The sequence below is a fragment of the Lissotriton helveticus genome, chromosome 2_1 (genome assembly GCF_964261635.1).
Source record: "Lissotriton helveticus chromosome 2_1, aLisHel1.1, whole genome shotgun sequence".
Taxonomy (NCBI): Eukaryota; Metazoa; Chordata; class Amphibia; order Caudata; family Salamandridae; genus Lissotriton; species Lissotriton helveticus.
Genome location: NC_136059.1, coordinates 403,354,252 through 403,426,340, shown reverse-complemented (window position 1 = coordinate 403,426,340; position 72,089 = coordinate 403,354,252).

Genomic DNA, 72,089 nt, shown 5'->3' with positions numbered 1-72,089 from the left:
CTGCCCTGTTCCCATGATGCACTGGGCCAGGGACAGACTAATTTGCATATAGCCAGGTTCTGAGCTGGGATGGGGCAGTGAGCTAAATAACGGTGATGGATCAAGCCCTGATCTTTGGACTGGGTAAGAGTGGTCTGCTTAATTCAGACACTCTGTTCATCACCACCCCCTTTTCTGAATCGTTTTTGGCCACTATAGGTGTGGCAGGGTATACTCAGACATGAGTCCCTTGCTCACTGCTCCATCAGGATTCAAGCAAGCCGGGCCGACGAGGCTGAAATGCCAGAAACCGGTCCCCGGTAGCTTGTATCCTTTCTGGTGAAGAATTGGCTTGGTAGTTTGGTCTGCCCTGTTCCCATGATGCACTGGGCCAGGGACAGACTAATTTGCATATAGCCAGGTTCTGAGCTGGGATGGGGCAGTGAGCTAAATAACGGTGATGGATCAAGCCCTGATCTTTGGACTGGGTAAGAGTGGTCTGCTTAATTCAGACACTCTGTTCATCACCACCCCCTTTTCTGAATCGTTTTTGGCCACTATAGGTGTGGCAGGGTATACTCAGACATGAGTCCCTTGCTCACTGCTCCATCAGGATCAAGCAAGCCGGGCCGACGAGGCTGAAATGCCAGAAACCGGTCCCCAGTAGCTTGTATCCTTTCTGGTGAAGAATTGGCTTGGTAGTTTGGTCTGCCCTGTTCCCATGATGCACTGGGCCAGGGACAGACTAATTTGCATATAGCCAGGTTCTGAGCTGGGATGGGGCAGTGAGCTAAATAACGGTGATGGATCAAGCCCTGATCTTTGGACTGGGTAGGAGTGGTCTGCTTAATTCAGACACTCTGTTCATCACCACCCCCTTTTCTGAATCGCCAAGAAGAATGAAGCAGGAGCTGCTACAAAGTCAAGCCGACAAGCGATACACCTTGGGCGGATAGACGATGGGAAGGTCCCGGTCTCCTCTCGGTGCTCAGAGCACTTTTTCCCCAAAACATTTCGAAGTCCCAAGTTTTGAATATGGGCATCGTTAGCACCGCTTCTAAGGGCCCTGCACTGGAGAGGCACCACTTGGGGGGGTTAAAACAAAGGCAGGGTCCAAGTGAGGGTTCAAGATGGTTGGAGTCTTTTCTTTCCCTGAGTCTCTGTTCAGAAGCCCAGCTGACTAGCCCTTGGAGTCACTTCTAGAAGTCCCCGGTTCAAGGAGAAGAGCAGGGCTCAAGTATTTAGGCATACCTGTGAGGGTCAGAGCAGGTCTCCAGCAGCAAAGCATTCCTTCTGAAGTATACAGCAATGTCACAGCAACAGCCAGGTCTCTAAGAGTCCTTCCACATTTCCAGGGTTGAACTGAAGAGTGGGTCTGAGAGACCACTTTTTATTCATGGTACCTTCTTTGAAGAGGGAACATCTTCTAGAGGCTTCCCTCACAAGTGTCTAGATTGTGCTGCTTCCATGTCCCGGCTACAGCTTGGCCACATAAACAAAGAGCTAGTGTGAATTTCCTCGAGTGAGAGCAGGGCTCAGCCTATTGCTATGTAAGTGGGGTTGTCCCCAGCTCCACCCTCCGCCCAACTTGCTCGAGCTGGCATATCCAGGAACACATAATTCCTCTTTTGTGTAGCTATCTGGAGGACTATACAAAGGCAAACTGTCATTCACACCTAGTACTGTACCCCAGGAACAGGTTCCAAGCACCTGATGGTTGGAACAAGTAAACGTCAACCTATGCAATTATAATTCCTCAGATACCAGACATTACTTCCCTACCTGTTCCCAATCAAACATTAGCACTTGTTAAATGCAATATGCTAACTCAATATTATTCAATGGGAGAGGTAGGTCCCGCAGTGGTGAAAAATTAATTTGATGAATTTTCAGTACCAGAACGTGTTAAACTTAAACAGACACTACATGTCCAACTTTTCAATTACAATCACTCTGCCATACGGGCTGTTTAGGGTTTACCTTAGGTGGGACTTGTATGATATATAAAGGGAGTTTGGCAGGCCTCAGATACGTTTGAAAGTGGTACTTAAGTGGGTGGCACAGCAAGTGCTGCAGGCTCACTAGTACCATTTAATTCACAGGCTCTTGGTATATGGTATACCACTATACTAGGGATGTTTAAGTAAATTAAATATGCCAGTCAGTTTCACCATGTTTCAGGGAGTGAGCACAAGCACTTTAACATTGGTTATCAGTAGAAAAGTGCATGGAGTTCTGAGACCAGCAAAAACTAAATCAGAAAAACTTAAGGGTGATGACAAATAGTTTGGAGGAAAACCACCCTAAGGCTGACAGTTCTAACAGCAACGAAGATTAGGTAGTGAGAATAATAAAGATAATAGTGTTTGCTGGAAGGGGAGGCTGCCTCTAAAAATTGCAAAGAAGGTTGGGATGAGGATAAAAAGGAAGGGTCTCAAATGATATCTCACCAGAATGACAGCTTAATCTGCATTATAGTTTCGTGAAATAAATTTGTCAAGGTTGATCAGATGATTCTAAACTGACAATGTTCACCATGAATTACTTAAGGGTGGATTTATGAAATCTTATCTGGCTTTCTTCAGCCTAACATAACCTCTTAACGTTTACATTAGCTGATTCTGTTTGCAAATATTCTTTGCAGCAACCACATCACCCCTTTCATTCAGTTTACTGCACTAGAATGTATCCAGTTAATGCAAGGGAATAGAAGGTCAAGCTAGGGGTAGGTAATTTAAGGTGATGCATCATTTAAGAGGTTAGGGTAAAACACAGCCGAGATGGAGCGTGACAAAATTGCACCCAATGTGTGTACTAATCCTACTAACATATAGCTTTTTCATAGTTATATTTTGTGTAGTAATACTTTAGGGCAGATTTACTTACATCATGCATGTATGTACATTGTACAAAAGAAGTGCCAACATGTACAAAATGTTTATTTGGAATTTACTTTCATACGCAAAGATTGTTTTCCCATGGAAAGTGGCCTGAAAGTAACACAAAACAGTTCAAACCTTTGCACTACTTCGCATTAATATGCATCAAGGGGGATTTCCATGGGTAGTACATAGACATTCCCAAGTTGTTTTATACAAAGCCCTATCTACTAACTATATTAGACAGGGTTTTACACCAAAAAAATGCTCTCATTGAGGAAGGCTTTAAAAAGAAGAATAGTTTTTATTTATCCAAATTCCTCTGACTTTATGTGTGTATAGTACTGTAGAGTAAACATTCAGCATGGGCAAAGTTCTAAGGTTTGTCTACGGTATGGTATTTTCTACAGGAATGGTACCTTTAAAGTACAAAACCTATGCAAGACTTTGAAGCAGACACATTTACAGTACGATGCAAAGGTGTGTGAGTTGTGCCAGGCAGCCTGATTGTGCACCAGAACTAGGAAGAGAGAAGCACAGTGCCATATCTTAGCAGATAATATATATTCACTGAAAAAACTATAGGTTTTACAGACGTTATAGCTAGGAACTAGCATTTAAAAAACCTTAGAAATTCACTGAAAAAATCGTTTCAGGGACGTTATAGTTAGTTGGACATATGACTCATATAAAACCAGAGAAATTTGCCAGTTATAGTTAGTTGAGCTATCTATAACTGGCGCACCCGCAATGCACTGCTGATGACGTCACATCTTACATCACTCATGACATGGTCAGTGACATCACTGATGACATCACTGATAAAATCTCAAATGACATCACTGATGACATCATCCAGTGAATCAGTGTTTCTCTAAAGTTTAAATATTTTGCATATATATCTATGCCAAGTTGTATTGAAGAATGAGTGGATTTACAAGTGCTTGAAGGGATTATTTAGTAGGTGCGTGACTGACTGTATAAGTGAGTGATTGAACATGTCTTACTGAATGCATGGGTTAGTGACTAAACTGTGTGAAAGTCTGTATTAGTCTCTCAGTTGGTGTGTAAGCGTTTGTATGGGTTTGTGAGTAGCTACATGAGTGTCTACTTGGGTTATTGATTTGTTGTCTGAGTATCTGTTTGGGTGCCTGAGTATCTGTGTGGGTGGGGGGCGTGGCTTTGTGCATAGATGTGTGACTGATTCACTGGGTGTATGTAATGTTTTATATCTTCCCCAAAAAATGTATCTTTTTTTTAGGGAGAAAACTGCACTCCCATACCGGTAGCGTACCAAGCTCCATCACCACACAAATCCTATCCACCATATTGCTAAACTCGTAAATGATGTGCATTTTGTATCTGATGACTTCGTGTCACCGCATCCCGCGTAACATCATATATGCATGAAGTCACCCCAGGTGCTACTTTGATATCCGACGGGTATGCAGTACCAAGCTACGTATTACGTCATGTACATATTGGGTCACGCCCGCTGCGCTTTGCGTATGCGACGAGTACATGCTGCCAGGCCCTGTGTTATGTCACAGACATATAGTATTGCGCCTGGTACGCCATTCCCTTTTTTTTGTCTCGATATCTAAATAACTTTAAACAGTATATGAGAGCAAGCGATAATCTAAAATATTTTAAACATTTATATATTTCTAACTGTGAAAAGTTATATTATGATAAATATATTTTGTCAAAATGGCGTCAGGTTCATAGCATTTCCCATTGTAACAGTAGGATGACCCCACCCATTTTACTCATTCTCTCTTCAGCGTTTGATGAGAGACACCTCTTCTGCTTAGAAAGCTTTTTTGAAAAGTGTTTTCCTGTATACACATATCTTATACAACACACAACGTGCAACGATCATCTTGATCAATATTCATTCTCTGTACATTAGCCTTCCACGTGTGATTGCTATGCATCTCAAATGTTCCATCAAAAAACAAATATGTGTTACACGATGCCCTGGTGTGTGTGTGTGTATGTGCACATTATTGTGCTCCATCTCGGCCTGGGTATTTGTGTCTCTAAGAAGTATCAGGAGCCATGGGCAGAGTGCACATCCTAGATCACATGTGACAAACATTAAACATCAATGTATAGATTTATTTTGCTGCATGCTCTGTTGTCAGGTTTTACCAATAAATATGGTAGTGTGTTATATGTGAGACGTTCATATTCCCATTTGACATGTATTGCTTGACTGTAATGAGAGTTATCGCTGTGTATGATGTAGCCTCACTGCTGATCCTCCCTGCATCGAGAAATTCACATATGTATGCTTCGCAATAGCAACACTTTCAATAATACCGCACACCATTGACATGCGTGTCTGCGCATATCCACAATCTTGACAACGACATGTAATGTTCATCATTCAATCATTTCAAACACCATCTCATTAACGATACTTTCCGCCCTCCCGACACATGCTACATCATTATAAATTGCACACTCTGCGGGGTCAAAACTACAAAAGAAACACACATAAGTACACTTCCTGGCCAGACAGGAACTGAAAAACGCCCAGGTCCCCTGAATAATTATTCACACCCCTATGCTGGCCTGGCGTACGCAAGCCCAGCTCACTTTGCATACGTATAAATAGGATAACGACGACGCCACATCTCCCAGTTCTTCCACACTGCCTCAAGTGATGTGGCCGCATCCACCTCGCATATCACAATGCGCAATAAGAAAAAAATTGATCCATGAGGTGTACACCATCCTGGCAATCAACATGAGCTCTAAATTGTGAGCACTACTGCCCGTCATCTACGAAAGGGATCCATGAGGTGTACACTATCCTGCAATCAACACTCCATCGGAATTGTGAGCACTGCTGCCTGTAGTGTTTGCTCACACGACAATGACAGCAGGTAAGCAGAGCAGCCTGGGTGTACAGGGCCTCCAATTGAGTGCAGTACGGCGGTACGGGTGGGATGCATCACCCTGGCTGCGCAGGTGCGAACATACAATGTTGCTATGCGTAATGTTATGATCTCTGACCTCATTCAATCTCATCTCTGTCTCATTTTAAAGACCTGCTGGACCATACTGTAGGCCTGAGCCAGCGGTAAGCACTGCCCTACAGACACCTCTTGAGCGCGGTGCTGTGGGAGGAGTGGGATGCATCAGCCAGAGTGGGCACATGCGATTAAGCGATGTTGCCGTGTGTAATGAGGTGATCCCTGACCTCATTCAGTCACATCTCTGCCTCATTTTTAAAGACCTGCTGTACTATACTGTAGGCCTGAGCCTACGGGCAGCGCTGCCCTACAGACACCTGTTGCGCACGATGCTGCGCGAGGGGTGGGGTGCATTACCCTGAGTGCGCATGTATGAAAAAGCAATGTTGCCGTGCTTAATGATGTGATCTCTGACTTCATTCAGTCACATCTGTCTCATTTTAAGGACCTGCTGGACCGTACTGTAGGCCTGAGCCAGCGGGCAGTGATGCCCTACAGACACGTGGCGTTTTAGGACACTGTAGTGAGCTCGTTACTAAGTGTACATGCACACAGGCTTCCGCCACTGCATTACACGCACACATTATGCTTCTAGCATGCGCTCTGTTCCTTTCTATATAAGCATTCGCATAACGTATAATTATTTAACTTTGTGAATTCTCGAGCACTCCATCTCCTCTTTGAACCACGATTACCACTAACAGTTGGTAGATCGTACTTCAAAGACGAAGGATGCACCCAACTCCTATTGTCTATCAAGCGAAATGAAATAAACCTTCATGAAATAAACCTTCATTTACCTGCAGACGTTTCCACCATTAAATTATTTCTCCCTTTTCAGACATTCCATTGATTGCCTCAAGAAGGGCGGAGTGGGAGCTGACCCCACAATGATGCCCTGGGCATTTTGACACCTTCCATCGTGGTATCAAGACATCGTCCCTGACCGGAGAACTGGTCTACCGTACAAACGTACACCGGACTCGGAGCTTGCACCAACACGTCGTGGGACATACCGCTGGTGGCAGGTAAGCAGTAAAGCCTCGGTGTGCAAAACCTAAGCACAGTGCGGGGGAAGGGGCTAGGGTGCAGCACCCTGGGTGCACAGGTGCATGCAAGCAATTTTCCCATAGCTAATAATGTAGGACTGTATTATCAAAGAACGTTGATAACATTATCACCACTTTACCGGCAGGAAACTGCCACTAAAGCACCTATAATGGGCCTGATAATATGCCCTTGTGAATTCCCATAGAAGCCCAGGTTCACACCAGAACATGGGCTTCTATGGGAATTCACAAGGGCATATTATCAACCCCTTATCGCCGCTTTAGCTGCAGTTGCCTGCCGCTAAAGCGGCGATAGTATTATTGCTGTTCCTTGATAATATAGCCCATAATGTCTGGCCTCATGTGTTTCATTTTAAGGACTTGCTGAACCACACTCTTTCTCGCGATTCCAGACAAACGGGTTATGGGAGGGTAAACACTAAGGGCTGGGTGGAGTAGGTCGACGCTCTGTCTCCTCCTCCCTCTCTTCTTTTTACTCTCCCTCCCCTTCTCCCTTCCACCCACTCCCCCTCCCTTCCATTCTCACTATCAGCCTTTCATTCAGAATTCCTTTCCTTACCTCTTCCACATCGCACACATACTTATGTTTCATTTGTGTCTTGCAGGTTTCCTATGCTGCTTCCACTGGAGTCCAACCCACCTTTTTTTATTATACTGTTTCTTCTATTAAAGTTACGTTTCTATTTATTTGTGTTTTTATAAAGGTTACTTTTTTTTCAAATAAATAACTGAGTGTATAGGTCTTCTTTTTCTGACAACACTTGTCTATTAGTTTTTGTGAAAATCATCTGTTTATAAGAGATTTTAAGGATAAAATTATCTAATATTAGAGTGCACCTATCAAACATATTCTAACTGACTAATATACAAATGAAGCCTGGGTAATTGTACAACTGCAAGAGTTCTATGAGTGTATCACTTTATAACACCATAAGTACTACCTGTGTGATTACCGAACAAATAAGGCACTGCCTAGGACCACCGAGGCTTCAGGGACTGCCGAGGCCCACCCTGCATATTTAAATAAAGCCCCTGAGTGTGGAGGACCCCGGACTTCAGTTGGCCTTGAACCCCCCAAACATTTAGTAAACAATACCCGGAAAGGTGGCGGTCCCCTAGGATGCAAAACGTCTCTGTTCCCGTCTGCGCATAATTTACATGTGACATTTAGATCCCCAGTCCTACAGACACCCCGCAATATAATAATTGGATTTGCCACGGAACATTACCCACCAGGGGCCTCACTTAAAAGAACGGGTGAGACCCCGTTTTTTTTTTTGGTTTGTTTTTTTCTCTTCATTTTTACCATCCGCATCCCCTCTATGAAAGCGATACGAAGTTTTCCTCCTCTCGCTTCAAGTAGTCAAACATTTATTTGCTATCACAGGGTGGAAGCCATGCACCAGCCCTCTAATAGAAAACACGAATGTCCCGCGAATGCACACCCCGGGACATTGTATGACCTGTGCCTGACTTTTCGCCATCCCAAGGACTATGAACCATTTGTTAGTATAAACGCATACTAACACTACTTACACATGTGTAGTACAGCGACCAGAATGTAGTGAAGAAGCAGAGGAAGCGCAAAATATAAATCCTACCAAAAGTTGGATGACAGTTCAATGAGCCGACAACCCTCGGATGAGTAGAAACAGCTACATGAAGAAAACGGGTCTTCAGCACAACGCAACCAATTTTGAAATATTGGTGAGTGGTGCTTTCTTTTTATCTACTCCAGCTCATCACCAAATGTATGTAGTGAAGAGGCAGACAGCAGTGGATCCAATAAGTAGATTCATTACAAGAAAACAAGACACCTGAAACAACCACTAACAAGAGCAGACTGCAAGGCAACCGTCTTCCTAAGCACCATGTAAAAATTCCGCAAGGTTCCCGTCATGACAGCCCTACAGTCTAACATTACATACTTAGATTCTAGTAAAATTACATACTAACATTCTACTATGACTTACATTGGAATACTACACAGAGCACATGACTACAGCAATGAGCTCATGGTTTCATCCACAAGTCTTGAGACCGGTAGGGGTAAATATTTCGCTTCCCACTCGTTATATTGTATGAACGTAAACTAACACTTCTTCCACAGGTATACTACAGCGCCCAGAGCACATCACTGTACAGCAATGAGCTCACAATTTAGACTAACGGTTTAATCCCCGAGTCTTCACACCAGTAGGGGTGAGTAGTTCGCTTTCCACTCCCTGTATATTATGAACTCATACTAACACTACTTACACACTTATACTACAGCAGCTAGTATCCTACAGCGCCCAGAGCCCATCACTTTACAGCAATCAGCTCGGTTTGATCCCCGAGTTTTCACACTGGTAGGTGTGAGTACTTTGCTTTCCAATTCCGGTATAGTATAAACGCACGTTAGCGTTCAGTAGTTCGCTTCCCACTCCCTGTGTGGCATAAACGCCTACTAAAACTACTTGCACATGTATACTACAGCAGCCAGAGCCCATCCTTTTACAGCAACAATCCTAAAGTCTTCACACCGGTAGGCGTAACTACTTCGCTTCCCGCTTCCGGTAAACTATCAACACACAGTAGTGGTCACTAGTTCGCTTCCCACTCCCTCTATGGTATAAATGCCTACTAACACTACTTGCACACGTATGCTACAAACACCAGACCACATAACTTTACAGCAATTACCTCATGGTTTAGACTCTCGGTTTCATACCCGAGTGCAGCACCATATCATATCAGCACCATGTCACTCTGAGCAACACTGTACTTTCAGACCGGTAGGAGTGACTACTTCACTTCGCACTCCCCCACCAAGCTTACAGTGCTTCTACCCTTCTTTCCTACTTTTTTTGCCCTTTTTTCCCTTTTCTCGCTTCAACAGAATCACAAAATGGTGGCCAACACTTCCTAGTTGCAACACCATCACAGCCAATAAGCAGCAAGCTCCTGCTCGTAACGCCTCAGCCAATCAGATGTCAGAATTCCCAAATATTGATTTCTATAAATTTCAATATTTCTCAAAAAAAGCTGAACGGATTTACACCAAATAAACAAAAGTGTGCTTTCTACACCAAGACCCTACTCCCTCCCAAATTTGGGGTAATTCTGTTCACCCGTTCAACCTGTAGCCTTGTCTAAACTTTCCAATGGAAATCAACATGGAGAAAACATGCTTTGGGACACCCCTTGTATCTCGGTCCCCCCTTGATGAATCACCCCCAAACTTTCAACACAAGGAGCTGATGTGAAGAAAGATTTTGTTTCAATCATTTCATGAAGAGTCATCAAATGACGCCAAATTTATAAGCAAAACAAAAAATGTTCTTCCTATGGAAACTCGGTCCTAACTCTATAACTAGCTACTGGCAACTGCCAGTAGCTAATAAAGAACAAATTAGAATAGTTGCTTGATTCTTTTAGCTTTTAAAACTTCTCTTTATTACTATCTTTCTAATTTTCCATATAAACAATTTTATTAATATCCAAGTACACATAGAAGTCAGAAATGCAACGTATTTTATCAACACACTTTCTAAAACATTCTACAACACGTGGTGGTTAAAAGTTCATCAACTTTTTTAGACCTAACGATATTTTTTGCAACATTTTCTTGAACATTTAACCGCACGTGCAGGTTAAAAGTTCACAATTGTTTTAAGTTCGAACAGTGCCTTCCAAATGCAAGTAGCAGGTGTGGTTGAGTTGAGCAAATTTTATCCTATTATATGTACTCCACGTTCAAACTTCTTTTTCTTAACCAATCACAAAGTTGCTTTTCCACAAAACGAATGTGCACCCTACTTTTAAAAAACAATGCTCTTCATTTCCCAATCAGGTACCGTTTTCTATGCAAAAATAAACTAGTTCCCAATCTTTAAACATATCTCGTATTCTACAAAGGAACTGTATGAGCTACGTTCATCTCTCCACACCTTCCAGCCATACCTTCAAAATACTTGTGTGGATCCTAGGACATAGCTATGTTTTCTGGTGCAAGAGGTATGCAGAACAGAGACGTATTGACATAGACCTAAGTTTACAAAATGTGGACATTGAATGGTTTGGATAGAGAGAATTCAAGTGGCACCAATCGTTGCCTTTGGTTAAAACCAGTTTGCACCTCCAACACCCTGACCTCATGATTGTGCACTGTGGTGGAAATGACCTAGGCACATTGACTGGGGTAGGTTTGGAAATGCTTATGAAGGACACCTTTGGACAATTAATGTTATTTTTGCCTCAAACTGTATTCGGATATTCCAATATATGCCAAAGACAGAAGTGGAAATGGTCCAAACAATTTTCTCCTCAGGTTGAAAAATCTCGGAAGAAAGTCAGCAAAGCTGTCTCTGCATACCTCAAAGACTACAAAATGGGCTCCATCTACAACAACAACATACGTTTTGATATGGCAGATATATACAGAAGTGATGGAGTACACTTCACAGATCAGGGAAACCGAGGTTTCCTGAATAACTTGAAGCTGTGCATTGGCACTTCTATGTAGCTCCAACTAATGAACAAGGGCTCTTTTTAGAGCCACCCTATAAATTACAACTTTAGCCCGCCAGATAACGGCAACTCCCGAACCCTCGCCAAAATGTATTCTCCACACAGCTGTGGTGTAGCGGACAGACTATCTCACTTTGCAGCACAGACCTCTCACTTTGATCCCCGGCTCTAGCACTTTACAAATACCGTATTGATTTACCTTCTCACTCACTATACAACACCACCTAAGCACCATATACAAGTTGAACACATGTGGCACAGTGCCCAGAGCACATGACTTCACAGCATAGCACACACAGTTTAGGCTCACGGTTTCATCCCCGAGTCCAGCAGCAGCTCAATTTCACAGCATGACACTCTAGGCAATACCTCACTTAAATTCCGTACCCAGCACTCTCAGACCAGTAGGGGTCAGTAGTTCAACGGCTTAACCCTGAGTCCGTCAGCATCTCAGCTTACGCCCCAAGCGCCATCAGACCCATAGGAGTGAGTAGTTAGCACTTCACAAATACCGAATTGATTTCATATGTGCAAATTTACCTTTGCTCTCCCTCTATAACGCCCCCAAAGCACCAAACACTAGCTACAATGTTCGAAACAAAAGTTCATCCAAGTAGCTATAACTACATGCTGACACTGCTTGGACAGATGTGGTACAGCGGCCAGATCACATGACTTCACAGCATATGACACACAGTTTGGACTCACGCTTTCATCCCCAAGTCCGGCAGCAGCTCAGCTTAGCAGCATGATACTCTAGACAGTACCTCTCATATTTTCCATACCCAGGACTTTCAGACCAGTACAGGTCAGTAGTTCGTCCTAGTAGTTATAAACATATGCTGACACTACTTCCACAAGGGTAGTGCAGCGGCCACCCCACATGACTTCACAGCATATGACCTGGTCAGACGCGGTCACTCCCTCCTCCCGCCGCGTGGCCTGCCCCGAGTGTGCCCGGCCTCCTCCTGCTGCCGCTGAGCCCTGCCCCTGCCTCTGGACCCTGCCTGCCCTCGGTACCTGCTCGTGATAGGCACCTGTATCGCCGCCCCTTTTCTCCGCCGCTTGGCTTCTCGTTCCGCCGTCCTGTGCACTTGTGGTATTTTATTTGTTTTATTGTTTTATTGTGAAGTTCTGTATTTTTCCTGATTTCTGCTCGCTTATTGTGCTGCTTGTCCCCTGCCCCACCCCGCTCCCTGCCGCTGCTCCCCTGCGGCCCCACCCACGCTCCCTCCAGCATCACTGCACCGCTGCCCCCCCCGCCACCCCGCTCCCACCTCCCAGCTGCTCCTCCCTCGCCCCTCCCCTCCCCACTCTCCATTTATAGCAGAGTGCACGCGTACGCGCAGCGTCGACGCGCAGCGGGCGCGCCAATGGTGCGCCGAAGGGGTGCCAAAGGCAAGCCCGTCTGTGCCCGTCCGCGTCTGGTCCGCGCCCAGCACCAGAACCCCTGGCCCCCACCGCCGATGCAAGACTACCCGACAGACCTACGATGCCGCCACTCTCAATGCCGGCCGGAACCCTGCCTGCTACCGAGCAACCCCGAGACGCACCCACGGACACTTCGCCTGCCAAGCCTGCCGATTCACCTGCTACCGAACCTGCACCACCCCCGCCAAGCCGAGCACCAGCAGCAACCACGTGAAGTGCATCCTGCTCAACACCCCGCCGCCCACAGGCACGCCGTGGAACTCTGGGACCTGCTCGACGCGACAGCACCGGACGTCGCCTTCCTCACCGAAACCTGGATGAATGCCTCCTCAGCGCCCGACATCACCATAGCCATCCCGGACGGATACAAGATCATCCGGAAGGACCGCGTCAACCAGACGGGAGGAGGCATCGCCATCGTACACAAGAACACCATCCGCATCTCGACTAACTCCGAAGAAACCTTCACCGCCGCCGAACACCTGCACTTCCAGATACACACTGACCCCAAGACCACCCTCAGAGGCACCCTCATCTACCGACCACCGGGACCACGCACACAATTCAGCGAAGACATCGCAGACTTCATCAGCCCGCACGCCTTTCCCTCCGCCGACTACATCCTCCTAGGGGACCTCAACTTCCACCTGGAGAACAACAATGACAGAAACACCACCGCCCTGCTGGACAACCTCGCCAACCTCGGACTCAAGCAAGCACATCTCCTTCAGTCACACCACCGGACTCCACTGGACCGACCACAGCTGCGTCCACTTCAGCTTCAGAAGAACTACGACCCACCACCACCCGCAACAGGTTCCCCGCCGAAGCTGAAGCAAGATCACCGCCGAGCAGCTCACCGCCTCCCTCAACCAGAACACTCCCACCAGCACAACGGACCCCAACGAAGCAGCCAGCAACCTCATCAAGTGGCTGACCGCCTGCGCCGATGACCTCGCAAAACTAAAGAACCCTCCCAGCAGACCCGGCAGCAAGAAAACCCCCTGGTTCACCGACAAACTCAAGGAATCCAAGAAGAACTGCCGCACCCTCGGGAAAGCCTGGCGGCTCGACCGGATCACAGACAACAGGACCGCCCTCAAGCACGCCACCCGCAAACACCATCAGCTGATCCACGCCACCAAGAAGACGGCACTCAAAGAACGACTGGACAACAACGCCCACGACAGCAAGGAACTCTTCAGCATCGTCAAAGAGTTCTCCAACCCCAGCGCCGGAAACAACAACATCACTCCCTCGCAAGACCTCTGCAACTCACTCGCCTCGTTCTTCCACCGCAAGATCGCCGACATACACTACAGCTTCGACGCACAGACCACGCACTATACCACCGAACCAACGCCCGCCACCACCCCCCTCTGCAACTGGACCCCGATCAGCACCGATGACACCACCCGCACGATGAACTCCATCCACTCCGGATCACCAACCGACCCATGCCCACACCACGTCTTCAACAAAGCCGACGCCATCATCGCACCCCATCTCCGAGACATCATCAACTTCTCCTTCCACACCGCCACCTTCCCGGAGAGCTGGAAGCACGCCGAGCTGACCGCCCTCCTGAAGAAACCAACGGCGGACCCCACCGACCTCAAGAACTACCGCCCCATCTCGCTCCTTCCTTTTCCGGCCAAAGTCATCGAGAAGACCGTCAACAGACAGCTTGCCGCCTTCCTCGAGACGAATGGATCCCTCGACCCCTCACAGTCCGGGTTCCGGGCCAACCACAGCACCGAGACCGCCCTAATCGCAGCCACCGACGACATCCGAACCCTGATCGACAATGGAGAAACAGCGGCCCTCATCCTCCTGGACCTCTCTGCGCCGTTCGACACTGTCTGCCACCGCACCCTAATGAAGCGCCTCAGCAACATCGGAATCCGAGAGAAAGCACTGGAGTGGATCATCTCGTTCCTCGCCGGAAGAACCCAGAAAGTCCGCCTCCCTCCGTTCAGATCCGAGGCCACCGAAGTCATCTGCGGCGTACCACAAGGATCTTCACTCAGTCCACTCCTCTTCAACGTCTACATGTGCCCCCTCGCAGCCATCGCACGCCAATACAACCTCAACATCATCTCCTATGCGGACGACACCCAGCTGATCCTCTCCCTCACCAACGACCCCACCACCGCCAGAGCCAACCTACACGAAGGGATGAAAGACGTCGCCGACTGGATGAGAAACAGCCGCCTTAAACTGAATTCAGACAAGACGGAAGTCCTCATCTTGGGATCATCACCCTCCGCCTGGGATGACTCCTGGTGGCCCCCGGCCCTGGGCACCGCTCCCAAACCAACGGACCACGCACGCAACCTAGGCTTCATCCTGGACTCCTCCCTGTCGATGACCAGACAAGTCAACGCCGTCTCATCTTCATGCTTCAACACCCTGCGCATGCTCCGCAAGATCTTCAGATGGATCCCCACTGAAACCAGGAAGACTGTCACCCAGGCACTCGTCACCAGCCGACTGGACTACGGGAACACCCTCTATGCCGGAACCACAGCCAAACTTCAAAAAAGACTCCAACGCATCCAGAACGCCTCCGCACGACTCATCCTTGACATCCCTCGACACAGCCACATCACCGGACACCTGAGAGACCTGCACTGGCTCCCCGTCAGCAAGAGAATCACGTTCAGACTCCTCACCCATGCACACAAGGCTCTCCACGACCTGGGCCCCAAGTACCTCAACGACCGCATGACCTTCTACACGCCCACCCGCCAGCTACGATCGTCCAGCCACGCCCTCGCCACCGTACCACGCATCGGCAGAGCCAGCGCCGGAGGAATATCCTTCTCCTACCTGGCAGCCAAGACTTGGAACTCCCTCCCCACCCACCTTCGGCGAACCCAAGACCATCTCTCCTTCAGGAAGCAGCTCAAGACCTGGCTGTTCGAGCAGTAGCACACCCATCTCCCCCAGCGCCTTGAGACCCTCCCGGGTGAGTAGCGTGCTTTACAAATGCCGTGATTGATTGATTGATTGATAAGACACAGTATTTGGGCTCACATTTAATCCCTGAGTCCCGCCCTAGCTCACCTTAGCAGCATCAGACTCTAGGTAATACCTCACTTAATTTCCATGGCCCACCACTTTCACACCAGTAGGGGTGAATACTTTGCTTCACACCCCCTCTATAGCACACCTTAACCACTTGGATGCTAAGGGTACCTGATGTTCTGCCATGTAATTTCCATTGAAACCAATGGAAACTCCATGACGAGCTGGGCTCGTCATGAGCGTCGAAGGGGTTAAACACCCCACAGAGGTTACAGTGCTCCTACCCTTTCCCACTTTTTTACCCTTTTTCCCCCTACTCGCTTCAATGGAATCACAAAATGACGGCCAACATTTCCTAGTTGCAACCGCTCGCATCGCTCGCAGCCAATCAACAGCAAGCTCGTGCTCGTAACACCTCAGCCAATCAGAGGGCAGAATTTCCAAATATCAATATCTATAAATTTCGATATTTCTCAAAAACTACTGAACGGATTTACACCAAATAAACAAAAGCGCGCTTCCTAGACCAAAACTCTTCTCCCTTCCAAATTTGGTGTAATTCCGTTCACACGTTCGACCTGTAACCTTATCTAAAGTTTCCAACGGAAATTACCATATTTCTCGGCCCTCCAATGACGAATCACCCCCAAACTTTCAACATAGGAGCTGATATCAACAAGGAATTAGTTTTGAAAATTTCGATTTGTTAACCGGCGCCAAAGTTACTGGGAATAGAATATTGCCATTTTTCTATGGTAACTGGGTCCTAACTATAACTACCTACTGGCAACCACCAATAGGTTATGTATATATATATATAAATTCACTGAAAAAACCATAGGTTATAGACCATATATAGTTAGGAATTAGCATTTAAAAAACCTTATTTTACTCACACAAAACCATTGAAATTCCATATATAGTTAGTTGTACTAACTATATATCGCGCACCCGCAATCCACTGCTGATCATGTCACATATTACATCATTCATGACATGGTCAGTGACATCACTGATGACATCACTGATGACATCTCAAATGACATCACTGATGACATCACTGATGACATCTCAAATGACAACACTGATGACATCACTGATGACAACATCCAGTGACTGTATGTTTCTGTAAAGTTAAAATATGTCTTACATATTGAAGAATGAGTGGATGTAGAAGTGTCTGGATGAAGGATTTAGTAGGTGCATGACTGACTGTATGAGTGAGTGAATAAATGTGTGTCACTGAGTGCATGGGTTAGTGACTAAACTGTCTTAATTTGTGCATCATTATGTCTGTTGTTCTGTAAACTGCTGCATGTGTTGATCAGTAGCTATATGAGTAACTATATGGGTTATTGATTGGTTGCCCAAGTATTTGTATGGGAGACTGAGTGTGTGTGTGGCTGGCTGGGAGATGTGTGACTCTGTGCAGATCAATGTGTTCTTGTATCAATGATTGTATAAGAGAGTAAGTATGTGTTAGTATATGTTTGAAAATGTAAGGTACTCTATGTTTAACTGTATAGATTAGAAAATGGAAGTGTGATTGATTCTTTACAGGACTGACTAGGTGTGTGAGTAACTCCATGGATGAGTGGCAGAGTGTGAGTGTCTGTATAGGTGTATGAGTGCATATGATAGTGTTGTAAAGATGAGTGATTGTATGTATGAATGATTGTATGGGTGAATGAGTGAATGTGTGTGTTGACGTAGGAATCAGTGAGTGCGTATGTAGTAACTAGTATTGGTGTGTCAATGGTTTAAAAAATTATATTCTGTATTTAACACTGGGTGTAACAGAGGTTATATTAAAGTGTGAGGAGATGCATTGTATTGTAGATCTTCATTTGTCGTTGTTACATACACTTCGTGATTCTTATTATCACGCTTAGTTAAAATGAAAATCCTGAAGTCATCACTTTTTCAGGTACCCCGAAATGCATCTAGGCGTCTTTCAATATGCCTTTCATTTCTAATTAAATCCCGTTACTAAAGATAGGGACAATCTTAAATGTAGACAAGCTCGGACATCCGACCGTTTGTGCGTTTCCCGGTTGCCGGCAACAGTGTCTTTTCTTCTATCTAAATCGATGAAGGATTGCCCGTTTTTGAAGGAACTGCAGGATTGTAAATATGCACAAAACAAACAAGCAGTACCATTACGTCTTGACCGGGGGTGTCTAAAGAGACAAGATTCACTCTTAGTCATTAAGAGATAAGAAACCGCCCTGAAGAAGGTGTCAGATCTCCAACAAAAGCACCGAAACGCTGCGTCGACTTTTATGGTTTTTTGTAAAATTTCTTTGTATTAAATTGTAATATGTGATATATGAGATTGTGTACAAGGCAAATACCTTGTTTTTAAGAATAAAATTGTATTATTGATTGAATTGATTTGTGCATGACTACTCAGTGTTCTTACGATGGTGTTTGGCTCTATAAATACATAAAATAACAGGCATTTTATATTTTGCATTTCATATTGTCTTACAGTAGGATTGGTATGTGTATTAAGATTTGCCTCTTTTACCTCCTATGGTTTTACTGTGCCAGGCGAGAGGGTATCTCTAAATATTTGGCCATTGGCCTTTAGGTAGGGACTTAATTTTTGTTGCAACATGCTCAATATATGCCTTCAATTTAATTTAAAATCATTGTTTGTTTTTTTAGGTCAAGCCTAGGCAGCGCATGTGCTGCTCTGCGAGGCATGTATTCGAGTGTAGACTTGAAGCCCCGCCCACTGACCGCCCATGTTTATCAGTGGCTTGTGTCATTGTCCTTGGTAAATGCTGGATTCTGATTCGCTAATAGGCTTGTTAGTCCTTCCTTAGTACCGCCTTGACTTCATTTGTAACCTCCCATGAAGACTGGCACTTTTACTTCTGCTACACAGTATGTCTTATTTAGTCTGTAAGCACTATTTTCTTCAATTAGTTTCTTCTACTGCAGGTACAATGTGCTTTCCTTCAGCATTCAGCGCACCATGCACGCATTCACTTTCAGAGCGAGAAAGCAAAAGACACACAATTGATGGACAGAATGCAGAACAAATCAAAACATTCAACTCCATTTATGAGATCTGGGTTAAATCCATCATTCTTTTGCTCACCATGCCACCCCAGTTTAGACCAGGCCATATGCAAATCAGTCTTGTCCCTGTGCCTCATGGGAACAGTCCAGCCCGAACTGCCAAGCCAGGTCCTCCCTGGACCGGAAACAAGCATCCTAGGACCGGTTTCGGGGTTTCACCCCTTTTCAGCCAGGAAAGCTTGATTTCAGTGGCACAGTGAGCCCAGGACCCACACATGGGAATACCTGGCACACTTAGGGCGAGAAAGCAAAAGACACACAATTGATGGACAGAATGCAGAACAAATCAAAACATTCACCCCCCAGTCAAGAGATCTGGGTTAAATCCATCATTCCTTTGGTCACCATGCCACCTCAGTTTAGACCTGGCCATATGCCAATCAGTCTTGACACTGTGCCTCATGGTGAACAGTCCAGCCCAAACTGCCAAACCAGGTCCTCCCTGGACTGGAAACAAGTATCCTAGGACCGGGTTCATGGTTTCACCCCTTTTCAGCCAGGATAGCTTGATTCCAGTGGCACAGTGAGCCCAGGATCCACGTCTGGGCATACCTGGCACATTTAGGGCGAGAAAGGAAAAGACACACAACTGATGGACGGAATGCAGAACAAATCAAAACATTTACCCCCAGTCAAGAGATCTGGGTTAAATCCATCATTCTTTTGCTCACCATGCCACCCCAGTTCAGACCTGGCCATATGCAAATTAGTCTTGACACTGTGCCTCATGGGAACAATCAAGCCCGAACTGCCAAGCCAGGTCCTCCCTGGACCGGAAACAAGCATCCTAGGACCGGTTTCGGGGTTTCACCCCTCTTTGGCCAGGATAGCTTGATTCCAGTGGCACAGCGAGCCCAGGACCCATGTCTGGGCATACTTGGCACACTTAGGGCGAGAAAGCAAAGGGCGAGAAAGCAAAAGACACACTATTGATGGACAGAATGCAGAACAAATTAAACATTCACCCCCAGTCAATAGATCTGGGTTCAATCCATCATTCTTTTGCTCACCATGCCACCCCAGTTTAGACCTGGCCACATGCAAATCAGTCTTGACCCTGTGCCTCATGGGAACAGTCCAGCCCGAACTGAAAAGCCAGGTCCTCCCTAGACTGGAAACAAGCATCCTAAGACCGGTTTCATGGTTGCAACCCTCTTCAGCCAGGATAGCTTGATTCCAGTGGCACAGTGAGCCCAGGAAAGGAGCCCCTTGGTACGATGAGTCACTTAACCTAGTCAGTCCTGTAAAGAATCAATCAATCACACTTCCATTTTCCAATCTATACAGTTAAACATAGAGTACCTTACATTTTCAAACATATACTAACACATACTTACTCTCTTATACAATCATTGATACAAGAACACATTGATCTGCACAGAGTCACACATCTCCCAGCCAGCCACACACACACTCAGTCTCCCATACAAATACTTGGGCAACCAATCAATAACCCATATAGTTACTCATATAGCTACTGATCAACACATGCAGCAGTTTACAGAACAACAGACATAATGATGCACAAATTAAGACAGTTTAGTCACTAACCCATGCACTCAGTGACACACATTTATTCACTCACTCATACAGTCAGTCATGCACCTACTAAATCCTTCATCCAGACACTTCTACATCCACTCATTCTTCAATATGTAAGACATATTTTAACTTTACAGAAACATACAGTCACTGGATGTTGTCATCAGTGATGTCATCAGTGATGTCATTTGAGATGTCATCAGTGATGTCATCAGTGATGTCATTTGAGATGTCATCAGTGATGTCATCAGTGATGTCACTGACCATGTCATGAATGATGTAATATGTGACATGATCAGCAGTGGATTGCGGGTGCGCGATATATAGTTAGTACAACTAACTATATATGGAATTTCAATGGTTTTGTGTGAGTAAAATAAGGTTTTTTAAATGCTAATTCCTAACTATATATGGTCTATAACCTATGGTTTTTTCAGTGAATTTTCAAGGTTTTGTAAATGCTAATTCCTAACTATATATGGTCTATAACCTATTGTTTTTTCAGTGAATTTCATTGGTTTTTTAAAAGCTAATATCTATAGCTGTAAAATGTATTCTTCTTTAAATCAAAAAATATATTTTACATGTTTATTAATAATTTTTTTTATTATTATTTTTTTTTGTTCGCTCCCGGTTCGCGAACCGGGAAGCTTCCCGTTAGCTCAATGTGGTGCCGCGACCCGGTCCGCGAACCGGTAAACGTTCCGTTTGCGCAACTGCCGCGTTAGAAATCAACATCGTGACGCGTCGCGGAAGCGCGACGTATCACGTTGTCGCGTAATGCGTCTTATGACGCACCGCGTTAGCGCACCCGGAAGTGCTCCGGTACGCAAACTGAGACGCGAAGCGCAGCTCCCCGGAAGCGATCCGGGGCGCATCGCGAAAGCGCGACGTATCGCGTTGCCGCGTAATGCGTCTTATGACGCGCCGCGTTAGCGCACCCGGAAGTGCTCCGGAGCGCGAACCGAGGCGCGAAGCGCAGCGACCCGGAAGCGATCCGGGGCGCGTTCCGCAGCGCGTAACATAAGCGTAACAGGTCATGTGACTTGTTAATAAAACTTTCCATTGGTTCATTTCACTTTTGGTTTCATAATGATGTAAGGCTAGGTCAGGTGACCTAAAAATAACACTTTTCATTGGTTTAGAACTATTGTTTTTCCCAAATGATGAAAACCCCTCCTTCTTTCCTCACTCTGACTTTCATCTTTGTGAGAGGAAGACCTTTTTTGATATTTGAGCAATGGCTTCATTGGTAGCTTCAGCTGGTGGACCCCCACCACCACCACCACCTCCTCATAGGAAGAGAGGACCACCTCCACAGTTCATCAGCAACACAGAGGAGGAAGAGGATGAACAAGAGGAAGAGGAGACAGAAGGACCACAGTTTTTACAAGAGGAGCCCCGGGTTTCTCATCGTAAAACCAGTTTTATTTGGCAGTTTTTTTCAATCCCTGAAGGGCAGAAGAAAGTTAATGCTAGATATGTGACGTGCCTCATATGTAAAGAGGCCTTATCTAGAGGCACCTTAAAAAAGTATAGCTTCGGCAACTACACCATGCATCGTCACATGAGCAGGTGGCATCCATTAAACTACAGCCGGGCAGAGATGCGTGACCTGCAGGACAACCCATCAACTCCTGTGGCCACGACATCAACACAGGTATATTTGACAGGACCAGAGGCACGGGAAACCGTGCCAAACATTCAGGACAACTTTGTCCATATGAAGTTTACCTGTTTGTATTGCGGTGCATTACTCTCATGTGGCAATATGAGTATTACCTTAATCAACCGAGCTTATGAAAATCACAAGTGCTCTAAACGCCCCAGAAAGTAAATTTTTTTTTTGCTCCTGTTGAGCCCTTTCCAATGCCTGTTTTTTGTTGTTTCCCCTCCCAAAAAAACAAAAAAAACATAAAACTGTTCAAAAAATACAAAAAAAACAAAAAATGTTCAGAAAAATAAAAAAAAATATAAAACAACAAAAACATTAAAAAAAAGTTATTTTCAGAACTACCTCTCCTTTCCAAAAAAATTGCTAGAATGTTTAGCACTCTGGCAAGCTGTATTTCTTTTGGTTCGCTTCCTGGTTCGCTCACCGGTACGCGAACCGGGAGCGAACCCAAAAATTTGTTTTTTTAAAAAGAAGAGTAAGTATAAGGGAAGTAAACAGAGAGTAATGTTAAAACAAAGACAGCTATAGGGTCTAAACCAGAGATACTGTTTAATAGATTTATTTACCTAAGAAAAGAGGGAAGAGGATATAATTGTGAAAAACAAAATAGATAAGGAAGTGAAAGAAAAAAAAGAGAGTAGAACAATAACAAAGAAGAGTTTCTTAGAGAATATGAGTGAATGTTCAAAATAAGATTAAAACATGTGGAATAACAGAGAGAAAAAACAGAAAGCAGAAAATAAGAAGTAACAGAAAAAGAATAATTGAAACAGCAAAGAAATGTAAATAACATAGGGCCATATTATCAACATAGGCAATACAAGTTTTGCAGCTTTTATCGGCAGAAATGTGTCGCTTAAGCCGCTTTTGCGGCAGAAAACTGCCGCTAAAACCACTTTTGCAGCAGTTTTCTGCCGATAAAAACAGCAATAATTTTATTGGCTGTGTTCATAATATGCCCCTTAGTGTGCTTCAACTACACAGAAAAAGCATAATGAACAAGTAGTGAAAGAGTGATCAGTCAAAGACACTAAGAGTAATAGAGACGGAGTGAGTGAACAAGAGTGAGGAACTATGAGAAGAGAGGGACTGAGAAAAGGAGTGGAAGGAGTAGAGTAAGTAGGTAATAGAGAAAGGAATGAGGGAAGTGGCAAAGGCAGCAAACTGAGGGTTAAAGAAATGAAGCTGTGGAACTAATAGTAGTTGAATGTGATAGAAATGTAACGAAAAGAGTACAAAACATTTACCTTATAATTGTCGTTAACTTACTCACTTGTAATTTTTATACTTTCAATCTGTGAAAGAGATAACAAACATTTGAAAAATATTAAAACATGTATTTAAAAATTAGCAAAGACAAGGGAAAAGATTGAAGGACAAACAGTTTTTCAACAACTTTGACACTTACAGAAGCTTCTGCTTCTCCAGGCCCCCTACACAGTCCTAAAGATATACATTTTAAACTAACAGTATCTTGATGCAGATGAAGTGAGGCCTATCTTGGAACATGGTGCATCTTTTGCACTGCTGTTGTCTCACAAAAGTGACGCAATGGCAGCGCAAAAGAGGTGCACAATCATCATAAAACTGTTCCTAACATTTTAAATGATTGTTTCAGGATGGCAATAAGGTGTGTCCTATCCAGACGTTTGTTTCAGGTGAGGCCTACTCAGGGTTGCAGATCAAATTTAGACTTGTTCAAGAGTACAGAGGAGATAATACATGTGCAGGCCAACCAATAAAGTTCAGACTTCCTCTGTTTCCCTGGACAGGCCTAAACTTCATCTGCACAATGTGATTCGTAATGTTACGAAACACAGGTAATGTATTTGAAAAACGTGCAATTTCTTTTGCTCATTTCACAATCACATCACTTGTGTTTCCTTTGGTTAGGTATCTCATTGTACAGATGTAGTCCAGCATATGAAAGAGTACGCACTGCATGCAACAACTTTGACACTTACTGAAGCCTCAGCTTCTCCATACCCCCTACACAGTCCTAATTATATACATTTTAAACTGACGGTATCTTGCTGGAAATGAACTGAGGCCTATCTTGCAACATGGTGCATCTTTTACACAAAAGTGACAAAAGAGGCACACAGCCTTCATAAAACTGCCCTTAACATTTTAAATAATTGTTTCTAGATGCTGATAAGGTGTAACCTATCCACAGATTTGTTTCAGGTAAGTCCTACTCAGGGTTGCAGATGAAATTTAGGATTGTTGAAGAGTATAGAGGAGATAATACATGTGAAGGCCTACCAATGAAGTAAGTCATGTCCACTTCACTCTTGAACAAAGGCCAGACCTCTTCTGTGTCCGTGGACAGACCTAAACTTCATCTGCACAATGTCATTCGTAAACTTAGGAAACACAGGTGATGTAATTGAAAAATGTGGAGTTTCTTTTCCTCATTTCACAATCACATCACCTGTGTTGCCTTTGCTTAGGTATCTCATAGTGCAGATGTAGTCCAGCATATGAAACAGTACCCAGAAATGCACACTGCATGCAACAACTTTGACACTTACAAAAGCTTCAGCTTCTGCATGCCCCCTACACAGTGCTAATTATATACATTTCAAACTGATGGTATCTTGCTGGAGATGAACTGAAACCTATCTTGTAACATGGTGCATCTTTTACACAAAACTGACCCACAGCGGCGCAAAAGAGGCGCACGGCCATAATAAATCTGATCCTAACATTTTAAATGATTGTTTCAAGATGCCGATAAGGTGTAACCTATCCACAGATTTGTTTCAGGTAAGTCCTACTCAGGGTTGCAGATGAAATTTAGGTTTGTTGAAGAATACAGAGGAGATAATACATGTGCAGACCTACCAACGAAGTGAGTCATGTCCACTGCACTGTTGAACAAATGTCAGACCTCCTCTGTCTCCTGGAACAGGCCTAAACCTCATCTACACAATGTGATGTGTAATGTTAGGAAACACAGGTAATATAATTGAAAAACGTGCAATTTTTTTTGCTCATTCCACAATCATATCACCTGTGTTCCCTTTGCTTAAGTATCTCATTGTGGGAATGTAGTCTATCATATGAAAGACTACGTAGAATGTGAGCACTGTATGCAATAACTTTGACACTTACAGAAGCCTCTCCTTGTCCATGCCTCCTACACAGTTCTAAATGTACATCATAAATGCAAACAGTACAGAATTAATTATACATGTTAAATGGTTTATTTTTGCTGTTCTCAGAATGTATCAAATTTCACTAACAACAGTGACTTGAAGGTATTCATCATATAACAGCGGGGAAAAAAAAACACAATCAAAATGATTGTGTTTAAAAAACCCATACAACATAACAAATCAGAATTCAGAACTCCTTAAAGTTAACTTACTTTCCATGACGTCGAAGGATGTCCTATGAACAGCTTACACTCTGTTGTGCTGTTATTACTTTCAGCCCGCCACTTTCTGAAAGAAAACCTCCATCGTTTTGAAAAATATGTTACATACAATAAATGACTTCTCGCTCTCTACCACACGTTTCCACAAGGCCAAATCATGTAAGAGCCATTTATAACTCTTGGAATTCTTGTAAGCCAATCCCGTCATTTTATATTTCCGCAACTTTCAGAATTAAAATGTTGAAGATCATTTTCACAATCCTGGACTACTAATATCTTACCGTTCTTGCTCACTCATGTTCTACATTTCCTATGACACTGATACTGCTTACTATGAAGCAGACTTACACTACCTCTATGACTACTACAATTATTTAATTCCCTACATCACTTTTAATCACAAAGCAATATAAAACAGTAGACAGCATTGCAGACTTACATTCCCTCTACTCCATGTTTTGATTGGCTGCTTGAATTAGCTTATAAAAAGAAATCGTTTTTCTGAACTCATTCAAAGTGCAGTTATTTTTCCATGACGTCCAGTGTTATGGTAAGAAGTTATGTCTCTGTACTACACTTATCCTCAGGGCCAAATCGTGTAGGAGCCATTAGAACCTCTTGAAATTCCTCAGAGCACATCCCGAGATTCTTTCCCTAAAATTTTGGTTTTAAAAACACCAGGTAAGAATTTTTAAGGTCATACGGCAATTTTTTTTTGAAAATTAAAACAGAATCGTTGCAGAATGACCAGCCATTTCTAGACTTTAAATAAGCTGTGTAATGTCCTGATGTTATTGAAGGACCGTCATGATATATAATTGCTGCAGTTACAAAAGTCCTTCCTGATATTGACAACTGTGAAGCCACAAAATTTTTAATTAAAGTTGTCAATTTTGTTCCATCAGGCCTACATCGTTGGAACATTAAAATTACATACTGGCCATATGTTCGTATAAATAATGTTGACATCATTTCAGATTTACATTGGCTACACTCCATGTTGTGATCAGCTGCTTTTACTAGCTTATTAAAAGAGACTGATTTACTGTCTGGCAAAGTTAAATATATAAATCTTTCTGAGTCTACACTAGTAGTACTTGATACCCTACAGTTCTCGCAGTCATGCTGCCATTGATAAGAAAGCCCAAACAGGTGATCTACATCTACACCTTCAGCATGCAATACATCAAGTATATACATTAAAAACTCCTGACAATCTTGCTGAATATTTTGAGAGAATTGTGTTTGACCTGAACATCTGTCTAACAGATTTCGAATTTCAGACACACTTTCTATTTTTGTTCTATCAGTGCTACATTTCTCTAACACAGAATTTAACAAACTGCAAAATCTTTGATCAGAATTGACCACAATCTCTTCTTTTACATTTTCTAGAGAAAACAAAACATTAACCACTACATTAGCATAGCAGTTGACACCAGAACTGTTTTCAAATTGAAAACCAACAACATCTTCAACAGAATCCTTTTTGTTTCTGCTTATAATTTCAGGTTCATCAACTTTTCGTCTTTTTGCTACAACCTCCCCAGTATTGGTCACATTTCTTCGTTTCCGGCCTACCACACGTTTCTCAAACAAAGGATATTGAGGCAAATGTGGCGCATACTCTCTTCTTAACCTATTGTATTCCTTAACACAATCTAGATCCGCACAAATGCTTGTGACATCACACTCAATCAAGTACAATCCCGATAAAGTTCTAACTCGTGACAATGCCACATATGCCATACCCTCCTTGAACACAGAACTGCCAATATTCACCAATGCACTGTCTACACTTAAACCTTGCGATTTATGGATTGTCACCGCATATGCCAAGCAAACAGGAAACTGCTTACGGCGAACATATAAGTCTTTTACAAGCAAAAATCTAGCAGAACAACGACCAATTAGCTGTACTTCCTCAATGCCATCAAATTTAATTTTTAAAAATTCAATTCCATTTCTGTATTTCACAAAATCAACAACATTACCCATTGATCCATTTACCAGACCTCTTTCAACATGTAAATTCCTTCTTAAAATTATACGGCAGTTTAAGCACACATTCAGAGTCTTTTCAAAACCTGCAGTTTTAGATATAGTCTTCTCTAATGAATCCAATTTTGTTTTCAAATTCTCAGACAAAATAATTGTTGATCCCATATGCTCTACTCTGTCAATAGCTTCCAGTTTCACAATCTCTTGCTTTTCTAAATGCAACATTTTGTTGTTGAAGATGGCACATTCTGCAAGAGTTGGCATCAAACATATTCCAGATTTCTTCTCAGTAATTTTCTGAAAAATATTCTCAGGCACAACATCTTGTTCTGGATATAAATTTGACAGTAATCGTGCATGTAAAGCTTCTTTCCCATGCTCGGTCACTTTTCCAATTCTAACATCTTGTAGAATATTCTTGTAAACTTCATCCTTCGCCTGACGCATATTTTCATGCAGTTCAGCATAATTGAAGTTTAACCATATATTGACGTTGCCAATGCTCCCTAGGCACTTCCTGGTATCTTCATGCGTGAGCATTTTGAACACAGGTTGTCCTTTCACTGGTGTCAGCTGCAGAAGATCTCCGAAAACAATGATGTGTTTGCCACCAAATAACACATCATACTCTGTTTTGAGAACTTCTTGCATTCTCAAATGTACAAAGGCAAGCATGACATTGGAAACCATGCTTACTTCGTCAATGATAAGAAGTTTCATTTTCCTCAAGATTCTTGAAACTTCACAACACGCATCTCCAGATAGCTTGTGATATTGTAATTTGTTGTCATGCTCCACTGGCAGCATCAGTAAACGATGTAAAGTAATCCCTTTAATGTTATGTGCTGCCAGTCCAGTTGGAGCGGTGACAACACAAGACAGCGATGACTCAGTCCTTTCCTGCAAATAACATGAAATTGCTTTAATGAGGAAACTTTTTCCAGTTCCCGCTTCTCCACTCACTTACAGTCTGACAGGCTTCAACGACGTACATGAGCACTCTTTCTTCTCATGACTTAATCCATGATCAATTTGCTTGGTAACTTCGTCATATATTTTCCTCTGCTCAACGTTGAGTTGTCTTTCCAAGTCTTCTAAGTTAACTGCATCCTCCTGAGCATGTGCCATGGCTCTTTCCACTTCATTCATGGCAGTGGCAGCTTCATTTTCGATAACAGGTCCTCCTAGTGGATCCTGACTCAATGAAGCAGAACTCTGACTGTCCTGAGAACTGTCTCTGGCAATCTCGGCTGCAATCGTTGCTTCCTGCTCGATTTCCGCAATCAACATTTCTACATATTTAGGAAAAGCAGGACATTCTATGGTCTCCTTGGCGGCAGTGAAAGAGTCTTCGTAACAGAGGAAATCTCCAAGCAGTTCCTCTTCTGCACGCCAAGGCTTGAAAAGTTGCAAAAGTGCTAAATAGAAAAACTCCTTTTTTTCAGCAGATTCGCCACTCAATTTTCGATGGTTTACCAAGTGGCATTTTCTTTGCTTGACCAGACATCCCTCACTTCCAATTACAGCATACACTCCTTTCTCAGTATCTTCTTTGATGTTCCTCTTGAATATGTAATTTTGTAGAACCTCATACAGACAAACATTCTCGAGGTGACTGCTTCGATTTGGATAATATGTATCCAACATGTTGGTCTTCAAAATGTCGGTACTGTTTGGCTCCTTTTCCGCCAAATACTCAATTTCCCGCACAGGTTTCAGAACTCGATTACGTGTTGCAGCAAGAACAAGACTCGCCCAAACGATACTCCTAGATTTGGCATAGAGACTTGCTGAAGACAACCGGTCAGAACATTCGTAAGCTCCGATTTCTCGATGCGACAACATCTTCAGACTGAAACTGTACAACTTCTTACTGAGGCTCTTTTCATGGGAAATGTCCTCCCACATATCCTTCAATTCTGTCTTTTCTTTTTTGGTGATGTAAGATGTCACATACCGAGCCACAGCCATACAGTTATCAGCCACAAACTGTATATCCATGTTAGCATTCCACATGGACAAAATCACTGGGTTGTAGTCGTTGATGTACTTGGACTCTTCGTTCCTCTTCAAATTGTATGTGTTTTTAGGTGATTTCTTCATCACATTATGTCGCAGCGAAGACATCAAACTGTTTACTCTTCCTTTAGAAATCACCGGTCGTGGAAAGCCGAAACGACATTTGGTGTAGAACTTGTCCTTGTTTCGGAATTTACGACGACAGTACTTTCCACAACGATGGCTTTGGAAACGTAGAACTTTTTCTCTTAGGCTTTTCTTCTCCTTTGCGTTTGGAACAGCACACGTAGAACACTGTTGTATGAAACTCATCACTGAGCCTTCTGGATCTGTTCCAAATTTAGGTGCATCCTTGATCCACAACAGCATATGTATGTGAGGAGCACCTCTTGCTTGGTACTCCTTTCTCCAGAAGAAATCCAACACCTCTCCAAGAGGTGGATTCTTCTTATTCATGATGAAAGACATCATAGCTTCAAATCTATGATTGAAGTACCGGCATACATTGACTGGATCCAAAGAGCACAGTTCTCCGGGTGTCTTGAATTCGATGTTTTCGATGTTTCCATTTGCCTCTCGTAGAAATTCAAGTAAGTCTTCCCAGCCATACTCGGCACAGCTCAGAGTGAGGAACCATGTGGGAGTTCCTAAGTTCCTCAGCATACATTTTAAATCACCATGACGACGGTACCAGTACTCATTAGTACCACGCTGACACGCCATGAGATTAATCAGGTGAGAATCCAAAATACTGTCTTGGACATTGACTTTATCCATAAAGTCACTTGCCGAGATGTTTTGCATGTGTATACCACTTTTCAAGATGTGGTTCACTGCATATGACAGTCCAGACAGATCACTTTCAAACAGGAGATGAAACAAATAGGGAATACATTGTCGAAACCTAGCATCTCCTGCATACAATCGCAAAGTCCGGTATTCAGAAGCAGGAATTTGATGAGGTCGCTCATCATATCTTCCTCCCTGACCTGTTGGAAAAAGCTGTGGGAAACACCGAGCTTCCAAACTTTCCTCCCAAACACTAATGGGACTCCCTTTGGCTTGTTTCATTTGAAACAACTCAATAGCATTCCCCATGACTTCCTTGGAATGCAAAGGATGAACACTATAATGTTCATATATTTCTTCACTAGTAGAGGGTTCTACTTTCTCAATTTGACCAGCACACAAATCGCTATCCTCTTCCTCACTTACTTCCTCTTCTGCAACATATATATTCTTATAGTACTTATTATTTTTTTTCAAATACAATGTTGCCTTTTTGACTTTCCTAACATCCACTAAATCTTGCCATATTTTCTTATTCTTTGTCGGAACCCCATTAACTAAGATAACCAGAGGGTCCTCTTCCACTTTTTCTACTCCAATTGTGTTAATGTTTTTCTTCAAATCTAGAGGCAAATCAACAACTCTTCCCTTTAATCCTCTCTGTAAATCTGATGGAGGCAATTTCCCTGTCTTTGGCTCCATTCTTACAATAGCCTGAAAGGGATGGATACTTTGAATCAAAATAGATTCATAAGTATTTAAATCCTTCAATTCAGAAGGAATCTCAACCAATTCCAGATTATTATGAACTGCTCTAGCAGGCATCTGGTTTTGATTTAATTTGCTACAACAATAAGTACACACACGTTGATCCAATCCCAAATCAAAACAATTTTCTACCATCAAGTATGTTGTGAAATCCTTCCATTCACTATTATTTTCCCTTTCACTTTTTGCATATAAATCCACTAACTTAGTCTGATTCTTATAATAAGTGCGTCGACAACACACACAAGTGAAATTAGGCCTCTCACTTGATTTCACCTGAAACGTCGCAATTTCCCTCTGAAAATTATCTGAACTGGAAACCTGTACGCTATCTTCCACATTACCCTCTTCTTCTTGGTCAATTTCAACATTCTCCTCTTTACTTCCAAAGTAACAAAACTCAATTTCTTCACAAATATTCTTCACATCTATTTCAGAACCATGCAAAAGAGCAGCGCATAATTGTTTAAGCATAATTGCTGGACTCTTAGCATAATACAACATTCTAACTAATTTCCTCACTTTATTATGATGCACTGCTAGCATCCTGAAATGATGAAAAACACTCTGGCATACTCTCCAGGAAAGACAAGCCAGTGAATGACCATGCAAACCTGTCACTTCTCTCACTCTGCAAGGATCTAATTCTTGCAACAACTTCATTTTCTGCTTCAAACTTTTCTTATTAAATGTCCGTACAAAATCACAAAGGAATCCTGTCGCACACTGCAAATACTACTACACTTCCAGGTGTACACAGGACCCTTAGGACGTCTTCCTAAAACCTCATTACCTAACACCTCTTCTGTCTCTGTTGTCACAAGTTTTTCTTTTTCAACTGGACAACCATCTTTCACTTCATAAGCTCGACCACTGGTGTCAACTGCATGCACCAAATCATTATCCTGGAAATAACTCTCCTCATTAAAAAATGCCTCACAACTTGAACTATGCATCCATTCTCCGGAAAAAACTTCACAAAAATTACTACGATTAACTATTCTCTTCCATCTATTATTTCTTTTGAAATCATAAATTGCCTTGTTTAGCTTCCTAATTCTATTGATTATCAAAATAAATAACTTACGTTTAATTTCAAATGCCTGATCAATAACTTTCTCAACTTTTTTTTTTCTCTTATAAAAAACCACTTTCTGTTGACCTTTCTTAATATTTTTTAACAAATTGCCAATTATCCTGTTGCGGAACATTCGTTTACGAATGTCCCTAAACTGTTGTTTCCTTCTACTATCATGCACAGAGTTATCTCTTGCTCTAGCAGTAACATTTTTGATTGGCCTTTCCTTTCCGTTTAAATTGCTTCTCTTTTTCTGGACTGAAACATTTTCTGTAGTAATACTTTATTTACTACAAATATTTCTTATGAATGTTTTTGTGGTCTTACCTGGTGCTTTCTTGGTGACTTGACAAGTTTTTTTGGTAGAGGACTGCTGCATTATTTCATGGACCTGCTGTCTTTGACGGTTTGCAGCCTTTCTAAGTCTATCCTTGGTTGGCATGCTGAAATCTTGAAATGATCTGCAGTTGAATCTGTGGTAAAATATAATAAAAAATGTTATTAACCACTATTACCAAACAGTAAATCAATAACAGTCATCAAAAACTTAACACACTACTTCACATTTTTACATAGAATATTTTTTAGTGCTTGGCAAATTTAGAATACAGAAATAGCAGAAAAGAAATGGAATTCATATTCATTTTACCTGTGCTGTTTTATATGTGAATCTGATCTAATTTTATGAGCATATTTTAATATTTTATTGAAGACACTACACATAACCTGTTTTTGAAGGTGTCTTTATTTTTAAATGAAACTGTTTACATTTTTACTTTTCATTTATTATAAATTTTTATATGTTTATAGTTCCATAGGCTCAAGCACGTCAGCTTCCCACCCTATATCATACAATTCTGACAAATCGGCATCCTCATCATTTTCTTCATCATCCTCAGAATTTAAATCATCCAAGGGATCTACTTCCACTGACGTTTCAATTACAAGTTCAATGATAATGTCATAATCAACTGATTGCTGATTGTCACTCATGGTTGATGTTGTCGTTATCTTTAAAGAAAGAGAACAACAATGAGATGTTGCAGAGTAAGAGACAAATCTCAGAGATTATAATAGTAAAATTGTTCAACAAGAGTAACATTTTGCAGCTATTATTTAGCCATGTCCAGCGATGCTGAGGAAGTGAAGCCTATGTCCAAGTATTCAGTGAACATGACTCATCTCTTCTTAACCTTGGATAAGCCTCACCGACTCTGTGTCCCCTGCTCATACTTAAATGTACAGGGGCAGATTTATGCTAAATGGCGCATCCCCACGGATGCACCAGTTAATGTGCACCGCTGCTCTGCCAGCCATAGTGTGCCGAATTTACAATGTGGAGCACCATTGAGCAAAAACAGCACAGATGCGTCACACATCTGTGCCACAAAAGCAGCACATTGCAGGAATCACGTCATAAGCGCGACATGTCTACTGCAATGCACAGGAGGAACCCTCACATTGCATGGTGCATCACTTCTTATGCCTGTTTCAAACAGGCATAAGCATTTGATTCAGCAATGCTATAAACTGACTCAGTGAAATCTTCTAAATTTCACTGTGTTAGTTTTACAGGGCTTTCTTGCAAATTAATGCATACCTTGCAACAAAACACCTATATGAAAACTGACGCAGGTTTCATGTGGCACAGGACTTTACAGCATGACACATCTGCCTAGATGCATCAATTTTTAAATATGTCGCCACATAGCAAATCTTTTGCACCACCGCTGCGTCACAAAAGTGACGCACAGCAGCGCAAAAGAGGCACACGGCTATCATAAATCTGTCCCTAACATGTTAAATGATTGATTCAGGATGACGATAAGGTGTGGCCTATCCAGAGGTTTGTTTAAGGTGAGTCCTACTCAGGGTTGCAGATCAAATTTACGCTTGTTGAAGAATACAGAGGAGATAATACATGTGAAGGCCTACCAATGAAGTAAGTCATGTGCACTTCACTCTTGAACAAAGGCCAGACCTCTTTTGTGTCCGTGGACAGACCTTAACTTCATCTGCACAATGTCATTCGTAAACTTAAGAAACACAGGTGATGTAATTGAAAAATGTGGAGTTTCTTTTCCTCATTTTACAATTACATCACCTGTGTTTCCTTTGCTTAGGTACCTCATAGTGCAGATGGAGTCTAGCATATCAAAGAGTACACAGAAGTTGAGCAGTGTATACAACAATTTTCACATTTACAGAAGACTCAGCTTCTTATCTTCTTGGAGATGAAGTGAGGCCTGTCTTGCAACATGGTGCATCTTTTGCATCACTGCTGCATCGGTTTCATGTGGCACAGGTTTTTTACAGCAGGACACATCTGCCTAGATGCATCAATTTGTAATTTTGTCGCCACATAGCAAATCTTTTGCACTGCCACTGCGTCACAACAGTGACGCACAGTGGCGCAAAAGAGGCATACACCTATCATAAATCTGTCCCTAGCATTTTAAATGATTAATTCAGGATGACGATAAGGTGTAGCCTATCCAGAGGTTTGTTTAAGGTGCATGAAGCTCTAGCAGTACATATCCAGAAATGTAATTGATTTCAAAAAACGTTTTTAAACACAACATATAAATCAATTGTATACCTACATTCATGGGGAAATGACTTAAAATGAAATTAAAATCGTTTGTGAGGAAAAGGAATGCTTTTAAAATTTATGACTAGGAAATAATGCTGTCTGCTTCTTCATTTCATTTATCTTCAGCATTTTTGGGTCACTTTTAACATGGCTATGTAACTCAAAGACTCAAAATCTAAATTTGCCAAGCACAGGTGCGAGCATATTTACAAGGAATTTGCACCACGGGGAAAGGTCTTAAATTAAAATGGAAAAAATAACATCAGAGACACTCAAATGCCTTATAAAGAAGCAGACACCATTATTTCCTTGTCATAAATTTTAAAAGCATTCCTTTTCCTCAAAAACGATTTTCAAGTCATAATTTGAAAACACTGCACATGGGGAAATGACTGAAAATGTCCTTAAGACACATGAAAGCGTTTTTTGATTGCCTTTGCAGCATTTTTGGGTCACTTTTAACATGGCTATGTAACTCAAAGACTCAAAATCTAAATTTGCCAAGCACAGGTGCGAGCATATTTACAAGGAATTTGCCCCACGGAGAAAGGTCTTAAATTAAAATGGGAAAAATAACATCAGAGACACTCAAATGCCTTATAAAGAAGCAGACACCATTATTTCCTTGTCATAAATTTTAAAAGCATTCCTTTTCCTCAAAAACGATTTTCAAGTCATAATTTGAAAACACTGCACATGGGGAAATGACTTAAAATGTCCTTAAGACACATGAAAGCGTTTTTTGATTGCCTTTGCAGCATTTTTGGGTCACTTTTAACATGGCTATGTAACTCAAAGACTCAAAATCTAAATTTGCCAAGCACAGGTGCGAGCATATTTACAAGGAATTTGCACCACGGGGAAAGGTCTTAAATTAAAATGGGAAAAATAACATCAGAGACACTCAAATGCCTTATAAAGAAGCAGACACCATTATTTCCTTGCAAACACAACAATGATGGACAGAATGTGGATCAATGTCACACATTCACCCCAGTCCAAAGATCTGGGCCCAAATCCATCGTTTTTCCACTCCACACCACCCTGGGTTAGACAATGGCGATATGCAAATCTGCGCTGACCCTGTGCCCCATGGGAACAGTCCAGTCCGAACTACAAAAGCCATGTCCTTCCCAGAATGGAAACAAGCATCCGAGGACCGGCCCGGTTTCGAGGTAACACCTCTCATCAGCCCGGCTAGCTTGATTCCAGTGGTGTGGAGTGCCTGGGACTCACGTCTGAGCATCCCCAGTACACTTAGAGCGGTATTTGCAAACACAACAATGATGGACAGAATGTGGATCAATGTCACACATTCACCCCAGTCCAAAGATCTGGGCCCAAATCCATCGTTTTTCCACTCCACACCACCCTGGGTTAGACAATGGCGATATGCAAATCAGCGCTGACCCTGTGCCCCATGGGAACAGTCCAGTCCGAACTACAAAAGCCATGTCCTTCCCAGAACGGAAACAAGCATCCGAGGACCGGCCCGGTTTCGAGGTAACACCTCTCATCAGCCCGGCTAGCTTGATTCCAGTGGTGTGGAGTGCCTGGGACTCACGTCTGAGCATCCCCAGTACACTTAGAGCGGTATTTGCAAACACAACAATGATGGACAGAATGTGGATCAATGTCACACATTCACCCCAGTCCAAAGATCTGGGCCCAAATCCATTGTTTTTCCACTCCACACCACCCTGGGTTAGACAATGGCGATATGCAAATCAGCGCTGACCCTGTGCCCCATGGGAACAGTCCAGTCCGAACTACAAAAGCCATGTCCTTCCCAGAACGGAAACAAGCATCCGAGGACCGGCCCGGTTTCGAGGTAACACCTCTCATCAGCCCGGCTAGCTTGATTCCAGTGGTGTGGAGTGCCTGGGACTCACGTCTGAGCATCCCCAGTACACTTAGAGCGGTATTTGCAAACACAACAATGATGGACAGAATGTGGATCAATGTCACACATTCACCCCAGTCCAAAGATCTGGGCCCAAATCCATCGTTTTTCCACTCCACACCACCCTGGGTTAGACAATGGCGATATGCAAATCAGCGCTGACCCTGTGCCCCATGGGAACAGTCCAGTCTGAACTACAAAAGCCATGTCCTTCCCAGAACGGAAACAAGCATCTGAGGACCGGCCCGGTTTCGAGGTAACACCCCTCATCAGCCCGGCTAGCTTGATTCCAGTGGTGTGGAGTGCCTGGGACTCACGTCTGAGCATCCCCAGTACACTTAGAGCGGTATTTGCAAACACAACAATGATGGACAGAATGTGGATCAATGTCACACATTCACCCCAGTCCAAAGATCTGGGCCCAAATCCATCGTTTTTCCACTCCACACCACCCTGGGTTAGACTATGGCGATATGCAAATCAGCGCTGACCCTGTGCCCCATGGGAACAGTCCAGTCCGAACTACAAAAGCCATGTCCTTCCCAGAACGGAAACAAGCATCCGAGGACCGGCCCGGTTTCGAGGTAACACCTCTCATCAGCCCGGCTAGCTTGATTCCAGTGGTGTGGAGTGCCTGGGACTCACGTCTGAGCATCCCCAGTACACTTAGAGCGGTATTTGCAAACACAACAATGATGGACAGAATGTGGATCAATGTCACACATTCACCCCAGTCCAAAGATCTGGGCCCAAATCCATCGTTTTTCCACTCCACACCCCCCTGGGTTAGACAATGGCGATATGCAAATCAGCGCTGACCCTGTGCCCCATGGGAACAGTCCAGTCCGAACTACAAAAGCCATGTCCTTCCCAGAACGGAAACAAGCATCCGAGGACCGGCCCGGTTTCGAGGTAACACCTCTCATCAGCCCGGCTAGCTTGATTCCAGTGGTGTGGAGTGCCTGGGACTCACGTCTGAGCATCCCCAGTACACTTAGAGCGGTATTTGCAAACACAACAATGATGGACAGAATGTGGATCAATGTCACACATTCACCCCAGTCCAAAGATCTGGGCCCAAATCCATCGTTTTTCCACTCCACACCACCCTGGGTTAGACAATGGCGATATGCAAATCAGCGCTGACCCTGTGCCCCATGGGAACAGTCCAGTCCGAACTACAAAAGCCATGTCCTTCTCAGAACGGAAACAAGCATCCGAGGACCGGCCCGGTTTCGAGGTAACACCTCTCATCAGCCCGGCTAGCTTGATTCCAGTGGTGTGGAGTGCCTGGGACTCACGTCTGAGCATCCCCAGTACACTTAGAGCGGTATTTGCAAACACAACAATGATGGACAGAATGTGGATCAATGTCACACATTCACCCCAGTCCAAAGATCTGGGCCCAAATCCATCGTTTTTCCACTCCACACCACCCTGGGTTAGACAATGGCGATATGCAAATCAGCGCTGACCCTGTGCCCCATGGGAACAGTCCAGTCCGAACTACAAAAGCCATGTCCTTCCCAGAACGGAAACAAGCATCCGAGGACCGGCCCGGTTTCGAGGTAACACCTCTCATCAGCCCGGCTAGCTTGATTCCAGTGGTGTGGAGTGCCTGGGACTCACGTCTGAGCATCCCCAGTACACTTAGAGCGGTATTTGCAAACACAACAATGATGGACAGAATGTGGATCAATGTCACACATTCACCCCAGTCCAAAGATCTGGGCCCAAATCCATCGTTTTTACACTCCACACCACCCTGGGTTAGACAATGGCGATATGCAAATCAGCGCTGACCCTGTGCCCCATGGGAACAGTCCAGTCCGAACTACAAAGGCCATGTCCTTCCCAGAACGGAAACAAGCATCCGAGGACCGGCCCGGTTTCGAGGTAACACCTCTCATCAGCCCGGCTAGCTTCATTCCAGTGGTGTGGAGTGCCTGGGACTCACGTCTGAGCATCCCCAGTACACTTAGAGCGGTATTTGCAAACACAACAATGATGGACAGAGTGGATCAATGTCACACATTCACCCCAGTCCAAAGATCTGGGCCCAAATCCATCGTTTTTCCACTCCACACCACCCTGGGTTAGACAATGGCGATATGCAAATCAGCGCTGACCCTGTGCCCCATGGAAACAGTCCAGTCCGAACTACAAAAGCCATGTCCTTCCCAGAACGGAAACAAGCATCCGAGGACCGGCCCGGTTTCGATTTGCATATCGCCATTGTCTAACCCAGGGTGGTGTGTGGTGCAAAAAAACGATGGATTTGGGCCCAGATCTTTGGACTGGGGTGAATGTGTGACATTGATCCACATTCTGTCCATCATTGTTGTTTTTGCAATAACCGCTCTAAGTGTACTGGGGATGCTCAGACGTGAGTCCCAGGCACTACACACCACTGGAGTCAAGCTAGCCGGGCTGACGAGAGGTGTTACCTCGAAACCGGACCGGTCCTCGGATGCTTGATTCCGTTCTGGGAAGGACATGGCTTTTGTAGTTCGGACTGGACTGTTCCCATGGGGCACAGGGTCAGCGCTGATTTGCATATCGCCATTGTCTAACCCAGGGTGTGGTGCAAAAAAACAATGGATTTGGGCCCAGATCTTTGGATTGGGGTGAATGTGTGACATTGATCCACATTCTGTCCATCATTGTTGTTTTTGCAATAACCGCTCTAAGTGTACTGGGGATGCTCAGACGTGAGTCCCAGGCACTACACACCACTGGAGTCAAGCTAGCCGGGCTGACGAGAGGTGTTACCTCGAAACCGGACCGGTCCTCGGATGCTTGATTCCGTTCTGGGAAGGACATGGCTTTTGTAGTTCGGACTGGACTGTTCCCATGGGGCACAGGGTCAGCGCTGATTTGCATATCGCCATTGTCTAACCCAGGGTGGTGTGTGGTGCAAAAAAACGATGGATTTGGGCCCAGATCTTTGGACTGGGGTGAATGTGTGACATTGATCCACATTCTATCCATCATTGTTGTTTTTGCAATAACCGCTCTAAGTGTACTGGGGATGCTCAGACGTGAGTCCCAGGCACTACACACCACTGGAGTCAAGCTAGCCGGGCTGACGAGAGGTGTTACCTCGAAACCGGACCGGTCCTCGGATGCTTGATTCCGTTCTGGGAAGGACATGGCTTTTGTAGTTCGGACTGGACTGTTCCCATGGGGCACAGGGTCAGCGCTGATTTGCATATCGCCATTGTCTAACCCAGGGTGGTGTGTGGTGCAAAAAAACGATGGATTTGGGCCCAGATCTTTGGACTGGGGTGAATGTGTGACATTGATCCACATTCTGTCCATCATTGTTGTTTTTGCAATAACCGCTCTAAGTGTACTGGGGATGCTCAGAAGTGAGTCCCAGGCACTACACACCACTGGAGTCAAGCTAGCCGGGCTGACGAGAGGTGTTACCTCGAAACCGGACCGGTCCTCGGATGCTTGATTCCGTTCTGGGAAGGACATGGCTTTTGTAGTTCGGACTGGACTGTTCCCATGGGGCACAGGGTCAGCGCTGATTTGCATATCGCCATTGTCTAACCCAGGGTGGTGTGTGGTGCAAAAAAACGATGGATTTGGGCCCAGATCTTTGGACTGGGGTTAATGTGTGACATTGATCCACATTCTGTCCATCATTGTTGTTTTTGCAATAACCGCTCTAAGTGTACTGGGGATGCTCAGACGTGAGTCCCAGGCACTACACACCACTGGAGTCAAGCTAGCCGGGCTGACGAGAGGTGTTACCTCGAAACCGGACCGGTCCTCGGATGCTTGATTCCGTTCTGGGAAGGACATGGCTTTTGTAGTTCGGACTGGACTGTTCCCATGGGGCACAGGGTCAGCGCTGATTTGCATATCGCCATTGTCTAACCCAGGGTGGTGTGTGGTGCAAAAAAACGATGGATTTGGGCCCAGATCTTTGGACTGGGGTGAATGTGTGACATTGATCCACATTCTGTCCATCATTGTTGTTTTTGCAATAACCGCTCTAAGTGTACTGGGGATGCTCAGACGTGAGTCCCAGGCACTACACACCACTGGAGTCAAGCTAGCCGGGCTGACGAGAGGTGTTACCTCGAAACCGGACCGGTCCTCGGATGCTTGATTCCGTTCTGGGAAGGACATGGCTTTTGTAGTTCGGACTGGACTGTTCCCATGGGGCACAGGGTCAGCGCTGATTTGCATATCGCCATTGTCTAACCCAGGGTGGTGTGTGGTGCAAAAAAACGATGGATTTGGGCCCAGATCTTTGGACTGGGGTGAATGTGTGACATTGATCCACATTCTGTCCATCATTGTTGTTTTTGCAATAACCGCTCTAAGTGTACTGGGGATGCTCAGACGTGAGTCCCAGGCACTACACACCACTGGAGTCAAGCTAGCCGGGCTGACGAGAGGTGTTACCTCGAAACCGGACCGGTCCTCGGATGCTTGATTCCGTTCTGGGAAGGACATGGCTTTTGTAGTTCGGACTGGACTGTTCCCATGGGGCACAGGGTCAGCGCTGATTTGCATATCGCCATTGTCTAACCCAGGGTGGTGTGTGGTGCAAAAAAACGATGGATTTGGGCCCAGATCTTTGGACTGGGGTGAATGTGTGACATTGATCCACATTCTGTCCATCATTGTTGTTTTTGCAATAACCGCTCTAAGTGTACTGGGGATGCTCAGATGTGAGTCCCAGGCACTACACACCACTGGAGTCAAGCTAGCCGGGCTGACGAGAGGTGTTACCTCGAAACCGGACCGGTCCTCGGATGCTTGATTCCGTTCTGGGAAGGACATGGCTTTTGTAGTTCGGACTGGACTGTTCCCATGGGGCACAGGGTCAGCGCTGATTTGCATATCGCCATTGTCTAACCCAGGGTGGTGTGTGGTGCAAAAAAACGATGGATTTGGGCCCAGATCTTTGGACTGGGGTGAATGTGTGACATTGATCCACATTCTGTCCATCATTGTTGTTTTTGCAATAACCGCTCTAAGTGTACTGGGGATGCTCAGACGTGAGTCCCAGGCACTACACACCACTGGAGTCAAGCTAGCCGGGCTGACGAGAGGTGTTACCTCGAAACCGGACCGGTCCTCGGATGCTTGATTCCGTTCTGGGAAGGACATGGCTTTTGTAGTTCGGACTGGACTGTTCCCATGGGGCACAGGGTCAGCGCTGATTTGCATATCGCCATTGTCTAACCCAGGGTGGTGTGTGGTGCAAAAAAATGATGGATTTGGGCCCAGATCTTTGGACTGGGGTGAATGTGTGACATTGATCCACATTCTGTCCATCATTGTTGTTTTTGCAATAACCGCTCTAAGTGTACTGGGGATGCTCAGACGTGAGTCCCAGGCACTACACACCACTGGAGTCAAGCTAGCCGGGCTGACGAGAGGTGTTACCTCGAAACCGGACTGGTCCTCGGATGCTTGATTCCGTTCTGGGAAGGACATGGCTTTTGTAGTTCGGACTGGACTGTTCCCATGGGGCACAGGGTCAGCGCTGATTTGCATATCGCCATTGTCTAACCCAATGTGGTGTGTGGTGCAAAAAAACGATGGATTTGGGCCCAGATCTTTGGACTGGGGTGAATGTGTGACATTGATCCACATTCTGTCCATCATTGTTGTTTTTGCAATAACCGCTCTAAGTGTACTGGGGATGCTCAGACGTGAGTCCCAGGCACTACACACCACTGGAGTCAAGCTAGCCGGGCTGACGAGAGGTGTTACCTCGAAACCGGACCGGTCCTCGGATGCTTGATTCCGTTCTGGGAAGGACATGGCTTTTGTAGTTCGGACTGGACTGTTCCCATGGGGCACAGGGTCAGCGCTGATTTGCATATCGCCATTGTCTAACCCAGGGTGGTGTGTGGTGCAAAAAAACGATGGATTTGGGCCCAGATCTTTGGACTGGGGTGAATGTGTGACATTGATCCACATTCTGTCCATCATTGTTGTTTTTGCAATAACCATTATTTCCTTGTCATAAATTTTAAAAGCATTCCTTTTCCTCAAAAACGATTTTCAAATCATAATTTGAAAACACTGCACATGGGGAAATGACTGAAAATGTCCTTAAGACACATGAAAGCGTTTTTTGATTGCCTTTGCAGCATTTTTGGGTCACTTTTAACATGGCTATGTAACTCAAAGACTCAAAATCTAAATTTGCCAAGCACAGGTGCGAGCATATTTACAAGGAATTTGCACCACGGGGAAAGGTCTTAAATTAAAATGGGAAAAATAACATCAGAGACACTCAAATGCCTTATAAAGAAGCAGACACCATTATTTCCTTGTCATAAATTTAAAAGCATTCCTTTTCCTCAAAAACGATTTTCAAGTCATAATTTGAAAACACTGCACATGGGGAAATGACTGAAAATGTCCTTAAGACACATGAAAGCGTTTTTTGATTGCCTTTGCAGCATTTTTGGGTCACTTTTAACATGGCTATGTAACTCAAAGACTCAAAATCTAATTTTGCCAAGCACAGGTGCGAGCATATTTACAAGGAATTTGCCCCACGGAGAAAGGTCTTAAATTAAAATGGGAAAAATAAAATCAGAGACACTCAAATGCCTTATAAAGAAGCAGACACCATTATTTCCTTGTCATAAATTTTAAAAGCATTCCTTTTCCTCAAAAACGATTTTCAAGTCATAATTTGAAAACACTGCACATGGGGAAATGACTGAAAATGTCCTTAAGACACATGAAAGCGTTTTTTGATTGACTTTGCAGCATTTTTGGGTCACTTTTAACATGGCTATGTAACTCAAAGACTCAAAATCAAAATTTGCCAAGCACAGGTGCGAGCATATTTAGAAGGAATTTGCACCACGGGGAAAGGTCTTAAATTAAAATGGGAAAAATAACATCAGAGACACTCAAATGCCTTATAAAGAAGCAGACACCATTATTTCCTTGTCATAAATTTTAAAAGCATTCCTTTTCCTCAAAAACGATTTTCAAGTCATAATTTGAAAACACTGCACAGCTCCTATGCACAAAAACACCCTGTCAGTACTAATACTTCACATTTTCTCCAATTACAATTTCTCAAAGAAACATAATCTATTTGTAAAACACTTGAGACAAAGCAACATTTTAAAAACTCAACTTTCTTCATAATTTTCTCCTTAAAACACACTATTCTCTATCTAAATTAAATAAATCTTTTCTCACCTTAGCAAATACTTTATGAGTTTCAAAACAGTCTCAGAAATACACCAATTTGTCTTCAGCAGAACAAAGGGTATGCACTCCAGAGGCTGCAGCTATAGAAAGCACAGAAATGCTGTAATTCATCACACATATCTCTCATGTCACCCAATCAAAACTCTTCCCTCACTTTTTTCAAATCAAAACCCTTCCCCCCTCTGCCCTCTCTGCCTTTTTTGCATAGCAACCACCTCCTGGAAGACCTCTGGTGTTTGCAAGTTCACACAACAATGTTTCAATTGAACTATGAACTCTCAGTGCACCTGCATATCCAGTGCAATCTTTCATTTAATGATTTTTTATTGACCATTCAAAATACATCTTTCAAAGAACTCATCCATGCACCCTAACTTTCTGTTTTCAGCAATCAAAATCCACCAATCACTGTTACTGCTTCATTAACACAGAAACTCCATAGTTTTTTTCATTTTAAACTCTTATTTTTTCAACTGCCATTTCATTGCCACACTTCATCTGACTGCAGCAGAACCTTCTCTCACCATGTTTTCTGTCTGGATTGTTGGACATAGTTACATCTATTGGGCTCAGAGGTATGCTGAGAACAGAAATTTACCTAACCTCAATTTACAAGATGTGGAAATTAAGTGGTTTGGCCACAGAGGATTAAAATGTCACCAATTGATACCATTGGTGAAAACCTTTATGCATTTGCCAAAACCTGACCTGTTAATTGTGCACTGTGGAGGTAATGATTTGGGCACTTTGACTGGGGTAGGTCTGGAAATGCTTTTAAAGGACACCTTTGAACAATTAATGGCACTTTTTCCTCAAACTGCCATGGTATATTCAAATATATGCCAAAGACAGAATTGGAGGTGGTCGAACCAATTTTGTCCACAAATTGAGAAGTCGAGGAAGCATGTAAACAAATCTGTTTCAGCTTACATGAGAGACCATGGAATGGGCTCCATGTACAACAATAACTTGCGTTACTACATGCAAGATATCTACAGAGGAGATGGAGTTCACTTCTCAGATGAAGGGAACAGAGTTTTCATTCTGAATTTAAGACTGTGCATTGGTACCTACTTATAAGTACCTAAATGTACCATAAACCCAAAAGCTCTTCTCAGAGCTACCCTACATCTGATCACTCACAATTATTATTTTACTCTAACTTTTTTCACTAATTTTCAACAAAGTACGCTCCCCGGAGCGCTACCCGGTACGCGAACCGGAAGCTAACCGCGCGAAATTTTAAAAAAAAATGTTTTTTTTTCGCACATATGGGCCTCCTCAGCCATCCTCAGAAAACCTAGGGGGTCAAAATACGTCTACCGTGTCCCCTTCTACCCATTCTGAACATTATGTGCCCTCCATCTTGTATCTTAATTCGACCGAAACAAAAAATGGTGGACTCCCGTAACGCTTCAGGTTCGCGTACCGGGGCGCTCGCCAGTTCGCGTACTGGGGCGCTCCCCGGGAAGCGCTCCATCAAAAAAGGTGGGAAAGTAATTTACAGAAAAACGACTGGAGACACTTTCACCAAATATAGATTAGCTCATACTACATACAAATCCCTACCATTTTCACAAATTTGATTGAAATTCCATTTAGCCATTTAGCCTGTAGACCTTTCTAAATACCGTGAGGTAAATTACTTCACAGAACACATCTGAAGTGTTGGAATTGACAACCAAAGAAAATGTTACTTTCATTTTCTACTTTTTTTTCCTGACATTTGATTCGTTATATACCTGAATATATTTAAAGGAAGAGAAGGGAACACAGCCATTTAGACTACTACTTCCTGGTGTACATTTCAATTGGATTTTCACTAATCACTTCAACTTCTTTGTAAAGGTAAGTTGTTATTTTAAAAACTGAAGTATATTGTGCACTATAAGTTAATATGGTAAACTTTTTCTGATAGTTATATACTATCCCTCTATAGTAGTTATAGATTTAGATAGACTTCTCTGTTATAGTTATGGATGGAGTTAGGTTTCTCTTGTATAATTATGAATTTACTTACGTTAAATCACATACACTTTTTTATATTCCTACTTCCACTCTGATACTATACACTGCCCAAAGATAAATTCACTGATAAAAACTGCCTATCTAAAATTAATCCCAACAGTGCCCTATCTGTACTAATATATTTTTTTTTATCCAAATTTCAGTCAAAATGGAAGGCGAACAGAAAGTTTCATTTCAAATTGTCCTGCAAGAGAGCAACCAAGAAATAATTGATCCAAATTATATAGAATTTATGGATGAAACTTGGGACCAAGAACTACTGCAATGTGTGCAAGCAGTAGATGTCCTCCTTCAAAATGAGGACATTTTACACACTCAAACATTACAAGCTATGTTCAATGAAAATAACGACATTTCAGACAGTGAAATGTTAGACATTTTATTAAATTTTGAAACACAATCACAATAATAAATAATTGCTTAAAAAATAAAGAAATTAAAAAATAATCAACAAAACAAACAATCAATTAACATACAATATTAGAAAAGTCTATCATTCTTTTTTCCTTTTAGTACGCTTCCCAGAATGCTTCCCGGTTCGCGGACCGGGCGCTCCCCACGCAAAAAAATTTTTTTTTTTTTTTTTTTTTGCCCTGCGGGGCCCTTTTAAAGCCTCTACATCAAACCTAGGGGGTCAGGGAGGATCTACTATGCCCCCTTATGGTCATTTGCCCCTTCGCTTTGGCCTCCTCTTGTCTCTCGATCCTACCGAGAGACAAGATGGCGGCCGCTACGGACTGTTTGGAATGTTTACAGACACCGGAAAGCCAATCAGCTTCGCTACGCGAAGTTCCGTTACGCGTCAAGTACGCGAACCGGAGCGCTGCCCAGATCGCACTTACAGATATATATCTTTTTTTGAACGTTAATTTCTCAAAATCCACTGGAGCACATATATTGAGACCTAGCAAAGGCACATCGGGCTACCAATCCCTACAATTTTGCCAAGTTTCGTGCAAATCCATTCAGCCGTTCGGGCTAAAAGTGAGGCCAACCGCCCTATGGAAATGAACATGGGAAAAACGCGTTTTGGGACCCTCCTTTTTTCTCGGCCCCCTCTTGACGAACCCCCCCCCCAAATTTTCAGGGGCTGCTCAGAAACAAAATGTTCCATTTTCCTGAAAATTTCAGCCAATTCCGTCCACAAACGCCAAAGTTATTAGACATAGAATTTTGAAAAATCCCATAGAGAAAAAATCCTAACTATATATACCTACTGGCGACCGCCAGTAGGTAATATGTGTATATATATATATATATGTATATATATATATGTATATATATATATATATATATATATATAAATATATTGCATACAATGTGATCCTTCAGACCCTGTTTTGCACTCAACTACTGGTGCTCAGCATGGGGGCCAGACCATGGCCCAAAAACAACAATTTTACTCCAATGATGCGGCACTTCAGACTTGGGTGATTTCAGCTTGGTTTAATTCAGCAACAACGCAACCAAAAAAATATATATATATACGTTATAGTTAGGAATTAGCATTAGCATTAAAAAACACTTAGAAATTCACTGAAAAAACCATAGGTTTCACACATTTTATAGTTAGCTGGGCATTTCACTCATACAAAACTATTGAAATTCCCCTGTTATAGTTAGTTCAGCTAACTATAACTTGCGCACCCGCAATGCACTGCTGATGACATCAGATATTACATCACTCATGACATGGTCAGTGACATCACTCATGACATCACTGATGACATCTCAAATGACATCACTGATGACATCACTGATGTCATCAGCCAGGGAATGTGTGTCTTTCTGAAAAAAAATATTTTTTATATATGTATATCTAAAGGATGATGGAAGAATAAATGGGTAAATAAGTGTCTTAATGTTTTTGTTTTGTAAAATTGATTGTATAACTGACTTATTAAGTATATCTCAGTGAATACATGCATTAGCGACTAATGTTTAAATATGTAAATATCTGTATCAGTGTCTCAATTTGTGTATAAGTGGCTACATGGGTTAGTGAGTAGCTACATGAGTGTCTATATGGGTTATTAGTTGTTTTTTTGAGTATCAGAATGATTATCTGTATGGTTTGATGGGGTAAGTATGGGCGAAATGCGCGAATTCGTGATCCGCAAAATCCATGAATTTATGCGAATTTGCAGATTTTTTTGCGTGTTCGTGGGGTTTTTTGAGTATTTGCGGGCTGCGTGCAGGGCACCGACTGCGAAGTTACCCATGCGGTCATACATGGGCGCGGCCATCTTGTGCGCATTGCGTATTTCCTTTTCCGGGCGCTATTTGCAAGCTTGCATTGTGTGCGGAGCACTATTACGAGTTCGTGTGTATTTTTGCGTGCTCGCGGGGGAAATATCACGCAAACTTACCCGCGCGGTCCTCAATGGGCGCGGCCATCTTGTTTTTCATTCATTGCTATGGTTCTGGGCATGCTTTTTCAATCCTCGCGTAATCTTTCCAATCCTTTGTTTCTTTAAACTTTTTTGGATCTTTTTTACTCATTATCTATCCCTCTCTTTTTCTACATCTAGATTTTGTGTTTTTTTCTACTTTTTGTTACTTTTAAAGCTACTTTTTTTAACTCTTTTCTTTTCTTTACTTTTTCCCTATTCTTTCCTATTTTTTGTTACAGCTGTCCAGGACCATGGCAAAGGGAGCCGGGAAGAGCAAGGGGAAGGGTCCCGCCCCCCGTACCCGGCTCCCATGCGGGCGATTGAATGGGGAGGATGTAGTGGCCAGGGAGATTTTCTCCGTGGTGGAGGTGGCCGCTCTTATATGTTTTGTTCTGCGCCACCTCCCTAATACCGTGGCAGCAAGGGGCAGGCCCGGTCAAGGGTATGGCCTCTGGGAGCATCACCAGCGGTGGGATAAGGTGTGCCGGGCCATGCGGGGGGAGTCAGAGGTCTGGCGCACCTATTACCAAGTGACGCACCGGTGGGCCGACGTCCTCGGCCGGGAGCAGGACCTGCTGGACCTGCTTGGCGTGGGGATCCCTGGCCTTGGTGAGTAGCTATTTAATAACTACTTTGTTTTCTTCTGCTCTGTGTTATATTGCTAATATATGTTTTTCCCGAAGAGCAAGAATACTGCCTATTCGATTACATTGCAGTTAAAATAATGTTTAAATAGCTTCTGTGATTGCAGGTGCTCGCCTCCTCTGTGGCGTTTCTACTATGCTTACTTGTTGGCAACTTTGTGCTCATTTGGCCTGAATATGTATGAGTGTAGTACTTTACAGAACTGCGTAATGCTAGAGAGACTAGAGACTCAAGCCTAGTCCTTCCTTTGTACTCCTGCTGTCACTAAGAAGAAGAGATAGTGATGGATTGATAGGTTGAGTATATTATGACTTGTTATTAGTAGTAGGACATTTTTTAGTGGTCTGCAATCATGATGACGGACTGTGTCTGTCACGTCGCATGCTGCTGAGTGCTGGCAGTCGTAGTAGAACCTTTTTGTTGTTGGTTTAGTTAGTGATTTACATAACTTTCCAAGTAGACGGTCTAGGAATCCAGCAATACTGTACTAGTATCCTCCTAGTTGACTAGATCAGATAGGTCAATATATGTAGTACAATTGTTGCTAATTTGTTTCCGCGAGATAATTTTAGATTGTGGTCAAAGAAATCACATATTTCAAAAAAACAATCATCCATGTTTGTGTTTATTTCATGATCATCAGCACCTCCCAGGGGCAAGAAGACAGCAACACCCCAGACTCCGGCGGAACAGAGTGGGCAGGAACGGTCCTCTGCAGGCTCTTCTGCTGGCCCCAGTAAGTTGCTCTGTTGTTAATATAATTATACTTCCCTAACTTTTACAGCTCCTATTCATTCCAAACTGTTTCCTAATTCTATGTTTTTACAAAATAGTCTTTGATCTTCTTGTAGACTGTTTCTACATTCTTATCCTGCCTCTGTACCATCACTCTCTATGCTACCACTATTAACTATTATTATGAGTCGGTCTGTGTAGGTAGCTAAGCTTGCCCAGTCGGCAAACGGTGTTAAACAAAACTCTGATCCAGCAATCGCTCTAGAGGCACTCAGTGCAGTCCTCTGGGTTGCCCTTGCTGTCTATTCCAGTCGTCTTAATGTTAGTGCTTTGACAATTTCCAACAACAAAATGTCAATGTCCACCAAGAATAAGCTTAGTACTTGGCTTTTTGATTTGATAGTAGCACATACCATACCGCTAGTGTTTCAGGGACTATTCTGCACATACAGAAGTATGGACAAGAGAAATAGGACATTGTTGATGATAGGTGCAGTTCGACTTTCCACAAACCTCAGTCAGAAGTAACGGTGCGGGACTCAGGAGCCCTCACCTTGTTGGAACTTCAAGTCCTCCTGGTGGTGATGAGGAGTAGTTGGTTCTGTCTGTAATTATAAAAATGTTGCACGTTAAAGAGCAAGCATTCATCAGTTGTGCCAAAAAGAGTTGCATGTTATGGCTAAGCATATAAGTTAACACCATCCCCAAAACCGTGAGTTCTTTTCAGTCCCAATAATTAAAAATTGTTTAACATTTTCTCTTCCATTACGAGATGAAATAGGGGGTGGTGTATGGCATCTAAAAATATGACTTGTATTTTCTAGGCATCACAACATCGAATGCGGCACTAGTTCCCACCACCAGCGCCGGGGCCAGCAGCGCGGAGGGGTCGACTCCATGCGCCACAAGTGCCACCAGGAGGAGCTGAGGGGGATGGCTCAGAAGCGGCGGACGGTGGTAAGTTATTATTATACTCCTTACTTATTGACATTTTAGAGTAGGCTCGCAAAGGAGTGTATGATGTACTGTACAGTAGACAGTACACTACTACAAGCACACTGTACTGTTAAGAACAGTTACTGATTTAGAACTACATTTTAGCCAATCACGGAGAAGACAGTCACCCTTGACTTAGCAATAGCATTAGTGGCGGTAGTTCTCGAGTAAGCAATGGCCCCCTCTATTTGACTTCAAATCAGCTGGGAAACTTTTATTGTGAAGCCAAGTCATATCAGATGAACTTGAGGGATGTGATGAACGAAAAGGGAAAGAACTTAGGGTCAATGGAAGGACTAGCGAGTCGTAACATTTATGACTATAAAGAATGATACGTGTTTTTGAATGCAGGCAGAGGTGGCTGATAGGAAGGAATCAGATGCATGGCTGCTTGAAGAAAGGATGGTTGGAGGAGAAAGAAAAAACGACTGCCTGTGTGGGTGAATCAGAAAATTCAGGTGTGGTGTGCATTGCAATATATCATTTGGGTGAAACTCAAATTGTCACGGTTTGCCAGAAAAGTTAGTAGCCCAAAATAGAAACGCACAAGCCAATAACATTTGTTTTTCTAGCCAGTAGGGACCACAGCTTGAAGAGGAGCCTCCCAGTTCCCTCAAGCGCCAACTCCCCCAACGTGATGAACACGATTAGGACAGGTCGCACTCCGGGGGAAAAGGGAAGGGGAAAAAATAAGAAAGGACAATGCTGATATGGCACCCCTCTCGGTCTGGTCTAAGGTGTGATTCTTCTTAACACAGGACAGCTATTGAGACAAAAAGGAGAGCTTGTTTACTAGGACAATCAGGCTGACCCATACACATTAGCCAGGACTAGTGCTATAAATCACTTACTAGATGCTCAGCAATGTTTGGGCTTTTATCCGTCCCACAACAACATGGGCTGTTGCACAAATACCCAGCAACAATCTTCAGCTGTTGAATTCACAGCTCTAGAATAGCAGCCTTATCAGAGAAAAGCTTTGTGCTCTAGAAGTCTCGAGATAGCTTCCTGGGGGGGGATAACTTGTAGTTTGCGTCACTACGGATAGATAATGTCGAGTAGGGAATTCCTCACGCGAAAGGATGGCGCCAAAGAAAGCAACATGAAAAGTGCAAATGAAAATGAGCAGTCTTGATAGCACAGCCGCGCTATCTAATACATTAGATCCTACCTCGCACAGCGGGAAGGAAAGCGTCTGCGGAACTCCGGCGTCGTCCTCACCAGCAGGAAGGAAAGCGTCCGCGGAACTCCGGCGTCGTCCTCACCAGCAGGAAGGAAAGCATCCGCGGAACTCCGGCGTCGTCCTCACCAGCGGGTAGGAAAGCGTCCGCAGACGAAGGTCTCTGTAGTACACAACAGGCTCAGTTAAGGGAACAGGAAGGATTGACAAGCACCCACCCCTTCCTGGGAGGCGCTAATATACCAGCATCCGTTTGTGATCTCCGGACCGCTAGAGCCCAGGGTGTTCTGGGAGATGTAGTGCAGCGCCATTTTTCACGATACCCTGCCCTGCAAGGAAATTTGCTGCTTGAAATCGCTACACAAATGCAAGTCAAGATGGTGGTTTACCACATAAAATTAATATGGTGTTATTTGGTTGTTGAGAAAAAGTAAAGTTGTTACAGTTGAGACATTAAGAAGAATGATAGACGTTTACTTTGGAAGCCTGGATGGTAGCTTCTTCCTCATACATAGCAGAGGTGTATGTAGAGCAGACGCTCAGTGCATGAAGAGTGTTACTTTGTTCGAACAGCATGTCCATGCCAGAGTAGCAAAGCAGAGGAAATCCAAATACTACAAGTTGTAATTCTTCAGCAACTCTCCCTTGCCTAAAGTAACAGTACAGTAGTTTACTTTGCAAGCACAGCATGTATTGTGTATGTATTGTATAGTTCACAATTATATCAAGTCAAGTCCCTTCCTCCGGCAATTATGGTTACCACACTCACTTCCTATGTTCATAATTTTCTGTCTGCTGTGTTAAACATGGGTGGACTATCACTGTTGTTCACTCAATCTATCACAACAAAGCACCTAAAGTCATCCATCATATAAGCAAAGAGATCATGTGATCGGCTGGATACATGATCAGAAATGAATAATCTTCATTTTCCTTTTGTAGTACTGAAGGCCCGGGGGGGAAATGCGAAATATAAATTATATTGAGCAGTAGCCCTTGATGTCACCGAGTATGGCCAGTGCCACCCCTATACAAAAGTAAGAGCTTCCCTATCCCCACCTGCATGTTCTGCTTAAAGTAATGCATGCAAGTCTGCATCATCATGGCTTGTGTCTCTTTTTCTTGGGTGCAAGCTGACTGAGCTGGCATTATGCCGGCTACCACAAGTTCACGTACAAGTAATTTCTTTCGCAAAACTAGAGGAAAAAAGAAGAATACTGGTGCACTCTCTGACTCACTGACTATGTATTGAGTCCATAGTGCTGCCTGGTAGTAGAATTCCCGAAACTCCCACTGTTACAGGCCTACAAAGACGGCGGAAAGATACATGCCAAAATGTTATACTGTGCTTGTTAATTGCTAGTGTTACTGTGAGACAACTTTCTGTTGAATTATTTTGTGTTATTGTTAAAGAGTATTGGTTACATTATTTTTCTTTCTTTCTTCATAAAGATGCTCAAAAAAAGCTCACCAGACAGGAGATGGCTGTCCGAGCCAGGGCCCGGAAGCTGGAGGCCATTTGTGTGGAATATCGCCGGCTGTGGGCTCGAGAACAGGAGGAGGAGGCGTCAACAACCTCCTCCAGTGCCGCCGTGTCCACCAGCCAGCAGCGTCCAGCACGGTGCCGTGCTCGGACAGCCTCCCGCCGCTGCTCAGCTGCAATAACACCAGCAGCTGCCCCCCCCAGAGCCTGGATGGCAGTCCAGCGCCGCCTACGCCACAGAGTGGACTACCTGGAGCGCAAGGTGGACAATCTTGAGCAACAGCTCCGAGACCTCCGCAAGGAGCGGCGGGACTGCCTGTCCGGACACCGCCGGAAGTGACTGTGTCCCTTGCCCCTTTTTTAAAGACTGTTGGGGATTGAGAATTGGGAGTTGGGGATTATTTGGGACTTTTCAGAGGACTATTTGAAATGGACAATTGTTTGGGTTAGGGAGGGGTGGCACTAGTTTATTTTTGTTAGGGTAAATATAATTATTTATTTTACATACTTCAACATAGTGTACGCATTGATGTTATTTTGTGGGGTGGTGGGCGGGGGTTACGGCACGTTTGGTTTCCTCAAACTTACCAGCATGAATTATCTAAAACGTCTAAAAATGTTCAAAAGTGCCACTAACAGAGTTAGTGAATTCAATTGGCCTACTAGTACTTTACTATTACTACTGTCAGTTTCTCCTCCGAGTCCTAGCCCATTATTCTACCTCCCCAAAATGCTTATCTTACCTGTGATTCATGTTGGAGAATAGAGCTAAGTGGTACAAAAGGGGTGTTGATGGACAGTTTCTGGCATTTCAGCCATCTTCAGCCCGGCTTGCTTGAATCCAGTGGCAAAGTGAGCAAGGGACTCACGTCTGAGCATACCCTGCCAACTTATGGCGAACAAAGTGGTACAAAAGCGGTGATGATGGACGGAGCGGGGGAAATATCACGCACACTTACCCGCACGGTCCTTATTGGGCGCGGCCATCTTGTTTTTCATTCATTGCTATGGTTCTGGGCATGCTTTTTCAATCCTCCCCTAATCTTTCCAATCCTTTGTTTCTTTAAACTTTTTTGGATCTTTTTTACTCAAGATCTATCCCTCTCTTTTTCTACATCTATATTTTGTGTTTTTGTCTACTTTTTGTTACTTTTAAAGCTACTTTTTTAACTCTTTTCTTTTCTTTACTTTTTCCCTATTCTTTCCTATTTTTTGTTTCAGCTGTCCAGGACCATGGCAAAGGGAGCCGGGAAGAGCAAGGGGAAGGGTCCCGCACCCCGTACCCGGCTCCCATGCGGGCGATTGAATGGGGAGGATGTAGTGGCCAGGGAGATTTTCACCGTGGTGGAGGTGGCCGCTCTTATATTTTTTGTTCTGCGCCACCTCCCTAAGACCGTGGCAGCAATGGGCAGGCCCGGTCAAGGGTATGGCCTCTGGGAGCGTCACCAGCAGTGGGATAAGGTGTGCCGGGACATGCGGAGGGAGTCAGAGGTCTGGCGCACCTATTACCAAGCGACGCACCGGTGGGCCGACGTCCTCGACCGGGAGCAGGACCTGCTGGACCTGCTAGGCGTGGGGATCCCTGGCCTTGGTGAGTAGCTATTTAATAACTACTTTGTTTTCTTCTGCTCTGTGTTATATTGCTAATATATGTTTTTCCCGAAGAGCAAGAATGCTGCCTATTCGATTACATTGCAGGTAAAATAATGTTGAAATAGCTTCTGTGATTGCAGGTGCTCGCCTCCTCTGTGGTGTTGCTACTATGCTTACTTGTTTGCAACTTTGTGCTCATTTGGCCTGAATATGTATGAGTGTAGTACTTTACAGAACTGCGTAATGCTAGAGAGACTAGAGACTCAAGCCTAGTCCTTCCTTTGTACTCCTGCTGTCACTAAGAAGAAGAGATAGTGATGGATTGATAGGTTGAGTATATTATGACTTGTTATTAGTAGTAGGAAATTTTTTAGTGGTCTGCAATCATGATGACGGACTGTGTCTGTCACGTCGCATGCTGCTGAGTGCTGGCAATCGTAGTAGAACCTTTTTGTTGTTGGTTTAGTTAGTGATTTACATAACTTTCCAAGTAGACGGTCTAGGAATCCAGCAACACTGTACTAGTATCCTCCTAGTTGACTAGATCAGATAGGGCAATATATGTAGTGCAATTGTTGCTAATTTGTTTCCGCGAGATAATTTTAGATTGTGGTCAAAGAAATCACATATTTCAAAAAAAACAATCATCCATGTTTGTGTTTATTTCATGATCATCAGCACCTCCCAGGGGCAAGAAGACAGCAACACCCCAGACTCCGGCGGAACAGAGTGGGCAGGAACGGTCCTCTGCAGGCTCTTCTGCTGGCCCCAGTAAGTTGTTCTGTTGTTAATATAATTATACTTCTTTAACTTTTACAGCTCCTATTCATTCCAAACTGTTTCCTAATTCTATGTTTTTACAAAATAGTCTTTGATCTTCTTGTAGACTGTTTCTACATTCTTATCCTGCCTCTCTACCATCACTCTCTGTGCTACCACTATTTACTATTATTATGAGTCGGTCTGTGTAGGTAGCTAAGCTTGCCCAGTCGGCAAATGGTGTTAAACAAAACTCTGATCCAGCAATAGCTCTAGAGGCACTCAGTGCAGTCCTCTGGGTTGCCCTAGCTGTCTATTCCAGTCGTCTTAATGTTAGTGCTTTGAAAATTTCCAACAACAAAATGTCAATGTCCACCAAGAATAAGCTTAGTACTTGGCTTTTTAATTTGATAGTAGCACATACCATACCGCTAGTGTTTCAGGGACTATTCTGCACATACAGAAGTATGGACAAGAGAAATAGGACATTGTTGATGATAGGTGCAGTTCGACTTTCCACAAACCTCAGTCAGAAGTAACGGTGCGGGACTCAGGAGCCCTCACCTTGTTGGAACTTCAAGTCCTCCTGGTGGTGATGAGGAGTAGTTGGTTCTGTCTGTAATTATAAAAATGTTGCACGTTAAAGAGCAAGCATTCATCAGTTGTGCCAAAAAGAGTTGCATGTTATGGCTAAGCATATAAGTTAACACCCTCCCCAAAACCGTGAGTTCTTTTCAGTCCCAATAATTAAAAATTGTTTAACATTTTCTCTTCCATTACGAGACGAAATAGGGGGTGGTGTATGGTATCTAAAAATATGACTTGTATTTTCTAGGCATCACAACATCGAATGCGGCACTAGTTCCCACCACCAGTGCCGGGTCCAGCAGCGCGGAGGGGTCGACTCCAGGGGCGGATGCGGCGGCGCCACAAGTGCCACCAGGAGGAGCTGAGGGGGATGGCTCAGAAGCGGCGGACGGTGGTAAGTTATTATTATACTCCTTACTTATTGACATTTTAGAGTAGGCTCGCAAAGGAGTGTATGATGTACTGTACAGTAGACAGTACACTACTACAAGCACACTGTACTGTTAAGAACAGTTACTGATTTAGAACTACATTTTAGCCAATCACGGAGAAGACAGTCACCCTTGACTTAGCAATAGCATTAGCGGCGGTAGCTCTCGAGTAAGCAATGGCCCCCTCTATTTGACTTCAAATCAGCTGGGAAACTTTTATTGTGAAGCCAAGTCATATCAGATGAACTTGAGGGATGTGATGAACGAAAAGGGAAAGAACTTAGGGTCAATGGAAGGACTAGCGAGTTGTAACATTTATGACTATAAAGAATGATACGTGTTTTTGAATGCAGGCAGAGGTGGCTGATAGGAAGGAATCAGATGCATGGCTGCTTGAAGCAAGGATGGTTGGAGGAGAAAGAAAAAATGACTGCCTGTGTGGGTGAATCAGAAAATTCAGGTGTGGTGTGCATTGCAATATATCATTTGGGTGAAACTCAAATTTTCAGGGTTTGCCAGAAAGTTAGTAGCCCAAAATAGAAACGCACATGCCAATAACCTTTGTTTTTCTAGCCAGCAGGGACCACAGCTTGAAGAGGAGCCTCCCAGTTCCCTCAAGCACCAACTCCCCAACGTGATGAACACGATTAGGACAGGTCGCACTCCGGGGGAAAAGGGAAGGGGAAAAAATAAGAAAGGACAATGCTGATAGGGCACCCCTCTCGGTCTGGTCTAAGGTGTGATTCTTCTTAACACAGGACAGCTATTGAAACAAAAAGGAGAGCTTGTTTACTAGGACAATCAGGCTGACCCATACACATTAGCCAGGACTAGTGCTATAAATCACTTACTAGATGCTCAGCAATGTTTGGGCTTTTATCCGTCCCACAACAAAATGGGCTGTTGCACAAATACCCAGCAACAATCTTCAGCTGTTGAATTCACAGCTCTAGAATAGCAGCCTTATCAGAGAAAAGCTTTGTGCTCTAGAAGTCTCGAGATAGCTTCCTGGGGGGGGGGAGTAACTTGTAGTTTGCGTCACTACGGATAGATAATGTCGAGTAGGGAATTCCTCACGCGAAATGATGGCGCCAAAGAAAGCAACATGAAAAGTGCAAATGAAAATGAGCAGTCTTGATAGCACAGCCGCGCTATCTAATACATTAGATCCTACCTCGCACAGCGGGAAGGAAAGCGTCTGCGGAACTCCGGCGTCGTCCTCACCAGCAGGAAGGAAAGCGTCCGCGGACCAAGGTCTCTGTAGTACACAACAGGCTCAGTCAAGGGAACAGGAAGGATTGACAAGCACCCACCTCTTCCTGGGAGGCGCTTATATACCAGCATCCGTTTGTGATCTCCGGACCGCTAGAGCCCAGGGTGTTCTGGGAGATGTAGTGCGGCGGCGTTTTTCACGATACCCTGCCCTGCAAGGAAATTTGCTGCTTGAAATCGCTAGACAAATGCAAGTCAAGACGGTGGTTTACCACATAAAATTAATATGGTGTTATTTGGTTGTTGAGAAAAAGTAAAGTTGTTACAGTTGAGACATTAAGAAGAATGATAGACGTTTACTTTGGAAGCCTGGATGGTAGCTTCTTCCTCATACATAGCAGAGGTGTATGTAGAGCAGACGCTCAGTGTATGAAGAGTGTTACTTTGTTCGAACAGTATGTCCGTGCCAGAGTAGCAAAGCAGAGGAAATCCATATACTACAAGTTGTAATTGTTCAGAAACTCTCCCTTGCCTAAAGTAACAGTACAGTGTTTACTTTGCAAGCTCAGCATGTATTGTGTATGTATTGTATAGTTGACAATTATATCAAGTCAAGTCCCTTCCTCCGGCAATTATGGTTACCACACTCACTTCCTATGTTCATAATTTTCTTTCTGCTGTGTTAATCATGGGTGGACTATCACTGTTGTTCACTCAATCTATCACAACAAAGCACCTAAAGTCATCCATCATATAAGCAAAGAGATCATATGATCGGCTGGATACATGATCAGAAATTAATAATCTTCATTTTCCTTTTGTAGTACTGAAGGCCCGGGGGGGCAGTGCGAAATATAAATTACATTGAGCAGTAGCCCTGGATGTCACCGAGTATGGCCAGTGCCACCCCTATACAAAAGTAAGAGCTTCCCTATCCCCACCTGCATGTTCTGCTTAAAGTAATGCATACAAGTCTGCATAATCATGGCTTGTGTCTCTTTTTCTTGGGTGCAAGCTGACTGAGCTGGCATTATGCCGGCTACCACAAGTTCACTTACAAGTAATTTCTTTCGCAAAACTAGAGAAAAAAAGAAGAATACTGGTGCACTCTCTGACTCTCTGACTATGTATTGAGTTCATAGTGCTGCCTGGTAGTAGAATTCCTGAAACTCCCACTGTTACAGGCCTACAAAGACGGCGGAAAGACACATGCCAAAATGTTATACTGTGCTTGTAAATTGCTAGTGTTACTGTGAGACAACTTTCTGTTGAATTATTTTGTGTTATTGTTAAAGAGTATTGGTTACATTATTTTTCTTTCTTTCTTCATAAAGATGCTCCAAAAAAGCTCACCAGACAGTAGATGGCTGACCGAGCCAGGGCCCGGAAGCTGGAGGCCATTTGTGTGGAATATTGCCGGCTGTGGGCTCGAGATCAGGAGGAGGAGGCGTCAACAACCTCCTCCAGTGCCCCCGTGTTCACCAGCCAGCAGCCTCCAGCACGGTGGCGTGCTCGGACAGCCTCCCGCCGCCGCTCAGCTGCAACAACACCAGCAGCTGCCCCCCCCCCAGAGCCTGGATGGCATGCCAGCGCCGCCTATGCCACAGAGTGGACTACCTGGAGCGCAAGGTGGACAATCTTGAGCAACAGCTCCAGGAACTCCGCAAGGAGCGGCGGGACTGCCTGTCCGGACACCGCCGTAAGTGACTGTGTCCCTTGCCCCTTTTTTAAAGACTGTTGGGATGTGAGAATTGGGAGTTGGGGATTATTTGGGACTTTTCAGAGGACTATTTGAAATGGACAATTGTTTGGGTTAGGGAGGGGTGGCACTAGTTTATTTTTGTTAGGGTAAATATAATTATTTATTTTACATACTTCAACATAGTGTACGCATTGATGTTATTTTGTGGGGTGGTGGGCGGGGGTTACGGCACGTTTGGTTTCCTCAAACTTACCAGCATGAATTATCTAAAATGTCTAAAAATTTTCAAAAGTTCCACTAACAGAGTTAGTGAATTCAATTGGCCTACTAGTACTTTACTAGTACTACTGTCAGTTTCTCCTCCGAGTCCTAGCCCATTATTCTACCTCCCCAAAATGGTTATCTTACCTGTGATTCATGTTGGAGAATAGAGCTAAGTGGTACAAAAGGGGTGTTGATGAACGGTTCTGGCATTTCAGCCATCTTCAGCCCGGCTTGCTTGAATCCAGTGGCAAAGTGAGCAAGGGACTCACGTCTGAGCATACCCTGCCAACTTATGGCGAACAAAGTGGTACAAAAGCGGTGATGATGGACGGAGCGGGGGAAATATCACGCAAACTTACCCGCGTGGTCCTTAATGGGTGCGGCCATCTTGTTTTTCATTCATTGCTATGGTTCTGGACATGCTTTTTCAATCCTCCCCTAATCTTTCCAATCCTTTGTTTCTTTAAATTTTTTTGGATCCTTTTTACTCATTATCTATCCCTCTCTTTTTCTACATCTATATTTTGTGTTTTTTTCTACTTTTTGTTACTTTTAAAGCTACTTTTTTAACTCTTTTCTTTTCTTTACTTTTTCCCTATTCTTTCCTATTTTTTGTTTCAGCTGTCCAGGACCATGGCAAAGGGAGCCGGGAATAGCAAGGGGAAGGGTCCCGCTCCCCGTACCCGGCTCCCATGCGGGCGATTGAATGGGGAGGATGTAGTGGCCAGGGAGATTTTCACCGTGGTGGAGGTGGCCGCTCTTATATATTTTGTTCTGCGCCACCTTCCTTAAGACCGTGGCAGCAAGGGGCAGGCCCGGTCATGGGTTTGGCCTCTGGGAGCATCACCAGCGGTGGGATAAGGTGTGCCGGGCCATGCGGAGGGAGTCAGAGGTCTGGCGCACCTATTACCAAGTGACGCACCGGTGGGCCGACGTCCTCGACCGGGAGCAGGACCTGCTGGACCTGCTAGGCGTGGGGATCCCTGGCCTTGGTGAGTAGCTATTTAATAACTACTTTGTTTTCTTCTGCTCTGTGTTATATTGCTAATATATGTTTTTCCCGAAGAGCAAGAATGCTGCCTATTCGATTACATTGCAGGTAAAATAATGTTTAAATAGCTTCTGTGATTGCAGGTGCTCGCCTCCTCTGTGGCGTTGCTACTATGCTTACTTGTTTGCAACTTTGTGCTCATTTAGCCTGAATATGTGTGAGTGTAGTACTTTACAGAACTGCGTAATGCTAGAGAGACTAGAGACTCAAGCCTAGTCCTTCCTTTGTACTCCTGCTGTCACTAAGAAGAAGAGATAGTGATGGATTGATAGGTTGAGTATATTATGACTTGTTATTAGTAGTAGGACATTTTTTAGTGGTCTGCAATCATGATGACGGACTGTGTCTGTCACGTCGCATGCTGCTGAGTGCTGGCAGTTGTAGTAGAACATTTTTGTTGTTGGTTTAGTTAGTGATTTACATAACTTTCCAAGTAGACGGTCTAGGAATCCAGCAATACTGTACTAGTATCCTCCTAGTTGACTAGATCAGATAGGTCAATATATGTAGTGCAATTGTTGCTAATTTGTTTCCGCGAGATAATTTTAGATTGTGGTCAAAGAAATCAAATATTTAAAAAAAACAATCATCCATGTTTGTGTTTATTTCATGATCATCAGCACCTCCCAGGGGCAAGAAGACAGCAACACCCCAGACTCCGGCGGAACAGAGTGGGCAGGAACGGTCCTCTGCAGGCTCTTCTGCTGGCCCCAGTAAGTTGTTCTGTTGTTAATATAATTATACTTCCCTAACTTTTACAGCTCCTATTCATTCCAAACTGTTTCCTAATTCTATGTTTTTACAAAATAGTCTTTGATCTTCTTGTAGACTGTTTCTACATTCTTATCCTGCCTCTCTACCATCACTCTCTGTGCTACCACTATTTACTATTATTATGAGTCGGTCTGTGCAGGTAGCTAAGATTGCCCAGTCGGCAAACGGTGTTAAACAAAACTCTGATCCAGCAATAGCTCTAGAGGCACTCAGTGCAGTCCTCTGGGTTGCCCTTGCTGTCTATTCCAGTCGTCTTAATGTTAGTGCTTTGACAATTTCCAACAACAAAATGTCAATGTCCACCAAGAATAAGCTTAGTACTTGGCTTTTTGATTTGATAGTAGCACATACCATACCGCTAGTGTTTCAGGGACTATTCTGCACATACAGAAGTATGGAAAAGAGAAATAGGACATTGTTGATGATAGGTGCAGTTCGTCTTTCCACAAACCTCAGTCAGAAGTAACGGTGCGGGACTCAGGAGCCCTCACCTTGTTGGAACGTCAAGTCCTCCTGGTGGTGATGAAGAGTAGTTGGTTCTGTCTGTAATTATAAAAATGTTGCACGTTAAAGAGCAAGCATTCATCAGTTGTGCCAAAAAGAGTTGCATGTTATGGCTAAGCATATAAGTTAACACCCTCCCCAAAACCGTGAGGTCTTTTCAGTCCCAATAATTAAAAATTGTTTAACATTTTATCTTCCATTACGAGACAAAATAGGGGGTGGTGTATGGCATCTAAAAATATGACTTGTATTTTCTAGGCATCACAACATCGAATGCGGCACTAGTTCCCACCACCAGTGCCCCGGCCAGCAGCGCGGAGGGGTCGACTCCAGGGGCGGATGCGGCGGTGCCACAAGTGCCACCAGGGGGAGCTGAGGGGGATGGCTCAGAAGCGGCGGACGGTGGTAAGTTATTATTATACTCCTTACTTATTGACATTTTAGAGTAGGCTCGCAAAGGAGTGTATGATGTTCTTGTACAGTAGACAGTACACTACTACAAGCACACTGTACTGTTAAGAACAGTTACTGATTTAGAACTACATTTTAGCCAATCACGGAGAAGACAGTCACCCTTGACTTAGCAATAGCATTAGCGGCGGTAGTTCTCGAGTAAGCAATGGCCCCCTCTATTTGACTTCAAATCAGATGGGAAACTTTTATTGTGAAGCCAAGTCATATCAGATGAACTTGAGGGATGTGATGAACAAAAAGGGAAAGAACTTAGGGTCAATGGAAGGACTAGCGAGTTGTAACATTTATGACTATAAAGAATGATACGTGTTTTTGAATGCAGGCAGAGGTGGCTGATAGGAAGGAATCAGATGCATGGCTGCTTGAAGCAAGGATGGTTGGAGGAGAAAGAAAAAATGAGTGCCTGTGTGGGTGAATCAGAAAATTCAGGTGTGGTGTGCATTTCAATATATCATTTGGGTGAAACTCAAATTTTCACGGTTTGCCAGAAAGTTAGTAGCCCAAAATAGAAACGCACATGCCAATAACCTTTGTTTTTCTAGCCAGCAGGGACCACAGCTTGAAGAGGAGCCTCCCAGTTCCCTCAAGCGCCAACTCCCCCAATGTGATGAACACGATTAGGACAGGTCGCACTCCGGGGGAAAAGGGAAGGGGAAAAAATAAGAAAGGACAATGCTGATAGGGCACCCCTCTCGGTCTGGTGTAAGGTGTGATTCTTCTTAACACAGGACAGCTATTGAGACAAAAAGGAGAGCTTGTTTACTAGGACAATCAGGCTGACCCATACACATTAGCCAGGACTAGTGCTATAAATCACTTACTAGATGCTCAGCAATGTTTGGGCTTTTATCCGTCCCACAACAACATGGGCTGTTGCACAAATACCCAGCAACAATCTTCAGCTGTTGAATTCACAGCTCTAGAATAGCAGCCTTATCAGAGAAAAGCTTTGTGCTCCAGAAGTCTCGAGATAGCTTCCTGGGGGGGAGTAACTTGTAGTTTGCGTCACTACGGATAGATAATGTCGAGTAGGGAATTCCTCACGCGAAAGGATGGCGCCAAAGAAAGCAACAAGAAAAGTGCAAATGAAAATGAGCAGCCTTGATAGCACAGCCGCGCTATCTAATACATTAGATCCTACCTCGCACAGCGGGAAGGAAAGCGTCTGCGGAACTCCGGCATCGTCCTCACCAGCAGGAAGGAAAGCATCCGCGGAACTCCGGCGTCGTCCTCACCAGCGGGAAGGAAAGCGTCCGCGGAACTCCGGCGTCATCCTCACCAGCGGGAAGGAAAGCGTCCGCAGACGAAGGTCTCTGTAGTACACAACAGGCTCAGTCAAGGGAACAGGAAGGATTGACAAGCACCCACCTCTTCCTGGGAGGCGCTTATATACCAACATCCGTTTGTGATCTCCGGACCGCTAGAGCCCAGGGTGTTCTGGGAGATGTAGTGCGGCGGCGTTTTTCACGATGCCCTGCCCTGCATGGAAATTTGCTGCTTGAAATCGCTACACAAATGCAAGTCAAGACGGTGGTTTACCACATGAAATTAATATGGTGTTATTTGGTTGTTGAGAAAAAGTAAAGTTGTTACAGTTGAGACATTAAGAAGAATGATAGACGTTTACTTTGGAAGCCTGGATGGTAGCTTCTTCCTCATACATAGCAGAGGTGTATGTAGATCAGACGCTCAGTGCATGAAGAGTGTTACTTTGTTCGAACAGCATGTCCGTACCAGTGTAGCAAAGCAGAGGAAATCCAAATACTACAAGTTGTAATTGTTCAGAAACTCTCCCTTGCCTAAAGTAACAGTACAGTAGTTTACTTTGCAAGCACAGCATGTATTGTGTATGTATTGTATAGTTGACAATTATATCAAGTCAAGTCCCTTGCTCCGACAATTATGGATACCACACTCACTTCCTATGTTCATAATTTTCTTTCTGCTGTGTTAATCATGGGTGGACTATCACTGTTGTTCACTCAATCTATCACAACAAAGCACCTAAAGTCATCCATCATATAAGCAAAGAGATCATGTGATCGGCTGGATACATGATCAGAAATGAATAATCTTCATTTTCCTTTTGTAGTACTGAAGGCCCGGGGGGGCAGTGCGAAATATAAATTACATTGAGCAGTAGCCCCTTGATGTCACCGAGTATGGCCAGTGCCACCCCTATACAAAAGTAAGAGCTTCCCTATCCCCACCTGCATGTTCTGCTTAAAGTAATGCATGCAAGTCTGCATCATCATGGCTTGTGTCTCTTTTTCTTGGGTGCAAGCTGACTGAGCTGGCATTATGCCGGCTACCACAAGTTCACGTACAAGTAATTTCTTTCGCAAAACTAGAGAAAAAAAAAGAATACTGGTGCACTCTCTGACTCTCTGACTATGTATTGAGTCAATAGTGCTGCCTGGTAGCAGAATTCCAGAAACTCCAACTGTTATAGGCCTACAAAGACGGCGGAAAGATACATGCCAAAATGTTATACTGTGCTTGTAAATTGCTAGTGTTACTGTGAGACAACTTTCTGTTGAATTATTTTGTGTTATTGTTAAAGAGTATTGTTTACATTATTGTTCTTTCTTTCTTCATAAAGATGCTCCAAAAAAGCTCACCAGACAGGAGATGGCTGTCCGAGCCAGGGCCCGGAAGCTGGAGGCCATTTGTGTGGAATATCGCCGGCTGTGGGCTCGAGAACAGGAGGAGGAGGCGTCAACAACCTCCTCCAGTGCCCCCGTGTCCACCAGCCAGCAGCCTCCAGCACGGTGCTGTGGTCGGACAGCCTCCCGCCGCCGCTCAGCTGCAACAACACCAGCAGCTGCCCCCCCCAGAGCCTGAATGGCATGCCAGCGCCGCCTACGCCACAGAGTGGACTACCTATAGCGCAAGGTGGACAATCTTGAGAAACAGCTCCGGGACCTCCGCAAGGAGCGGCGGGACTGCCTGTCCGGACACCGCCGGAAGTGACTGTGGGGCATATTATCAAGGGGCTTTATCTCCGCTTTTTGGCTTTAAAAGCCAAGAAAGCGGAGATAAAATTATCTCCCTATTACCAAGCTGTCGCTAACACCAGTTAGCGACAGCTAATAGGAGATAGTGACCATCTTGGGCCCCGCTTTGCATGTCAGTGATATTTATCACTAATGACATGCAAAGTGGGCGTGCCAAGATGTTAGCAACTGGAAACAGTCGCTAACATCGCTATCTCCTATTACCAACTTTTGGAGATATTCGCGCTAAGCGCGAATATCTCCAAAAGCTAACACTTGCCCAGGAGCAGTTCTAAGCCATGTTATCCAATGGGAGGTGGATAACATGGCTAAGAGCATTTGCTCGATAATGCATGAATATCGCTGACTTTTCAGCGATATTCATGCATTGCGGCCGTTTTTTATCGCATTTGCGATAAACCTTGCTAATAGCAAGGTTTATCTGCGATAAAAATCGCCGATTTGCGGCGATAAGTTTTGTCTCTAAACAAGTTAGAGACAAAAATTATCTCTATTGGTTGGTAATATGCCCCTGTGTCCCTTGCCCCTTTTTTAAAGACTGTTGGGTGGTGAGAATTGGGAGTTGGGGATTATTTGGGACTTTTCAGAGGACTATTTGAAATGGACAATTGTTTGGGTTAGGGAGGGGTGGCACTAGTTTATTTTTGTTAGGGTAAATATAATTATTTATTTTACATACTTCAACATAGTGTACGCATTGATGTTATTTTGTGGGGTGGTGGGTGGGGGTTACGGCACGTTTGGTTTCCTCAAACTTACCAGCATGAATTATCTAAAACGTCTAAAAATGTTCAAAAGTGCCACTAACAGAGTTAGTGAATTCAATTGGCCTACTAGTACTTTACTAGTACTACTGTCAGTTTCTCCTCCGAGTCCTAGCCCATTATTCTACCTCCCCAAAATACTTATCTTACCTGTGATTCATGTTGGAGAATAGAGCTAAGTGGTACAAAAGGGGTGTTGATGGACGGTTTCTGGCATTTCAGCCATCTTCAGCCCGGCTTGCTTGAATCCAGTGGCAAAGTGAGCAAGGGACTCACGTCTGAGCATACCCTGCCAACTTATGGCGAACAAAGTGGAACAAAAGCGGTGATGATGGACGGAGCGGGGGAAATATCACGCAAACTTACCCGCGCGGTCCTTAATGGGCGCGGCCATCTTGTTTTTCATTCATTGCTATGGTTCTGGACATGCTTTTTCAATCCTCCCCTAATCTTTCTAATCCTTTGTTTCTTTAAACTTTTTTGGATCTTTTTTACACAATATCTATCCCTCTCTTTTTCTACATCTATATTTTGTGTTTTTTTCTACTTTTTGGTACTTTTAAAGCTACTTTTTTAACTCTTTTCTTTTCTTTACTTTTTCCCTATTCTTTCCTATTTTTAGTTTCAGCTGTCCAGGACCATGGCAAAGGGAGCCGGGAAGGGCAAGGGGAAGGGTCCCGCACCCCGTACCCGGCTCCCATGCGGGCGATTGAATGGGGAGGAAGTAGTGGCCAGGGAGATTTTCACCGTGGTGGAGGTGGCCGCTCTTATATTTATTGTTCTGCGCCATCTCCCTAAGACCGTGGCAGCAAGGGGCAGGCCCGGTCAAGGGTATGGCCTCTGGGAGCGTCACCAGCGGTGGGATAAGGTGTGCCGGGCCATGCGGAGGGAGTCAGAAGTCTGGCGCACCAATTACCAAGCGACGCACCGGTGGGCCGACGTCCTCGACCGGGAGCAGGACCTGCTGGACCTGCTAGGCGTGGGGATCCCTGGCCTTGGTGAGTAGCTATTTATTAACTACTTTGTTTTCTTCTGCTCTGTGTTATATTGCTAATATATGTTTTTCCCGAAGAGCAAGAATGCTGCCTATTCGATTACATTGCAGGTAAAATAATGTTTAAATAGCTTCTGTGATTGCAGGTGCTCGCCTACTCTGTGGCGTTGCTACTATGCTTACTTGTTTGCAACTTTCTGCTCATTTGGCCTGAATATGTATGAGTGTAGTACTTTACAGAACTGCGTAATGCTAGAGAGACTAGAGACTCAAGCCTAGTCCTTCCTTTATACTCCTGCTGTCTCTAAGAAGAAAAGATAGTGATGGATTGATAGGGTGAGTATATTATGACTTGTTATTAGTAGTAGGACATTTTTAGTGGTCTGCAATCATGATGACGGACTGTGTCTGTCACGTCGCATGCTGCTGAGTGCTGGCAGTCGTAGTAGAACCTTTTTGTTGTTGGTTTAGTTAGTGATTTACATAACTTTCCAAGTAGACGGTCTAGGAATCCAGCAATACTGTACTAGTATCCTCCTAGTTGACTAGATCAGACAGGTAAATATATGTAGTGCAATTGTTGCTAATTTGTTTCCGCAAGATAATTTTAGATTGTGGTCAAAGAAATCAAATATTTCAAAAAAACAATCATCCATGTTTGTGTTTATTTCATGATCATCAGCACCTCCCAGGGGCAAGAAGACAGCAACACCCCAGACTCCGGCGGAACAGAGTGGGCAGGAACGGTCCTCTGCAGGCTCTTCTGCTGGCCCCAGTAAGTTGTTCTGTTGTTAATATAATTATACTTCCCTAACTTTTACAGCTCCTATTCATTCCAAACTGTTTCCTAATTCTATGTTTTTACAAAATAGTCTTTGATCTTCTTGTAGACTGTTTCTACATTCTTATCCTGCCTCTCTACCATCACTCTCTGTGCTACCACTATTTACTATTATTATGAGCCGGTCTGTGTAGGTAGCTAAGCTTGCCCATTCGGCAAACAGTGTTCAACAAACTCTGATCCAGCAATAGCTCTAGAGGCACTCAGTGCAGTCCTCTGGGTTGCCCTTGCTGTCTATTCCAGTCGTCTTAATGTTAGTGCTTTGACAATTTCCAACAACAAAATGTCAATGTCCACCAAGAATAAGCTTAGTACTTGGCTTTTTGATTTGATAGTAGCACATACCATACCGCTAGTGTTTCAGGGATTATTCTGCACATACAGAAGTATGGACAAGAGAAATAGGACATTGTTGATGATAGGTGCAGTTCGACTTTCCACAAACCTCAGTCAGAAGTAACGGTGCGGGACTCAGGAGCCCTCACCTTGTTGGAACTTCAAGTCCTCCTGGTGGTGATGAGGAGTAGTTGGTTCTGTCTGTAATTATAAAAATGTTGCACGTTAAAGAGCAAGCATTCATCAGTTGTGCCAAAAAGAGTTGCATGTTATGGCTAAGCATATAAGTTAACACCCTCCCCAAAACCGTGAGTTCTTTTCAGTCCCAATAATTAAAAATTGCATTTTCTCTTCCATTACGAGAGGAAATAGGGGGTGGTGTATGGCATCTAAAAATATGACTTGTATTTTCTAGGCATCAAAACATCGAATGCGGCACTAGTTCCCACCACCAGTGCCGGGGCCTGCAGCGCAGAGGGGTCGACTCCAGGGGCGGATCCGGCGGCGCCACAAGTGCCACCAGGAGGAGCTGAGGGGGATGGCTCAGAAGCGGCGGACGGTGGTAAGTTATTCATGGAGGGCCCGATTCACAGAACTAACTTAAGACAAAATCCTAAACTTACTACTTTTGGTATCCACAGAAGTTAGGATTTTGTCTTAAGTTTGTCTTAAGACAGACTTAAGACAGACTTAAGACAGACTTAAGTTAGGATTTTGTCTTAAGTCTGTCTTAAGTCTGTCTTAAGACAAACTTAAGACAAAATCCTAACTTCTGTGAATACCAAAAGTAGTACGTTTAGGATTTTGTCTTAAGTTAGTTCTGTGAATCGGGCCCATACTCCTTACTTATTGACATTTTAGAGTAGGCTCGCAAAGGAGTGTATGATGTACTGTACAGTAGACAGTACACTACTACTAGCACACTGTACTGTTAAGAACAGTTACTGATTTAGAACTACATTTTAGCCAATCACGGAGAAGACAGTCACCCTTGACTTAGCAATAGCATTAGCGGCGGTAGTCCTCGAGTAAGCAATGGCCCCCTCTATTTGACTTCAAATCAGCTGGGAAACTTTTATTGTGAAGCCAAGTCATATCAGATGAACTTGAGGGATGTGATGAACGAAAAGGGAAAGAACCTAGGGTCAATGGAAGGACTAGCGAGTTGTAACATTTATGACTATAAAGAATGATACGTGTTTTTGAATGCAGGCAGAGGTGGCTGATAGGAAGGAATCAGATGCATGGCTGCTTGAAGCAAGGATGGTTGGAGGAGAAAGAAAAAATGACTGCCTGTGTGGGTGAATCAGAAAATTCAGGTATGGTGTGCATTGCAATATATCATTTGGGTGAAACTCAAATTGTCACGGTTTGCCAGAAAGTTAGTAGCCCAAAATAGAAACGCACATGCCAATAACCTTTGTTTTTCTAGCCAGCAGGGACCACAGCTTGAAGAGGAGCCTCCCAGTTCCCTCAAGCGCCAACTTCCCCAACGTGATGAACATGATTAGGACAGGTCGCACTCCGGGGGAAAAGGGAAGGGGAAAAAATAAGAAAGGACAATGCTGATAGGGCACCCCTCTCGGTCTGGTCTAAGGTGTGATTCTTCTTAACACAGGACAGCTAGTGAGACAAAAAGGAGAGCTTGTTTACTAGGACAATCAGGCTGACCCATACACATTAGCCAGGACTAGTGCTATAAATCACTTACTAGATGCTCAGCAATGTTTGGGCTTTTATCCGTCCCACAACAACATGGGCTGTTGCACAAATACCCAGCAACAATCTTCAGCTGTTGAATTTACAGCTCTAGAATAGCAGCCTTATCAGAGAAAAGCTTTGTGCTCTAGAAGTCTTGAGATAGCTTCCTGGGGGGGGGAGTAACTTGTAGTTTGCGTCACTACGGATAGATAATGTCGAGTAGGGAATTCCTCACGCGAAAGGATGGCGCCAAAGAAAGCAACATGAAAAGTGCAAATGAAAATGAGCAGTCTTGATAGCACAGCCGCGCTATCTAATACATTAGATCCTACCTCGCACAGCGGGAAGGAAAGCGTCTGCGGAACTCCGGCGTCGTCCTCACCAGCAGGAAGGAAAGCGTCCGCGGAACTCCAGCATCGTCATCACCAGCGGGAAGGAAAGTGTCCGCGGAACTCCGGCGTCGTCCTCACCAGCGGGAAGGAAAGATTCCGCAGACGAAGGTCTCTGTAGTACACAACAGCTCAGTCAAGGGAACAGGAAGGATTGACAAGCACCCACCCCTTCCTGGGAGGCGCTTATATACCAGCATCCGTTTGTGATCTCCGGACCGCTAGAGCCCAGGGTGTTCTGGGAGTTGTAGTGCGGCGGCGTTTTTCACGATACCCTGCCCTGCAAAGAAAGGTGCTGCTTGAAATCGCTACACAAATGCAAGTCAAGACGGTGGTTTACCACATAAAATTAATATGGTGTTATTTGGTTGTTGAGAAAAAGTAAAGTTGTTACAGTTGAGACATTAAGAAGAATGATAGACGTTTACTTTGGAAGCCTGGATGGTAGCTTCTTCCTCATACATAGCAGAGGTGTATGTAGAGCAGACGCTCAGTGCATGAAGAGTGTTACTTTGTTCGAACAGTATGTCCGTGCCAGAGTAGCAAAGCAGAGGAAATCCAAACACTACAAGTTGTAATTGTTCAGAAACTCTCCCTTGCCTAAAGTAACAGTACAGTAGTTTACTTTGCAAGCACAGCATGTATTGTGTATGTATTGTATAGTTGACAATTATATCAAGTCAAGTCCCTTCCTCCGGCAATTATGGTTACCACACTCACTTCCTATGTTCATAATTTTCTTTCTGCTGTGTTAATCATGGGTGGACTATCACTGTTGTTCACTCAATCTATCACAACAAAGCACCTAAAGTCATCCATCATATAAGCAAAGAGATCATGTGATCGGCTGGATACATGATCAGAAATGAATAATCTTCATTTTCCTTTTTATAGTACTGAAGGCCCGGGGGGGCAGTGCGAAATATAAATTACATTGAGCAGTAGCCCTTGATGTCACCGAGTATGGCCAGTGCCTCCCCTATACAAAAGTAAGAGCTTCCCTATCCCCACCTGCATGTTCTGCTTAAAGTAATGCATGCAAGTCTGCATCATCATGGCTTGTGTCTCTTTTTCTTGGGTGCAAGCTGACTGAGCTGGCATTATGTCGGCTACCACAAGTTCACGTACAAGTAATTTCTTTCGCAAAACTAGAGAAAAAAAAAGAATACTGGTGCACTCTCTGACACTCTGACTATGTATTGAGTCCATAGTGCTGCCTGGTAGTAGAATTCCTAAAACTCCCACGGTTACAGGCCTACAAAGACGGCGGAAAGATACATGCCAAAATGTTATACTGT